Source organism: Panicum virgatum, chromosome 7N (assembly GCF_016808335.1).
Source record: "Panicum virgatum strain AP13 chromosome 7N, P.virgatum_v5, whole genome shotgun sequence".
In the NCBI taxonomy this organism is placed as follows: domain Eukaryota; kingdom Viridiplantae; phylum Streptophyta; class Magnoliopsida; order Poales; family Poaceae; genus Panicum; species Panicum virgatum.
This window is the reverse complement of record NC_053151.1, coordinates 9,162,238-9,234,326: the sequence shown is the minus strand read 5'-3', so window position 1 is coordinate 9,234,326 and position 72,089 is coordinate 9,162,238. Positions and strand designations below refer to the sequence as shown.

General features: G+C 45.1%; 2 protein-coding genes across 2 annotated transcripts; both read left to right on the top strand.

Moving 5' to 3' along the window:
* The first annotated feature begins 7,031 nt into the window (after positions 1 to 7,031).
* LOC120683329 (coleoptile phototropism protein 1-like) lies at positions 7,032 to 9,552 on the top strand. Its single transcript, XM_039965401.1, has 2 exons — positions 7,032 to 7,515; positions 7,596 to 9,552. Exons 1-2 carry the CDS (start codon positions 7,376 to 7,378, stop codon positions 9,409 to 9,411), a joined length of 1,956 nt encoding a protein of 651 aa, XP_039821335.1. The 5' UTR covers positions 7,032 to 7,375; the 3' UTR covers positions 9,412 to 9,552.
* A 4,706-nt stretch (positions 9,553 to 14,258) lies between these two features.
* On the top strand, positions 14,259 to 15,693 carry LOC120683815. The gene has a single exon (XM_039965906.1). It carries the CDS (start codon positions 14,358 to 14,360, stop codon positions 15,153 to 15,155), a length of 798 nt encoding a protein of 265 aa, XP_039821840.1. The 5' UTR covers positions 14,259 to 14,357; the 3' UTR covers positions 15,156 to 15,693.
* Positions 15,694 to 72,089: the final 56,396 nt, after the last annotated feature.

The window sequence follows — 72,089 nt, the reverse complement described above, 5'->3', positions numbered from 1 at the left end:
GCTTAGCGAGTCCCAGAACAGCCAGATCGACTGCCTCCTTCTCTGTGATGCGTGATGAGTAGCATCGGTTCTTGACTTCTCTGAAGCACTGTATGTATTCCGACACGGTCTCTCCTTGCTTCTGCCTGACTTGGGCGAGGTCGGCAATCCCAACTTCAGCAGCCTCTGAGTGATACTGGGTATGGAACTGATCTTCCAGCTGCCTCCAAGTTCGAATTGAATCTAGAGCCAATGACGCGTACCATCCAAAAGCCGGGCCTGTAAGAGATTGGCCGAAGAACCGGACCCTCAACGGATCCGATACTGAGATCATCCCAAGCTGCGTTAAGTATCGGCTCACATGCTCGATGGAGCTGGCTTCTTCTTATCCATTGAACTTGGTGAACTCAGGGAGCCGATACTTGGGTGGCAATGGGATCAAATCGTAGTCACTTGGATACGGCTTGGAATAGCCGATCGCTTTTCTCTTGGGCAGGATGCCAAACTGGTCTCTCAGTATTGCATTGACCTGCTCCACACTAAGAACTCCTGGGGCCGATGGCTCAGCAGTCGGCCCAGTAGCGTACTTTGCCAGCCACGCTTGTTTCTCCGCGTCTGCTCCAGAAGCTCCTGGGTTTACCAACTGCACCGAGCGTGTTGGATTGACGCTGTCAGGGATGTAGGCGCACGTGTAGCCGTGCGGGATCTCCTTGGGTGGCTCGGTGAGGAACTGGCCTTCTCCAGGATCACCGCCGATCTTGTGGATGACGTAGATCGGCGAATTCTGTTGTATTGCTGCCGTGAGCGAGTAGGACACTGGCGGCTTGGTTTGCAATGCAGCTCCCCCCCTATGACTCCCCAGAGTTGGTCCCGATGGGGATTATTGGTTCTTGATTACCTCCTGGACGACGCGATGCGCCACGCGCTCAAGCACGTTCACCAGGCTTTCTGAGTGCCGATGGAGCGTGTGAGCCACCATGTAGTTCATCTCCTGGCGTAGGGCCCTGGTACGCTCCTCTGATGGCACAGACAGATCGACGTTGTCGAGAGCGCCTTCTGGTGAGAACCCCTTCCACCTGATGCCATGGTTGCGGGTCCTCTCAAAAGAGCCGATGAGATCGGCTTCGAACTGAGCTTTGATCTCATCATATTTTAGCTTGTGTTCTGGAGTCAGCTCTTCATACGTGATGGGCTTGGGAGCGGGTTCTTGATCTTGAGCTCCTGCCATCTCTGCGGTGGGCGTTGTTGTTGATGAATGTCCCACCGGGCGTGCCAGAATGTGTTGTCGGTCGAAACCCACTGGCGAGCAGCGACAGGCAACACGAACAGCCGGGAGGTTGCCGGGGCGGTGGCAGGCACTGCTCCCTCGTCGACGACCCGCAATTCCAGCACACGTCGTGGCTTGTGAAGACGCAAGGCGTGCCACTTGACCTATACCCGATCAGGAAGGTGCGAACGTGCTTGCAATGATTTGCCTGCATACACAAACACGTGGAAACATAAGTCCGAGCCGTGGTCGGCTCCCCGGGACGACTCTTGCATCGGCTTTAAAGAGCCGATCGAGTCCCGGTGTCAGATGGGATCTGTTTGCATCCGGATATTGATGATTAAAGCGAATAATTGTAAAGCTGCTTCAATTAAATCTAATTGATCTAATCCACGACGGTAAAGGCTTCACTGCTAGATCGGAACATCCTACACGTGATTGGGCCTAATAAACGTAACAGATAACTAAACCATAACAAAAACAGAGGCCTAAGAACTAGCAAGAGCCGATTCCCGGATCAATTCCCTGTTAAGACTAAAGCAGAGCATCTAACACGCCACCGGATCGTCCAACCCGTTTGCAAGGCCTAACCTAGCAGATATTACGCCAACTCTCAAGAATAAGAACAAACCGTAACAGATCAGATCTACTAAACATAAGAGAAGCAGGATGTTGCCTTTACGCAGCTAACTCTATGCAACAAGAGCTAGTATAAGATGATAACATGATCGCGTAAAGACAACATGATATTCGTAGACAATAAGCAACAAAGCACGACAGATCTACTAAAAGCCATGCTACGAACATCAGGATAACTAGTACTACTCGCCATCAAAAATGCTTCAGTACGAGTAATACCAAGGTAAAAGCAAGAACAACGCTGCCCTGATCGCAAGAAGCGATCAGGGCAGCATGGCGCTTACTTGGATGAAACCCTAAGGTTAGGGGTGGCGATGCGCCGAGATTGTTGTTTGCGAGACGTGATGACGTTCTTCTCTTTCATGAATAACATAGGGTACATATTTATAGTCCGGAGACTTGGGAAACAATCTAAACTAATCTTGTCCCGATCGGACTCTAATCTTAAACTAAATCTAAGATACATGGCCCATGTGGCCAAAATGCTCACGCAGGAGCCGATTTACAAGCCTTCTTATTCTCCTGCTTCAAGTCCATCTTGCTTTGGGCCCATAAATTAATCCTGTTAGTTTATGGCGATAACAGGATGACCGAAGGCAGATACTGCCCTAGTGAGGATAATAAAAGTTGAGTAATTTGATAGAATCATTTTGGGAAATTGAGCCGTGTTTTTGAAAATCCTCTTCAAAATATCTCCAGATCTATCTTCAAAATATCATTTTGGGGAACTGAGCCATACTAACTCTCAACAACCCAAGACAAGGAGATAGCTAAAAAGCCCCATGTAGGACTAAGGTACTAGAGCAAAGGTATGAGAGCCAACTCATTCAAACTTATAGATGAATATCTTTGCTTTAGACTATGACATGACATGTAGGTAAGAGTCAAAGTGATTTTCTGATCAACAACCTGATTTGTCCTGCTTTGCTCGGGACGAGCAAAGGACAGCTTGGGGGATCTTGTTGACGCTCACTAACGACCATTTCTAGGCGTCAACTTGATCAGAAAATTATGAGAGTTTGCATTTCTTACACGCATCTTTATCCAAATAAATCGCTAAACCACACTTTACCTTTTAGAATATGCAAGATGTATTTTTGAGCTATTATACAAGTTGCAAGCACACTTTAGCCCAACAAAAAATCACAGAAAATATCAGAGCACAGAATCAGGCTCAATTCAACCAAGTGTAGCCCAAGAACCGAAACAAATCTACTTAAGACAGATCAGACAAAAGGAGGCCCAGGACAGCCCAACCCCCAGTAGTTGGGGGCGGTTGGGGCCACTGGGTGGCCAGCCGACCACCCTAGTCGGCCGACGGCCCAGTGGGCCCCTGTTGACGCTCGCTAATGATCATTTCTCAGTGTCAATATGGATACAATAAATGGATGGGCTTGCATTTCTTACACTCATGTCACTAATAAATCACCGAATTTCATATATCCCTCTAAATTTCTATGAGTGCAGGTTTTAGATGGAAATGAAGGGCAATCAGACCCTTTTAATCCAAAGAGCAAGATGTCATCCAATCAGACGCCGCCACACGAGCATCACATGAATTGGAGGGCCCACCAGATAGGAAAACTGACATTAAAAAAGTCATGTCAGCATCCAGGAGCTAGAAGCCCCACAGGGCAGTCACTGGACCAAAGGAGAAGGCTGGTGGGGCCAGCCCATGGTCGGCCGAGGCCCATGGGCCCCATCGCCTTACTCATTCGACGTGGCAGCTCCCTATTGGTCCCTAATGTCAGTTCAAGGTTGATATGCCTCCATTCCCGGCCGAGGAGAGGGCCTAGGGCGTTCAACAGGGATGCTGCATCCATAAGGAATGCCCCAGCCAGCAAGGCATATGTGACAGCAACATCTACCTTGTGACCATCCCTGCCACTGAAATGGAACAGCAAAGACGAGGCAGCAATGGCGGCAGATGAGGCGAAATGGATGAAGTAACCTGGCCAAGTGTGGATCATGGCAGCCTTGGTGTAGAGGATGTCGTACAACAGGGAGAGCTCCATCTCCGCGAATGCCCACATGCCCTTGGAGCCTTCCTTCCTAAGAGCCCTCAGCATCTCAAAGGTGTTGTGCTCAGGATCTTTCTCCAGCCAAGAATCCACCGTTGCACATTTGCATATATGGAACATGTAATGAGCACGACGCAAAAAAGTTTCATCTTCGTTGATTGTTTTCTTCAGTAATCCTTGATCCCAATCATGGAAGTGATGAAGCCTAGCGAGTGGTTACTTCTTGAGAGAGTTTCGGATGCTGCTCATGTTACCGCCCCTGATTGCCACAACCCTCTCTGCATACTTGCCGATGCCGACCGCCCACATCAACAAGGCGGCCAGGATGAGGAAGGTGTCATCTTGAGGGAGATGCTTGTAGAGGATGTGTGTTGCTGCTAGCACCTTCACCATGAAGACCTGCAGGTGGCACATCCAGAGTTGGTTGTCATGGAATGCGTACGCGGCGATGCTGTCCGTGCCGCCGCGATGTAGGAGAAGAAAGGGTGCCCAGAATGGCATGAGCCGGTGGTCGCGCGGCGCGCTGCTCAGGGAGAGGAGTCCAATTGCATAGATCCCTATCATGTCAGCCAGGTGGTATGCCAGCCACAGAGGGATCCTCAGAAACATGGAGGCCCTGCGCCGCCGGATTCCGGCCAGGGGTAGGAGGAGGACATCCAGGCTGAGGCTGAAGAGCAGCAAGATCTGGATGGCCCAACGGTTCCAGAGGTCAAGTGGGTTCACAGCCATTTTGCTCTCGCGTATAATATTGAAAATAGGTGATTGTTCCGATAAGGATAGATCGACCTGCTACATCGAATATTAATCAACATGTGTAGATTGAAAAGGTGAAAATTCATTTGTAAAGCAAGATATGATATTATCATTTGTTTAGACTAGCATAGACGAAAATCTATTAACTTTCAATTTAAAAATATATTAAAATATATATTAATTAAATTAATATTAAAATTAAATAAAAAAATATGTACCATGGATACTGCTATCTCGTAGCTTAGGTCGATACGAACCTATTGCAATACAACCAGAGCTAAAACAATTAAACGGTTGAGGGATTTGTTTAGATGAATGCTCCCTAATCATCAGTAGTGTTCTCAGAAGCTTTTGAGAGAAGTCCAAATGATGGGTAGGAATGCTATTATTGCTAGCCTAACAGAGTTTTTACTATTTTCCGGTCTGTAGATTGGTGCACGCGCCGTTCTTATTCAAATTTAGTTTCAGAGGTTTTCAATAACATAAGTACAATATGGTGTCTCCCGAATTTTAATATACTCTCTCTATATATATCATTGGTCCATGTATACCATAGCATATAAACAAGATAAAAAAGATGGAAAAAATCTAAATTACTCCCCTCAACTATAGCCAAAGTCTAAATAGCCCCCTAAACTATTATTTGGTTTATTTTACCCCTCAAACTATACCTTTTAGTTCAAATTACCCCCTAATACAATTCGTCTCTTTTATTATGCATAGACAGAGTTTTAAGTTAAAACTTGACAAGTTGAGAGTACACATCATCAAAAATGTTAGAAAAAAATACATTATAAGTTTTTATCATTATTTTGATAGGATAGGATTATTAATAATAAATTAACTATTGGAGTTCATAATTATTTGAAAAATAATGATGAAAAATCTAACAATTTTTTAAAAATATTTATTGTGATATCCAAATTGCCATAGGGATTGCAAAAGGGTTGTCCTACTTGCATGAGAGTTGTCGTGAATGCATCATACATTGTGATGTTAAGCCAGAAAATATACTTCTTGATACATCATTTACTCCTAAGATTGCTGACTTCGGGAAGGCAAAACTTTTAGGGAGAGACTTTAGTCGCGTTCTTACTACGATGAGAGGAACTATTGGGTATCTCGCACCAGAATGGATTAGCGGAGCCCCTATCACACAAAAGGTTGACGTTTATAGCTATGGAATGTTACTGCTAGAGATCGTATCAGGAAGGAGGAACAAATCTGAAGAATGTAAAACTAGTGGTGACCAAGCTGTTTATTTTCCTCTAAAAGCTGCACGGAAGGTTCAGGAGGACTTTGGTAGCTTAATAGATCACCAATTACTTGGCGAGATCGACACAGAGGAGGTTGAAAGAGCTTGCAAGGTTGCATGTTGGTGCATTCAAGACAATGAATTTGATCGGCCAACAATGGGTAATGTGGTTCAGGTTCTTGAGGGTCTAGTAGACCTTGGCAAGCCTCCAGTGCCAAGGCAACTTGAGACTATACTGGGAAGCTCTGCTTCAACATGAACTTACTATATGAAAGCAAAAGTTCCTTGTGTCTGACGACATATATATGAATAAAACCACACTGTCTCCTTGAGCTGAGCAGTCATATTTGTCGGGATAAATAATTTTGCATCTACACTTCCCCACTATCATTGGCTCATTTGTAATGCTCTATTGGTGAAGTTAAATATCTATATATACCATATATATACTCTGCTACTTGAGTTACTTGTGGCTGGCGATGTATATATAAATAAACCATATTGATTATTTCAGTATACCTGAATTTTAATGTGCATGGTTCCAATGGTAACCCTTTAACCAGAAAATCCAGTCACTGTAGTTTTCCTTTCCCCTTGTTCCCTCATCCAATTCTGGATCCATCAGTCCAGCATCCAGGATCGATTTCACCCAGCCTTGTGACCCTATCTCCTGTTGGATGCACTGTGTACTCAACTGATACGCACAAAGCGTCGACAGACTGATGGCTGATTGTCTTCACAAGGAAAAGCAGCAGATTTTGACCTGGTTGGAGGCGCGAGCAGAGTGGATGGGGATGGTATCTTTTTATATACGAATACGAGCTCTTTTAATAATTAGTTAAAAAGAGCTCCCATGTTCAGCCTCCTTGAAGAAAATAATTATTTTAGAATATAATGTTAATGGTGATGATACAAAAACTTAATGAATCTAACAAGTTGACGAGGTCTCGATGACAGATGGACACTTGATGATGCCAATTCAAACATTTTCTCTCTCAGTGAGTTAAGTTAATTGGTGTCGCTTTATTGGACAGAGATCACCCAGCCACTGAATTAAAGATGAGAGGACTAGTTCAGATGAAGGCACACTCATGGATCACCTGCCAATGAATCTGCTCGAAAACCCAGAGTGGCTATCATGATTTCACGTCCAATAATGGGTTTATGTAGACGCTTATGGCCCATCCCTGCAATCGAAAAACGACTGATTGTAACGACCTGGTCACAACAGTGGCAACAGGTGGTTCATCAAGAGTCAGAGCAAGTCAGATGAGACGAGCATACTCAACCATAACTATGTTGTGACGCGGTCGTATGCTTATCTATTTCCTGGATCTTACAATTCAAGCTAGGAAGTGATTACTCCAGTGCAGTCCATCTCAAAGAGAGATGCATCTGCTGCCTTGTAAGTTGTAAGCATATATACATGACATCTGTAGATCACAGCACAGAGTAGCAGGAATGGAGATGTGGGAAGCCATGGAGAGGGAGAACCATGTCGAGGAGCGCGGCCTCGTCCCCCTCAGCGGCGGCGACGTGCAGGTGCAGGATGAGCGCGGCGGCGCTAAAGCGGACGGCTCGGTGCGCAGGGACCAATCATGGTACGCAACACATATGCGAATCAAAGCTACACGAATTGTGCTCTCATTTCTTAATTCTTGTGCTGTTTTGGCACTTGCAGCCGGTACGCTAGCAGTGACGGCATCCCAAGTGATCTGCTCGTCAAGGTGGGAGGCGTCAACTTCCACCTCCACAAGCACCCCATGGTCTCCCGCAGCGCCCGCCTGGGCCGGCTCGTCGACGAGGCATCGGCGCTGCCGCACGGCCCCGACGCCGCCACCGTGGTGGAGGTGGAGCTCCCCGACCTGCCGGGCGGCCACGGCGCGTTCGAACTGGCCGCCAAGTTCTGCTACGGCGTGGTGGTCGACATCACGGCCGCCAACGTCGCCGTCCTGCGCTGCGCCGCCGAGTACCTGGAGATGACGGAGGAGCTGGAGGAGGGCAACCTCGCGTTCCGCGCGGAGGCGTTCCTGAGCTACGTGGTGGCGTCCTCGTGGCGGGACTCCGTCGCCGTGCTCCGGAGCTGCGAGGGCCTCTCGCCGTGGGCCGAGGACCTGCAGCTTGTGCGCCGCTGCAGCGAGTCCGTCGCGGCCAAGGCGTGCACCAACCCGAGGGCCGTGCGCTGGGGTTACGCTGGCAGGACGTCTCCCGCCAAGGCGACGGCGAGGGCCGGCGCCGGCACATCGAGCGACAAGGGCCAACACCAGCCCGTTTCGCCGCCGGCAGACTGGTGGGTGGACGACATCTGCGTGCTGAGGATCGATCACTTCGTGCGGGTCATCACCGCCGTCCAGGCGAAGGGCATGCGCGGCGACCTCATCGGCGCCGCCATCACGCGATACTCCTCCAAATGGCTCTCGGCAGGTCTCAGCAAGGAGAACGCCGGGCTGCGTGGCGGCGAGCCGTGGCAGCAGGCCGGCGTGCTCCAAATGGTCATCGCCGTAGCCGGCGAGGGCGATACGCAGACGGAGACGGCAGCTAGTGAGCAGAGGAGGGTCGTGGAGAGCTTGATCAGCATCATCCCCCCGCAGAAGGACTGCGTCTCGTGCAGCTTCCTCCTCCGGCTGCTCCGGCTGGCCGTCATGCTCAGGGCGGCGCCGGCGCTGGTGACGGAGGTGGAGAAGCTCGTGGGCATGCAGCTGGACCAGGCGGCGCTGGCCGACATCCTCGTCCCCTCATACCCCTACGGCCGCTCCGACGCCGCGTACGACGTCGACCTCGTGCAGCGGCTGGTGGAGCAGTTCGTGGTGCAGGAGCAGCCGTTGTCGTCGTCCTCCCCAAGCCGCGGGAAGGCGGAGAACACGAGGGCGCAGCGCGTGGCATGCCTCCTCGATAGTTACCTCTCCGAGGTGTCCCGCGACCGGAACCTTGCCCTGGGCAAGTTCCAGGCCCTCGCCGAATCGCTGCCGGAGCCGGCGCGGGCCTGCCACGACGGGCTGTACCGCGCCGTCGACTCGTACCTGAAGGCGCACCCGGCGGTGACGGAGCACGAGCGGAAGCGGCTGTGCCGGGCGGTGGACTGCGGGAAGCTGTCGCGGGAGGTGCGGCTGCACGCGGCGCAGAACGAGCGGCTGCCGCTCCGCGTCGTCGTGCAGGTGCTGCTGTCGGAACAGGCCAGGATGGCCGGCGCGCTCGGTAGGGCGGGGAGGAAGGAGGAGGACGTGAGCGCGCTGAGGATGGAGGTGGAGAGCGTGAGCGCCAAGTACATGGAGGTGCAGCGAGAGGTGGAGCTTCTGCAGAGGCAGGTGGAGCGCATGCTGCCGCCGCCGTCCGCGGCGGGGAAGCAGCAGCAGGGAGTGTCGGTGTGGACAAGCGGGTGGAAGAAGCTTGGAAGGGTAGGCAGGATTCAGGTGGAGCAGCCGGTGGTGAGCGCGGCACCAGACGATATTGGGAGCAGGGAGCCTCGACCTCGACGGAGGAGGAACTCTGCTTCGTGAGCTGCTTGTTCCTGACCGGATTCCTGCAGGCTTTGGTTAGATCTACTCGTGTTAGGGAGCATTGCATACATATATGCTCTTAAACAAAGAATATAATCTTTGTACACTATCAGTACATACAGAGCTTCATTTACACTTGAATTAGAATCCTAAAAAGTATTAAATACGTACCTGGTAAGCCTAAGCCCCTCTTTTGCTATTTTCCTCCCTCCTTATCTGCATGTTTGGTAAGCACAAAACCTACTAGTAATTGTAAAATGGAGAAAGTACAGGCTACCAAAGCAGCCTATAGACCTGCAGCTACAAAAACCATTTGGCAGTTAACAAACAGCATCAGCACCATCTCAAGTCCAATTTCAGGATAACATAACAAAACTTTAAAGTATATACCTACCGACCTTCAATTCCCCCTCTTCGCAATCATGCTCCCCATTTCTCTTTGGTGCATAACACAGATCATGTGCCTCCCCAGGCCAAAAATTATGATGGGAAAAAGGCCTAAGTGACGAAAACATGGTATGAGAATCTCACACACGAATAAAAAGCTGTCAAGAGCACACCCAATGGGCTATGCAGGACCTTAAATGGGCTGATTTGAGCAATGTGGGCTATTCTACATGAAAATAGGCCTTTTTTCTACAGACCCGTATTGTAGCAGACCTAAGAACAGCCATGGGTCGGTCCCTACTTCATAGAACAATGTGGGCTATTCTACATGAAAATATAGCGCTGCACTAACAAAGGGATAGGACGTAGGCCTTATGAGGCATTGAAGTCAGTCCATTGTGAGTTGGGGTGTTTGTTTGATCTTATGGCCAATTTTAAAGTCTTGATTTCGAGAAATCCAAAAAGTTAGTTGGCTCCTATAATCGAGAATCCATATTCAGCTAGATTCTCGATTCTGGGAGTCATCTGACTTTTGGATTTTCTAAAATCAGGCCTTCAAAATTGGCCAGAAGCTGAAACAAACGGGCCTATATTGTCTCACGAATTGTGTTTGATAGGGGTTGTGAGTTGTTGTCTAGGTATATTCCTAGCCGTATTAGATTTTTGGCTGGTCTCCTACTTAAAAAAATTATGTAGTTGTGTGGTCCTACCTATTTTCTCCTCTTAAAACCCTTGTTGTGGTTAGCAAGTTGTGAGAGGGTGTGGTTGAGATTTTGCCTCCTATTTTTGCGGGTTTTGGGGCAGATTTTTTTTCTTATAAACTGTACCATTTCTCTTCTTATGATAATGTTACAACAAAGTGACAGCTTTGCCAATCCGTTTGTAAAAAAAATGCTAATAGTTAAGTGGAAAATAACTAGCACATGCCTATCCAAAAACGTCAAAGGGATAGCTATCATGCAACTCCCTTCGGGTACGGTAGTGGGAATCTGAGAGGTCATCCTCAAATACTGCTGAAATAGGGATCCAATACGTGGTCTAGAGCCTCGTATATAAGTGTAGAAGCTACCTAAATAGTATGGAAAATGGGGGCTCAATTTAGGTTCTCAACTTTACTCTGAACGAGACATGGGGCTAAATGGGGCAGCCGATGAGCTGGACGCTATACAACAAAAGATAATGATGCTGATTTGTTCATGAATGGGCTCCTAGCTCACTGCCACATATGGCACATCAAAGTTTAATTGTGTTAATATCTTAACTGGACTAATATATAGAATACTCCGAATTATTAGCAATCCATTGAACAGGCTTCTACGACTATCTTAGTTAGGACCAGGTGTGTTGAAGATTGTTTAATTTTTTTGGGTGAGGATCGGAGTTATTTGAAAATTGTTTAATGAAATTATTAATCTGTGAAAACTAATTTACAATTGTTGTGTGTGAGTGTGTTAGCAATTTTTTTAGACAAACAAATTTGTTATTTTATACCACCAACGCAATATTGATTTTTCTGCTTACAGTTTTCATTTGTCCTTACGGTGTTACGTACAGCAGTTTTTCCTTTCGTATCTCTTGTTTCTTCAACGGAAACACAACCGTCCCAGCTGTGTATACCACAGAATCAAATTAAGTCAGTCAGTTTTGAAGAAGGGAGATGCTGCATGCATGGACTTCCCAGACTTCCTAGAGTCAGCTGTACCAAACCAATTCTTGGATTCTTGCATGACTGTTGCTGCAAGGGTCTGACCTGAAGCTGGCTCTCGTTGCACCCGCGCGCCTTTCGTTATTTAAGCCGACCCTGCTCCTAGCTCTGTCTGTGATGGCTACAATAGCACACGCTTACAGCTCATCATGTGTCGTCAGGCATATTCAAGATGATGGAAAGAAAAAATATCTCAAGGATGGAGTCGGGTCCACTCGTCAGTGGGACATGTTGATATATTACCCGTTAGAGGGTTGTCTACGACTACGAGTACAGAGTAGCTAGGTCACCACCAAATCAAACATAGGGGGTCCTAACAACATAATATAATCTATGTAGGGAAGTATTAAATCAAAGGGAATAAAACTAAAATTAAACCAAATGGTCCATATTGTCAACAAAGCCCATCAGCCATTTTCCAAGGGGTTGGAGCTCTAGGAGCTATGTAATCTGACCCTCTCTCCATGTTAGACAGTGAGACTTTGATGTCAAGATGCATGTGCCACAGGTCATCTGAAGTTCCACCTGACAAGAGCCCCTGCTGCCTACCAACTCACAACTACACATGCAGATGCACATACGAACATTCCCCAAGTCAGAGATATGAGATACTATATATATGTGTGTGTACTGGCCTTGCTAGCTTGCAGCTTTAGTTTGGTCCATCTTTTTCTATGAAGTTGGTGCCTGTGAAAGTGATGTATCAGAAGTTGGATGCAATTAATGATACAGACATGCTTGCCTCTTTATAGCTTCTTGTTGCTACAGGTTAGATCAGAAAGACGCTTCACATTTGAGCCACTTGCAGCATAATTCCCTGCCTTCCCTAGATGCCAAACAGGTAAACAACTACCTCTCCAGCTGCAGTATTTAAGCTAAAGTTTGGCAGGGATGAAGATGACTTTGCCTGGATGATATCATTAGAGATATGCATCTTCTGCATAGGGACAGAAGGCAGAACCTAGGACCAGGATGCATGATTGGATAGGGTATGATGGCATGGTATATAGTTCCCATCTTGGATTCCCTTCTTGTGGAAAACATAGGATTCATGCACGCATTGCATAAAGAGGAAAAAGGAGAACAGAAACAAAGGTTAGAAGGACAAAAAAAAACTAAGCTGTTCAAAAAGAAAGGCAACTTTCTTTTTGAGTAAGTTCTAACTTAGGCTCATGAGTAATTTTTAGCTTCCATGTTAACAGTTGCATATTAAGTATACTGAGTACGGCATAGGATGAAAATATAGTGGCCGCGCCTCTGTAGTCTTTAATATTCTCGTGTGCGGTTCTCCTGCATGTTTTCAAGAAAGAAAAAAGTGTCAATTGAACTCAGATTTGTTTGGATTGGACTGAATAAAGTGAAACGTTTTCCAAACCTAATTAAGAATCTTATAAACGATCTTGACCAACTATTCAAGTTAAAAACAACTATGCTTCAGTTTCTAATTTGTGTCTGCCCAAAGTGAAATTTACTGAAGCAAACATAATCAATGAAATTTTTTGAAATTCTAGTTGACATCACATATGATTTGGACGGCTCAAACTAAATGGTGAGTGGTCAATTCATATAAAGCATTTAGTTGTTAATTATCGTTAGAGGCTTCGGTAGATGAGTGACCACCATAGTATGCATAGATGAGACGCATGTGAAAGTGACAATAATAAAACCTAGAAAAATCCCGAGAAGACTACTAGGTCGTCCTCATGGATTCATGAGCTCGTCCCATATATTAAAAACATCCACTAACAGATAGGCATTCTGATCTCGTACACCACTAATAAAGTGTATATAGTCAATGAGTCCCCAGCTAGCTGACTTAGTAATACATATTATTTATGGCATTACGGAAACAAGTTGTTAGGACTTATATGAGATATTGGAAACTGTAGAAAGATAGAAAGGATCAGAACACAATGTTAACTTAATATCACTTCTAACTTTTATATAGAGCCTATCTAGTGCAAGATAGTGACTGAACAAACCACATTGATTTGCTCCGGTGCTCTTAGAGACAATCCCTCTATTGACAATCATAATAGATACTAACACAATCATTGAAGTGTAACTTTCATCACCAAGTTCAATAGTAGAATATATATTAATGTCTAGTAAGCAACAATACCTAACTATTTACAATTTAAAATGGTACCAATGAAATTGATATTTCCACGAAGAATAACATGGTTTCACAAAGTTCCCATGTTTAAAGCAAAAAGGCTCCCAACCAAAGCATGTTCCAAGTATTTAAGATCCAACTAATTATTACTATTTTAAGTTTAATTTGACCTTTTTACGTACCCTTGGTGGTGCCAATATTATATCCGAGAAAGATTGACACAATTACTTTGAATTAATTTAATAATATGCATAAACTACTTTGTAGTAATAATCTACATTTTCCTGTCACTGTTATGAATATATATGGAAATGTTAGCTCAGCCTGCCATCTTATTTTCTCAGGTGTAAGCCTTTTTCTACTTGAAGGAAATAGTCAATGAATATCGTGACATTCCCGGCATCAGCTCAAAAGAGGAAAAGCACGAAATCGGCAATATATAAACACCTCATACCACACATGTGGAGACTGGAGCGGCAGGTTCTAGTGATACAGCAAAAAAATAAGGAATGCCAACATACCCCCCCCCCCCCCCCCCCCCCCCCCCAACTTTTTTCAACTCACAAAATGCACCACCAAGAGTTAAAAAAGAGGACAATAAGAAACCCAGAAAAAAAGCTGTCCTATATATACCCTACCACCATAACCAAACCAAGATCACACACACACACTGACATTGTGCCATCATCCCACAATTTGGCAATACCCCTGAACCCAAACACACGACACAATTCGTGTATGGAAGACCACGGCGGCCACCCTTTGCTCCACGGCGGCCACCAGCTCCAGCCCCCAGCTGGCGCCGCCACGCTTGCCTACGCGTGGGACTACACGGCCGGCGCTCCGTTCGACGACCACGACTCCTCCGGCGGCGGTGGCGGCCAGCAGCTGGACTCCTATGCCCTGTCGACGGCGTCGGAACTCCGGCGGGCGCTGGTTCGCGCGCTGGCGGAGCTCGACGCCTCGCGCGCCGCGCACCAGGCGGAGCTCCGGCGCATGGAGACCGAGGCCGCGCGGCTCGCCGCGCTCGTGGCGTCCGCGGCCGCCGAGCGGGACCAGCTCCGGCGACACTGCCACTCCCTCCTGCTCCTACTCCACCACCAGGCCCAGGCGGCGGCGCCTACGCCGAGCCTCCACGCCGGCGTTCTCGGAGGAGGCGCCGCCGCCGCCGCCGTCACGGACGAGCACGCGCCGGACGCCGCGGCCGGCGTCGACGATACCGAGCTGGAAATGGCGCTCGCGCGGCGGCTGCCCGAGAAGGGGCGCCTGGTTGAGGCCGTGGTGTCGGCCGGGCCACTGCTCCAGACGCTACTCCTCGCCGGGCCCCTCCCGAGGTGGCGCCACCCGCCCCCGGCCGCGCCGGCCGACATCCCGCCGTTCAACCCCGGACACCAGAGCCCTCACAAGACAGACGGCTCCAACTCCTCGTCGGCCTCGGCAGGCTCATCGTCGCCGGAGAGCAATTGCAGCGGTGGGCCTCCGCCGCCGGCGGCGCACGCGCTTCCGTCGTTTCACATGAGCCCCTTCTGCATGTAGCTGCACGCGTGCACGGCCCCTGCTTCGGGGGGACGGGTACATCCATCACACATCATGCCATGATTGACATGAGGGGCTTAATCAGTTAATTGTCATTATTAGTGGTGGCTTAAGTGTGGAATAATTATCGTTGGGTCCTCTAAACTTTGAGTCCTTGTCTGCTTGGACCCTTCGGACCAGCGACACGTGGCATTATTCACGGAACAATTGTTCTGGTCTGCCACGGGTCGTGTGGTCTGAAAGGTCCAAGCAATGTTGAAGTCAGGAGAGGGTCTTGTTCATATTGTAATATATGGTCCACTTTTGGTTAAGTGTTGGTGATTAGTCGGTGCTTGTGAGTTTCCTCGCTTTGTCTAATGATGAAAAGTGCGCAAAGGGATTGGGGGTATGCATGCAAGACAGGCACATGCATGCCATAAGTAGATCAGTGCAGTAGGCCAGCACCTAGTGTGTTGTGGTGTCCCCCAATTTGTAAGATTGGTTGGTTCATGCATAAGCATGAATACCAATGTAAGGAAAATGACCTCATTATGCTATAGTATGTGATTTTTTTAATTGTGTGACAACATAACCTATCAATGAGACTAACAAATTTGTGAGCTCAAATTTGTAGAATTTCTAGGTCCAATGGATTGAGTCCAAATCACTGTTAAGGTGTCTAAATCATAATGAAAATCCAGAGAGAATATATTTGAGGTATCCAAATGATAGCCATGACGAATTGGAAAACTACAACTGAAAAGAGTCGACCGGTTAAACCGATGCAACGAAAAAACAATGGGTTGATGCACTGATGAAGTGCAACGTTGATCAAGAGTAGTGAATGTCAGTAGCACTGGTTGAACCGACACTACAAGGGCTTAAGTGTCGATGCATTGCTGAGGCGACATGACGGTGCAATCAGAAGCATTGGTGCAATGGTGCTGGCATTGTCCAGAGAGCGTGTCAAGCAGTAGGAGAACAAGTCTTTAGCACCGGTTAAACTGACGGGGTCCGTACAAGGCGTCAGTGCAATGAAGTTAGTTGAAGTAGGTGGATGGAGTTCAACGGCCAGTGCAACGGCTAGTAGCAGGCTAAGTATGACCGGTTAAATCGATGGCTATTACCGGTTTAACCAACATATTCTGCTTTTTGGCAGAACGGCTATGTGTTGCCCTCTAGCCTATGTATAGGCCTCTCCTCGGGTTATTTGAGGTTACTGGAGTCAAGAGGAACCCCATACACACTGAAGAAGACATCCAATCCACCTTTGAGCTTAATTAGTGATCACATCGTTAGGACTTAGCACACTCCATGAGAGTGTTACTGCTAGGTTAGCTCTTGAGAGAGTGAGAGCAAGGTGTTTCTACCTTGTGGTTGGTTCTAGAGTGAACCACACTTGTATTCAAGGTGTGCTGCCCCTTGGACTCTTGGAGACACGCCGGCAAGTCTTCAATCCTCCAACTTGGTGTGGAGCGGCATTGACGATCGTGTGCAGGGGACGTGGAGACCCCATCCTTCATGGAGAAGCTTCTTAGTGGAAAGTGGGATCAAGGTGACCGGAGAACTTGGAGTGAGCCTTGGTCGCCTAGCCTTTGTGGAGAATCAAGGGGTCCCCGGAACAGATTTGGTTGTCGAGAAGCGATACTCTTGTTGAGTGATTCAACAATATGGACTAGGGGTGGCTTAATGCCTACCGATATCATAGGATAAACCCTTGCGTCAAGAGGTTGCTTTCCCTCATCCCCTCCTTTATATTTCCACATTTCATATTTGCATCTTGTGTGCCTTTATATTCTTAGAGGACCACCAAGTTAGGATTTGCTATAAGTTGCAAAATCTATTTTGGGTTGAGAGTTTCACACTAGATGAACTGTAGTTGCACATCAAGATAGTATGTTTTAGTTTATATTTTTGTCCATTTTAGTTGGAGCTATTGGTTAAAGTTTTAAATTTGCCTAATTCACCCCTCCCTCTCTTAAACTACGAGCACTGATTCCTTTCGACTACACCGAGGGTGGATTATACTGAGCTGGTGTAAAGAGGTTTCAATTTATTTGTGCTGTTATGTCTAATTAGTTTGATTATGTTCTTCTAGAAGGTCGCTGTGGGAGTTGAGAGAGAAGTGGCAGCCAATACAGAGTGGGCTGGGTCAGTCAAGGTGGGAACCATGGCGGAAGGTAGATGACCTGATTGCTGACAGCTGATGAAATTGTAGACATAATAAGGATATTTTTTTTCTTATGGTTCATTGAACATCTTTTGAATCACTCAGATGGGTTTCTTACTTTCTAGTGATCATCAGCTGGCACAGTCTCGTGGAAGCGTGTAGAGAGCGTACGTGCTTTGCTTTCACTGAGCCAGTACACGTGCGTGTATCTGCTTTAAATTAGCCTCTGATGCCGGCAAAGCTGCTAGTTATCTGCTTTAATTTAGTACCGCTCCTTAATAGGCAAATCCTATAACAAATTAGTTTAATACAATGATATGCAGGTCTTCCGCGTATTTAGAGAAAAGTAAGCGCATGTACTGTTATCTAATGCTTGAGAGAGAAACATCTTGAAAGTGATCGGGTGCTCTAGCCTAAGAGGGGGAGGGGGTGAATTAGGCACTAATAAAAACTTAGACCTATGGCTCCAACTAGTTTGCACAAAACTTAAACTAAACCAAGCTATCTAGATGTGCAACTAGGTTGTTCTAGTGTGAAACCCCTATCCCAAAAGAATTATGCACCCTATAGCCTTTCCTAACAAGAAACTACTCTATGAAAGTAAAGGCACAAAGGTTGCAAGTAATAAATGCGGAAGCTTAAAGAGCGGGATAGGAGATAGCAAACTCTTGACGCGGGTGTTTATCCCGTGGTTCGGTTAGCCACAAAGGCACACCTACATCCACGTTGTTGTAGCACTCACTAAGAGTATTGCTACTAGGCCACCAAGTCTCTTCCGTGAACACAATCACGGTCACCTTGTACCTGGGTTCCACTAAGGAGCTTCTCCACAAAGGATGGGGGTCTCCACGTCCCCGCACAAAGATGTCGTCGCCGCTCCACACCAAATCAGAGGGTCGATGACGTTGCCGGCGAGCTTCACGCTCCAAGGTGCCGGCGCACCAAGCTCTTGTTTTGGTTCACTAGAGAACCACAGCACAAAGGCTCAAGGCCTTGCAATCACACTCACTAAGAGCTAACCTTTACACAACACTCTCAATGTGTGCTAAGGGCTAAGGATATAATCTTGATGCTTTTGTATGGCTTGGAGATGTTCTTGGGTGTGTGTGGGATGTCTAGCAACTCCATCAATCTTCAAATGGCCGGGGTGAGGCGTATATATAGGCCACCAAGTCTTGTAGCCGTTGCTCCAACGGTCAGCTGAAAATCTGCGTATCACCGGAAGAACCGATGCCTCTGGCTGAGGTAGCGTCGGTTCTTCCGGTCACTCATAACCCGAAGTAGCCGTTGAACTCCTGATAGCTGACGCAGTGCTCACCGGTTGAACCGATGTTTTATGCGTCGGTTCTTCCGGTGCTTCATGCGTCGGTTCTTCCGGTGCTTCAGACCGAAGAGCTTTTCTTTTCTTTCTCTTTGTCATCACTTGAACCTAAACGCCTGAAAATGGTCATATTAACAATCATATTAGTTCAAGTGTTGTGTTGTTATTCGATCACCAAAATCACTCGAAATGGCATAAAAGGTGTCATGTTCCTTACACATCTTAAACTAGCTTAAAATGTGTGCTCATGCTTTACATTACATCGCTTTAATTAGTGCAAGTCATCACCTGTAGCTGGTCGACCATACATTTAGCAGGGCACCTTTACTACAGTCACAACTGTGATTCATTTTGAATGGAGTGGCAGCATCTGATTGATGGCCTTTTGGGACCCAACATTTTTCACACCGTCTGAACATTTTAAAGCTGAAGCAGGCTTTGCCTCCTGTTTCGTCAGGCTCTGTCCACCAAAACGCCCGTTGGGCCATGCATTTGTCTGACAGAATGTGTGCGCCTCACTCTGCTAGCGGGGACTGTACACGATCCAGCTGCAACTTGATAACGAATCGACATGTCGTATTTCTCGTTGTACAACCACTCAAACCAAGCAGTTAGTATGCAGTGTTCAAACAACCATACATGTAGCTAGGAACTCATAGTACACCGGTATGCTGATAGTAGTGGATCTAGCACAGGTATCAGCCTTGTTTGGAAAGAGGGAATTTAACATTAGGAAGCTCAAGTTCAGTATGGTTCTGCAAATCTTGTAAGGTTGAAATAGAGCCTCAAGGATATTTCAGAGCACATAGCACAACCAAATTAAACTTGCATATATGGCACAAGTCCTTTAGCATGGAAAGTGTGAGAAAATGAGTTCCACTAGTTGCACCCATCACATGGGCGCAAGCCGCCTCTCTAGATGTTGTGGCGCTACCACGGGATCATTCACACGTCCTGGACTACAGGGGAAAAAGTACAAAGTGTATGTAGTCTCTGGATATGGAGTATTATCCTTTTGAAGTAGTCTTGGACTTTGCTACGGCTCCACCCAATGTGCAGAACATGTGTATGCATGGTGCATGCTCTTTTGTTGCTTCAAGATATCTTTGAATACCACATAATAGACCTCTATGTGCATTACAACTCCTCCAACATTTTCCTTACAGAAGAAAAGGGGACACCCTCATTGATAGGATTGCTTTATCTCAAAGATATGATAAATGTGTACCTTCATGCGCAAGAGATATGTTGCACCTATATATTGTGACACGGAAAAAACTACTAAATTGCCGAGTGATAGTGCGCTGGTAGCAACTCAAATTGTTTATATCGATAATTGTTCAACAGACGTTGTAGAAGTACTCGTACAACATGATAATAACATGATAATAGCTCGATAGTTGTTGACACTAATGGTGTGCTACAAAACCCCCCATGGTCCAAGTGTAATTGAAAACTATGGAAGAATATCAACAATGTTGTCTAGATTCTCCTTGCTATGGAATGCCAATCCTTACGCTCATATGGAGTGATTGATGGGTAGTTAACATTGAACCATCACACATAGTTGTTTCCCACAAGCAATATATGCAAATGGTGCGTGATGGATGCCCTACTCTCGACACGTACCTCCTACACTATTGGTGGTCATCGTATTATTTATGCATATGCAATTCATAATATCACACTTTCAATACTGGCAAAGTGGTTGATGCACAACCCACATCTCATATCTTACGGGACCACAAGGTCCACTATAAATTTGTAGTGCTCGGATTAAGCTTACCCTTACTTTTCCCATATAGAATCATATGTGAAGAGACAAACATGACACTATGCTCCAAATGGTGTCATAGGTGTCATGTGAGTAGCAACACTCCACATGCAAGCCATGGCTGATCCATCCTGCACAATGCACGATGAACTACCAGCCTCCATCTTCCCTTCATCCCTTGGCCTCTTTTGGACAGGTCCATGGCATCAAGGGAGCATATTGCTACACTTCCAAACAAATGTGTATCTACAAATGAACTCTATAACTCCATAACAACAGTTTTGCTGTTTATGAAACACTGTTTCCATCACATCTGAGGTGAAAAAAGGGGGAGCAGCATGGTGAGGGATTGACTGGCGATGCTCTAGGTCCATAGATAGCAATGAGAGCTACCCTTGCTTTTCTAAAAGAAAGAAGAGGAAGAGGTGGAAGAGGATGCCGTAGTATAAATCTTTCAATCATAGGAGCAGGGGCTACATAATTTTATACAATAGGCACTTCTTTCTGTCTCAGTCTGCAATCACTGCTTCCCCTGTCTCTGTCCTTGGCTGCCCAACTTTATCTTGAATTTCTGAGTATTTGTTTGCCATCAAAGAAAGCAAGATTTCGTAATCAAGTGCTGCAAGACTGCAGCACTGTGTGCATGGTACGTGGATGGGCTGGATATCATCTTGTTAATTATCCGTATCTTTATTTTTCATCGGGAAAAAATATTCTAACGAAGATAACAATTCTAATATAATACACACTAGCAAGGAGGCACTTGAACCTGAGTAAAAGAGCATGTAAGAGCATAATATATCACAAATAATAATGTTATCCATACCCCTTTTTGTTATGAATCCATATCCCACTTGAGGAAACATGACCCTTTTTTCTGTGAAAAAAGAACTGCTTTCCATTTGAACAATGAAAGAAACTGGTATGACCATGCAAAAACCATTGTAGCTGTTCAAATAATGTTGTGATTTGTAACCTCTTATGACAAATAGATTCGACCTGTGTCATTATGCTTATGTATTCCAACCCATTTTAGTAAATGTATACTCCACAAAATTTGTTCTATGCATAACATTTTAAACCATTTTTTTGTTTGCTCATTTATGTATTTACAGCTTTCACTACAAATAAACAACAAGCTTATTTTCTCTCAAGAGAATTTCACTTGTAACGACACCCCCTGAAATCTGTAGTAAGGGAATGCCTTAATAGTAAGGGAATATCCACTTTAACTGGATTTAGTGGCTGAAATTTTAATGGAAATATATATATATATATATATATATATATATATATATATATATATATATATATATATATATATATATATATATATATATATATATATATATATATATATATGACGTTCCAAATTAGTTCTGATGGATTTTTTTCTATATTTTAGTAACAAAAAATCGTAGCATGATAGTGTAAATTACAAAATTGCATACTACATATGTATGGTTTGAACATGACGTGGTTGGGCGATGCAAAGGGAAATATTGTTTGTTGGGCGTCTGAGACGTGGAGAGAAAAAAGAACACCTGATTGGCGTCCTGTCACGTACTGTCTTCGTGGAAGAAATAAAAAGGACACCAGTGTTGCGTGGCCAGTGTGCAGAGCAGCTGAGAAGCACACAGAGATCTGGGGTTCAAAGCCACACTTACAATCAAGGAGTTGCAAAACCTTTTCAAAGATACTATGAATACCTCTGGACCAACTAGCAGTACATAATAAGTACATTGAATCCACATTGTATTTATTTATGTTTCTCTAGAAGCTGCTGGTTGTATGTTTTCTTTGTAGAAACATTATATAATGTCATTTCATAATAAACTAGTAGACATAAAAAAATAGTTGAAGGATTAGGTATTGCATACATGAGTACAAAAAGATTAGATGCAGCTTGGTGCATTATATATTTTACATGTTAATGATCTAACAATAGCTCTGGAATGAAAGTCTATATCTAGTAATTTTTATTTGAGTTTTGCTCCGGTGATCCCTTCCATAAGATTTGCATGAATTCTAAAGCAACAGAAAATGAATTTTACTTTTTTCATATGGGTCTTATTTGGGCCCGACCCTACCCATATCCAAACCATGCCCGACCCAAGACCAAGTAACGCTACCCAGCCACCCACGTCGGCGCTAACTCAGGAGTTCCCCTCATGATTCAACTATTCCTCACCATCATTCTCAGTGATGGACGACGGCGGCGGCGGCAGCGATGGCGGCTCTCCCTGATTCACTCTCGTTAGGTGCGCTGATGGCTTCCTCTCTCCCTCGCAGTTCCATTCTAGTGCTATTTTCCTCTTCCCCTCTCCCTCGCGGTTTGATTCAAGGCAGACAAACAGGAGACCAGGGTGCCGAGGCTGCCCATCTCGCTATGATTGCCAGAGCATAGATGGAGGAGGGATCAGAAAGGGGCTGGACTGCAAGAGGGAGAGGAAGCTGCCGCTGCTTTGTCCTTCTTGAATCAAACCTCGAGGGAGAGGGGCAGTGGAAAATGGCACTGGAATGGAACATTCGACATACCTAACGAGACTGGATTAGGGAGAGCTATAGCTGCCGCCATTCGTCTGTCTGTCCGTTGCAACACATGAATCACAAGGGGAACTCCTGAGTTAGCGCCGACGTGAGTGGCTGGGTTGATAAGGACATGACACCTTCGGATATGACCATTGATTACTTGGTGAGCTCGTTTCGACATTTGCATAGTAACTTTTGGTACAACTCACTTGGCTTCATGGGGATGTGGGCTCCCGATCTTCCGTCAGGTGGGGATCCTTTTTTGTTGCTACCTTTCATGCTTGTTTCCCTCTCTTGTTTATCATAAATTGGTGCTAGGAACACGTATAGGCCAGCAACTAGGACAAGTGCTTTGGACATTTATTCAATATTGCTATCTATGACTGACTTGTGTGCCACATACAAATATTTTTTTCTTACTTTGTGTGCCTTCCAAGCTCTACATATACACTTCAGATCAATACAACAAAGGACCCTTGCAATCTTGGTTCCACTCCCTCTTGGTAAGTATCACAAACCATCCACCGATTGTACCATCTCTTGCTTTGTGTTGGTAAGAACCTTGTAAGAGCTTGGTAAGACGCTTCCTTTTGCTGTGTTGAGAGGCACCACTATCCACTTTCATAGCAATTGATAGGTATCATCCTTTGTTGTCCTTTCTCGTATTACTAACATTTTGCAGTACAACATGAGTAATGTAGCCCATCAAGTACTCAGTTCTCAAATGGAGAAAGCAGAGCAAAACCAGTTCAATAACTTGTTCCAAACATACTTTGCTGTGAAGGAGCGGCGTTGTCGTGTCATCATCGACAACGAGAGTTGCAACAACTTGGCAAGCTTAGAATTGGTCGAGAAACTTGGCTTGACGACAAGACCACACCCTCATCCATACTATATCCAATGGGTAAATTCTTATGATAGGATACAGGTAACTGAAATTGCACATATTGAATTCTCCATTGGTTTTTATAAGGGTAGTTTAGATTTTGATATAGTACCTCTGCAAGTATGTCAATTGTTGCTAGGCAAGCCTTGGATATCTGAAAATAATGTTGTGCACAATACAATTGCTAATAAATATTCTTTCAAATATCATGGTAGAAAAATTACTCTTATACCTATGAATGCTACTGAAATTTTAGAAGCTGATCTTGAAAGGGATGAGAGAAGAAAGAGCGAACCGTTTAGGAGAGAATGGGATGTTTCGAATGTTTCAACACTTCCATCTAAATCTGGTTTTGTACAAAATGAAGGTATTGCTTTGTCTTTTGTTGGAACTAATATTTTGCACCATATACAAAAAAAAGGGACAAGGTGATTGAGAAAGAACATGCAATTGTCTCAGGTCAGAGCTCTCTTGATGTGCTAAATTTATCCACCAATGATGCTAATAAAGTACTAGAACCATCTATTGATTTTTCTTCGTCAGACGATGAATGTTTTATTGATCTTTGTGATAAACAAAGTGCTATGATTATTCCCATGCCACAACTTATGAAGGAAACTGATTCATTTGTTTTGAATCAAAATGCTTGTGCTGAAAATAAGAAATTGCTTTCCATTGCCTCTGAAAAAGATAAACTCAAATTGTTGTCTTCTTTAAATACTTTGGGTTATATAGAATTTGACAATCTTTGTACTCTAAGTAGTTCAAAGGAGAAATTTATATGTGCTGAATTGCCATGGTTGCATCGATGTATATATCATTTTATTGGGTGATATAATTGTAAAGAAGAGTATATGGTGCATCGTGTCTATATGTGCTCAACTCTGAAATCTCCTTTGGTTGTGCAAGAATTTGATCAAGTAGATGGTTGCAATAATATTAATCATATCTTGTCGACATCCCCTAATTTTTTTTTAAAGAAACATGATAAATTTCAAGAAGGGGAGAAATATTGGATACTACCGACAACATGTCCTCCAACAAAGCTCAAACCGAGGACGGTTTGCTGTCAAGAATGGGAGGATGATGAGGACATGACACCTTTGGATACGGACATTGATTATAAGGTGAGTTTATTCTTACATTTGCATAATGATTTCTTATACAATTCACTTGGTTCCACATGTACATGTCTCTATTTGATTGAAGGTACAATTGTGTTTCAAAGTGCAAGCTCATCAAAGTCCAACATTCGGTTTGTCGGCAGCCCAACAATGCTTCTTCACCCTTGGGACCCCGGCCCAAGTAGGAGCATGCCTCAAGGACATAGAGAACACCTTAGAGATGGCCCAGGATGTCCTCCACCTTGGCCACCACCTTTAGGAGGTCAGTAAGGGGCGTCCAAGACAATTGGAGTCCCAAACAACATCAACTTCAAGTCTGTTTCGGACTCCAGGAATAGCCCGCATTAAAACGGATGCCTAGGTCGCATACGGAGTCGAATTTGGTGCACTTTATATGGTTGGAAAGATAATTCCAAGATGCTTCCAATGGCACCAGTCTCAGGCCAAAATTCGTTAGGAGTCGATGGGAATCATCCGAGAAAGTTGACATACAGAATCTGTCCTGGCGCTGCAATGCTATCTTTCGGTCTTTGGGCCTTGTATCGTGTGGGAACCCATTAGGGGTGCATCCAAAGGGTCTTGCACGACCCTAGAGTCTTCATAAACAGCAGCTGCCACACCATTAGGGTTTGGTTTTGCTTAGATTAATCTGTCAAGAACAATTTCGCCGTTCATCGGTTTGTGAGACCCCAACTCGTGAGTTTAATCATACATCTGCAATTTGGTTGCGTTCTTTCTCGTTCTTGCTTGTGTTCTTCGATTCGCAGGCAGGGATTAGCCTTCGTGGCGAGGTCAACCGGGGCAGCGCACTGTTGATAACCAGAGGAGACATGGTGCTAAGGTTGCAGGGTTGGGATCTGTGTGATCTGAAGCCGGATCGGTGTGTCACGCTCTGTCAAATCGTTGTTTATCCCCACCTAACAGAAGATCGAGAACCCACGTCCCCATCAAGGGTAGCGTCACTTGGTCTTGGGCCGAGAACGGTCCGGGTAGACCCATATGGAAAAAATTAAAATTCATTTTCTGCTGCTTTAAGATTCATGCAATGTCATGGAAGGGACCACCGGACACCGGAGCATAACTCCTTTTTATTTGAGTTTTGCTCCAGTGATCCCTTCCATAAAATTTGCATGAATTTTAAAGCAGCAGAAAATGAATTTTACTTTTTTCCATATGGGTCTTATTTGGGCCTGACCCTACCCATATCCAAACCGTGCTCGGCCCAAGACCAAGTGACGCTACCCAGCCACCCATGTCGGCGCTAACTCAGGAGTTCCCCTCGTGATTCAACTGTTCCTTACCATCGTTCTCAGCGACAAACGTCAGCGGCGGTGGCGGTGGCGGCTCTCCCAGATCCAGTCTTATCAGGTGTGCCGACGGCTTCCTCTCTCCATCACAGTTCGATTTTAGTGCCATTTTCCTCTGCCCCTCTAACTCGCGGTTCCATTCCAGGCGGCGGCTTCCTGTCTCTCTCGCGGTTCAACACCTTCCTGACCCCTCCTCCATCCGTGCTCTGGCAATCACCCCCGATCCATTGACAGCTGCAGCAGATGTCCACTTCCGTTAGGATGTACAGAGAGGGGCTACAGCAATTTAAGGCGTCGGCGTTCGACGGCAGCTGTGCCATTTAGTTATGCAGACTTCGTTATGCTTTCATCCCTATCCTCGTCCTGATTCCATTAGGCTTTGATCCATATAGACTCCGTTATGATTGTTCTGATTAATAAAATATGTATCATTGTATCAGCCATTACAGCAAGATTAGTTTGTCAAAAAATGTTTAATTTCTTGGAGATGATCCTAGTTCTGATGCATTTGTTATCTCATATATTGGAGTCAGCCATGAATTTACTCCTATGGTGTACTTCTGTTAGCTCTGTGAGTATGAAAAGCATGTTTGATAACAATATTGATGGAAACAGATTTATTTGAGATAAATGCTGTTAATGAAATAGAGCACGGTCTCCTATCGTTTTAACTATTGTGTTGACTATTGCCATTGCACTCCTCAGTTGGCTGGTTGTACAATGACAGTGCAAAGCTCAGTAATCTGTTGATTGACCTTTGAAATTTTCTCAAGTAGAAAGTATATGTTAGAATCTCAATCTGTTTTAAATTTATGAGCCAACATGAACTACAGTAGAAATGCTGCTATAACGTTCTAATTTTTTATACTTTCAAGGTTGGGTTACAGCCACTGCTCATAATGCATAGTAATGATGAAGTTGGACATCTTGAGACAGCTAGTGATACAAGTTTGGATAATGATAACACATCGCGGATTCAAAATCATGCTCAGAGGTAAGACATATGACATTTCAAGTACAGAATAGTGATGGTGTTCCTTCTTGCTTGTAACACCAAAATTTTTAAATTTTGTGTTTAAATTCAAAATTAATTTGTTCAAATGATGTTTGAGTTAAAAAAGAAAAGAAAAGAAAATTTTCCTTCCTTTCTCTCTTTCTCTCTTGGCCCAGCCCACCTTCCTCCCCCCTTCTCTCTTTTCTGCCCGGCCTAGCAAGCCCACCGCCGGCCCACTCCACCCTCCTTCCCTTTCTCTCACTGACAGGTGGACCCCACCTGTCATCCCCTACCTCCCGCCCTCCAGCGTCTCGCCTCCGAGCGCCACTCGGCCGTCCTGCTCCGCGCCCGCTCGCCTCCTTCCCCTCCCCTCGGCGCCTCCTTCAATGCTCAGTGGAGCACTTGCTCCGCCTCCCCTTCCGTTTCCCCTCCCTCCTCTGCAACGGACGCCGCCACCATGGCCATTAAGGCCGGCCACCACCGAGTTCTGCCCCCTCCACTGCCGGCCGCTCTGCTCCCTTTTCTAGGCCTATAAAACGAGCACTCGAGCCTCTCCGCACCTCCTTTCCTCGCCCTCGCTCTCCTCTACTCTGCCCCACCTCGCACAGCAGTGCCAACGCCACCCGAGCTCGGGCTCCCCGTCGATCTCCTTCAACGCTGCCTTCCCTTCAACTCCGACCGTTGCCGAAGCTCCGCGTGAAGGTTGGAAGCGTTGCAGACCTTTTTTCCCCTCTCGATCCCGCTATCCCGCCCCGGCAATTGTTCGCCAGAGCACGCCATCCGTCCCTCGCCGTCATGGAGCACCGACGCCGCACCAACCCGCCGCCCTGAGCTCCCCACCGATGGTGCCCGGACGGCCGGTCTTGGCCAAGTCCAGCGGCCCCGCCGCCATCTGCCGCCGCGCCCGCATGCCGCCGGTGCTCTGCGCCACTAGCAGAGCCGCCGAGCCGCCCCGCCTGCTAAGCCGCCCAGCTGAGCCGCCAGCCCGAGCCGATCCGTGAGCCGTCTCCGAAGATCAGAGCCATCGGCTCCCATCCGTCTGACCCAAGTCAAACCAGAGCTGACAGCTACAATTTTTCACAAAGGCCCCTCGGTTTCTTCCTAATCAACCCGCAGTCCGCTCTAGTTCAAAAGTAATTCCAAAAAGGCATTGTTTCTTCTGTTTTAACCCCCGAGCTTTCTAAAAATAGAACCCGCCATCCTCAACCCCTCTGTTTTCAGTCTCACCCTTCTGACTAAGGTTTAATTATGTTCGAGTCCTTGGTTTCTTCAATTTTAGCCCCTGAAAGTTCTGTTTCTTCACAAATAAGCCCCTGGAACCTTGTTTTAGCCATATCTTTCTCGTTCAACTCCGTTTTCAGCGATTCTTGAGCTCACACGATCCTTGCAATGCGTACAACATCTTTAGCATCATATCTTTCTCTATTTTTACTTTTTGTTGTGTTGTTTCTTATTTGTTGTTTGTTTCTATTTGTGTAAAGGTGTAGACAATGCGTCATTCGAGGGAAATCAAGAAAAAGTATATGAGGAAGAGAATCAGCAGTTTGGCAAGGAAGACAAGTGGACTTCTCCCCCTGTATATTCTATTTTGTCCCAATAATAGCTTGATAATTCACTTTACTTTATGCCTGTATTGCATAAACTTGAAGGGGACACCTATTAAGGATTTACCTAGTCTTTTACTCTGAAACTGTGAACACCGGGTTAAATAAATCTTGTTGGGTAGATATGCTTAGATGCTTTATCTTGGGATGGTAATATAATGAACTTTTGGGAAATGTTAAACATGCTTTATGTGTTATCTTGGTTAATGTTACAAGAACATGATGTTTAAACGGAACATGGAGAACCACCTAAGAAAACTGTACAACCACAATGTAATATGGCTTTGACCTTAGCCGATTAATTAGGCATGTGTTTAACTGGTGGCCTTACCGAAAGGGCAAGGAGGGGGTCGGTGTAGGGGTCATAGCCTAGTCCTCTTGGGGTAGCAGCCTTTGCTAAGGTGCTGACCATTAGGGAGGGTCATGGACCACACCGCTACTGAAACTCTAGCAGGCCATTAGGTATCGGCTTGTCTTTGTAAAGGCTTCGTAGTGGATCCCTTGCCACTCACCAAAGGAAGTGTTTAAGAGGCTAGCTACCTCGGGCAAATCGGGAGACACGAATTGTGGTGAAAGTGTACAACCTCTACAGAGTGTAAAACTGATATATCAGCCGTGCTCGCGGCCAAGAGCGGCTTGGACCCTCACATGATAATCAAACTTGAAGAATAATTTAATCTATGTTTCTATGGTTTTGATACGATGATATATCCTTTATGCTTAAGTGAGTTGGTATAAACTTATACCTAGTTAATAGGTGCTTGCTAATAAAATATGACCAACTAAAATGCTTACCGCTATAAACCCTAGCCTCTCTTGATGGCCATGCATTCTTTCCCCACTTGCTGAGTACCAACCATAATAGTACTCACCCTTGCCTAAATGCTGTTCAGAAGAGAATGTTGAAGTGGAGAACTATGACGGCTTCGAGGAGTTCTAGGCGTGCGTTCACCAGTCGACTGCCTGTGGAAGAAAATGGTCCTGCAGTACTCGTTTAGGTTATCGGTGGAACGCTTATAATTTATCGGAGTGTAATAAAGTTATTTGCTCTTTCTTGCTTATGTTTTGAACATTGTTTTTGAGATATTCACTTATAATGTCTATCATATGTGTGTAAACTTGATTCTGGCGCACATATGAGATGCATTCAGTTTTGTTCTTAAAACCAGGTGTGACATTGCTGTATGTATAGTGTAAAACAATAAATATTAGCTAAAATTTTATAGAGTTAAATACACCAGCGGCCCTCAAACTTGTATCCAGGTGCCACTTAGGTCCATGAACTCATAAAATCGAAATCTGGCACCCTGAACTTATTAAATTGTGCCACTTAGATCCATAACCCTTCAAGGGGCATGAATATATGCAAAAGAGTCCTTGAATTTTACCATCTTCTATATCTACATCCTCATATGTAAACCCATCGCACTCCAAATGTTGCTTCTTCTGCAGCTCTGCATGGCCTCCGGCACCGGCGACGGCGACAGGGAGGTGAGCGGCAAGGGTAGCAATGGCAAGCTGGCCACGACGGTGTCGTTCTCCTCATCGACCGTCTCCACGTCATCATCCACCACGGCGGCAGCCTGTCGGAGGTGTCCTCATCGGCGTCCCTTCCTTCCATCATGTTGCTCTCGGCCGTAGCGACCGCCAGCGCCATCACCGCATCCTTCGCCCATGTCGCCACGCTTTGCCCCCTGTCCGCCAGCACCTTGCCACATCCTTCGCCCACGCCGCCACCTCCACCTCCATGGCGGCGCTGCTGCGGTGACGAGCCACCAAGATGGGCGGCTGCAATTGCGGCGGTGGCGGGTCTCCTCACGCTCACCCGCCAGGTTCCGTCTCGGCGTCGCGCTCCCCACGCCGGCACTAGCTTGGCCGGGCCCTCCGGCCCCGTGGGCGAGCACGCCGAGCACTCCACCGTCGCGGGTGAGCTCCACCGGCCGGTCTGTCCCCAGCCGAGCGGTGAGCTAGGGGCGGCGTCCATGAGCTATAGGGGGAAGCAGCGTCCACGGCGGCCGCGAGCTCCAGTGGAAGGCAAGGAGGTAGGGGGCAGTGGCAAGATCCACGCACTACGGAGGAAGCAGGGAGGGAGGGGGTGAAGATAGAATGGGAGCTCTAGTGGAAGGCGAGGAGGCAGGGGGTGGCGGCAAGCTCCACGCACTGCGGAGGCATGTGGAGAGAGAAAGTGATAGAATGGGAGGGAGGGGTGAGGATAGAAGATAGCAACTTTGGATGGGGTTTTTTTGCATATATTCATACCACGTGGTGCCATGTCAAGGGGTATGGACCAAAGTGGCACAATTTAACAAGTTCAGGGTGTCAGATTTCGATTTTGCGAGTTTGTGGACCTAAGTGGCACATCAGGACAAATTCGAGGGCCGTAGGTGTATTTAACTCAATTTTATATATCCATACTGATGAAACTCCACCTTGTGTATACAGAAAGATGGCAATGCTGGTAGAGATGGCACCCGCGGGTGTGGGTGCGGGTTTGGCGAAAACCCGCCCGCAGGCAAACCCGCGGGATTGGAAAAAACCCGCCCGCGAGCAAACCCGCGGGTGCATTTTTGCACCCGCAGCCGCGGATTTCGGGCGGGTTTCGGGTGCCCGCGGGTCTAACAACAGATGTAATAAAAATGTACAAATTCATCAATTTAAACAGTCAAATAACACATTTCTATAAGAAATAAGAGCAAACTAGCATCAAATCCATTAGTTCAAAGTAATAAGGACAAACTAACAATAAATTCATAAGTTATGTGCTCATTTTGTAGTTAGGATAGTTGGGATTGACCTTATCTAAATAGGATGGGTTGTGGTTTTTTTTTCCGGACGGATGCGGGTCCACCCGCGGGTGGAATCTCAAATCCGCACCCGCACCCGCAATATGCGGGTGCGGGTCCACCCACGGATGAAATATCAAACCCGCACCCGCATCCATCGGGTTTAAAATCCGCGGGTGGAATTGCCATCCCTAAATGCTGGTTATGACAAGGAAATGTTTAGGAGATTGTCACTTTTTTTAGAGGAACTGGGATTATCATTAACCATAAAGATCACAGTTTACAACCCAACTTGCAAAGACAACCCACAAAGAAATGAAAATTACATCTAGATCCTTGCAATCCCTGGTCTTCCTGGTCGCCGACGGTCGGAGCCATCCAAGAAGCTAACCACCAAACCGACGAAGGAATGAAGTTTTAAAGGCATCATGAGCAGCACATCGGAGACCCAACTGTTGGAAATAAATATTTCTATATGGAAAATATGATCTTCACTGTTAAGGAAAGCGTTTAAACCACCTAAATGCGATTAAGAAAACTTAATGAAAAACCCTAATGGGCTATGATCAGCAGGCCCATTAGGCCTGTTTCCAGAGGCTGGCCCCCAGCCCCACAGTGCCTATAAATATGAGGTCGTGGTTAGCATTCTTAATCACATCATTAGCTAAACCCTAGCCACAAGAGTCTAATCGCTAAGGGCACTGGACGGGTTCGGAAGGCCAATCCCTCAAGGGCAGTGTCGTTGGCATCCGGAAGGCCGCCGCTACCCTGCTCGCGCATCTTCATCAACAAGAACGCCTACTTCCTCTACGCCTCGAGCGTCATCAACACAAGAGGCACTAATGGCTGCTGCTTCAACCACTAACGCTGGTATAATGATCTACCATTTTCCGCATTAGATTGATCTGTCATGAACTAGGTTATGTAAAGTTTTTGGGTTTTATTAGCCTCTGATGTTTAAGTTTGGCTAATTCTAACAATCGGTATCATGAGCCATCTTAACCTAGTCATGCATGGTCTTTTTCAAGCCATGTTTATGCCTCTGATTTGTTGGTTTAGATGCATATGAGTTGTGCAGTGCAGATTAGATCCGTTTGCACAATAAGTAAAGGCTCAAGTTTTAGATGCTATTTGTTACTGCAATTATGATTCTGCATAAATGTTTATGCATGCAGTGTTGTTTATGCGCGTGATTAGATCTAAACCATGGTTAATTATGTTCCTGATCACAAGATTAGATCTAATCTATTTCAGTTTAAGTCAAGTCTTAATTAAATCTTGATCTGTTTATGGCTAAGTGTCTCGGATTAGATCTAAATGATTATGTTTATACTAATTCATGTTTAGACCGAGGCAAATTAAGTAAAGTCTTCATGATTAAGTTAAGTAATTAAGGTTAAGGTTTACTTTTGCTTACTGTTTTCCCGAAATTAGCCCACGGTTAAGTTTTATTCCGCAAATTAGCAATTGATTCATGAAATTAGTTGCATCAGTTAGCAATTAGAAGAAGGGGAATGGCAAATTTTAGATCGCATAAGAAAATCTCCAAATCTCATGATGAACCCTAACCCTAGGTGAGCATTAGTGGCTTACCTGTTACTCACCATGAGCTGCACGGCACGCCAAAAGAGGCACTGAGTGGAGCCCCTTGACGGCATGTCGCGCGACTGGTTCGCACGGCAAGCCGGTTAGAGGGCCCACGGGGCGCCATGGCGGCCAACCTCGGGGGATAGTGCGTCAAGGAGGCGGGCCTTGGGACCCGCGCACTGCACCCATGCCACGGCAAGCACAGGCGGCGGCCGGGCAGCCAACCGCTCGCGCCGCGCATGAGGAAGCGCAACACGAGGCGGCGCTGCCTACAGGGCTGCAGCGCAACACGAGGCGGCGCTGCCTACAGGGCTGCAGCGCTTGTGGGCATGCGGCCAAGCACTGGCCACGGCGCGTCAGGCACCTCTGGCCCATGCGGCCGGCGGCTGGCACACCCTGCAGCTACGGCCATGAGGAGCGGCGCGCAGCACGCATAGGCGGTGCTGCCTGCCGGGCCCGCGCATGAGTAGGCGCACAGCCCCGCGTGCGTGAGGCGGTGGTGGAATGGCAAGAGCGGCCAGCCCCAACGCAGGCTCAGGCTGGTGGTGCTGCCTGGGAACCCGCGGCCACCGGCGGCCCCGGCCTGCACCAGCGCCATGACAAAGTGGTGCGGAGCAGAGGCTCCGGCAGTGACGGCGGCTGCTCAGGGAGTGAGGAGGAAAAGGAAAGTGAGGCTAGATTAGGTTTTCAGACCAACTATTCCCTTTTTATACGGCACCATATTAGTTCCTGGCTGCCGAATCCTAATAAACGGTCCAGATTGCTTCACATTAGGGTTGTGTGAGTGAATGGGCCAATTGGGCTGGGTCTCTGCTGGGCCAAGCTGAGCGCGTGTTTTGGGTCGTGCACGCATGGGGAGTTTTGGCATGGTTAATGAGTTTTTTAGCCTAGTTTCAGAGTTTAAAGCCTTTTCCTTTACTGTTTTAATGTTTTAAGCTTAATTTAATTGTTGTTTATGTTTAAAGGCTTTATTATTTCTGTTGCACTTAATTACCAGCATTATGTCTACTAATTTTTTCCATTAGTTATGTAAATGCTTTTAATTATGTTTTAATTGCATTTATTCACTGAAAATTATGTTTATCCACCATGAGCAATTATGATGCACTCTATTTAAATGGAACCATCGGGAAGTTTATTTAGAGCACTTGTAATTAATTCAGACCATTGTTGTTTTAATTATGAGTTTTAATGATAAATTTCGTTTGTTTTCCCCATCGCTGATGCAAATTGAAATTTATGTATGATTTTAATCAGACCATCGTAGGGTTAATTTCATACTTCTTATGAGCATCTTAATTGTGAATTTAATGAAATTATTCTTATGATTTTTAGTGAACACTGTGACGGGCTACCTGAAGTCCATTGAGCTCCTGAATGGCACCAACTACCCCATCTGGTATAATGATGTTTAGGTGGCCATTGCTGTGTGCGAGTATGATCTCGCCTTACGTGAGGATAAGCCAGCAGCGCACACTGATCCCAATGGTGATCGGACTGCCATTGAGAAGTGGGAGAGATGTAACAGGTTGGCTACCATGACCATTAAGCAAACGATCACACCTGCCATCTGTGGTGCTATTCCTGATAAGGACTAGGCTGGTAATGATCTGACAGCCAAGGAATATCTCGCTAAGGTGGAAGAGAATTTCGAGAGCTCTTCTAAGACTTATGCTAGCACTCTCATTATGAAGATGATGACTTCATAGTATGATGGGCAAAGTGGAATCAGGGAGCACATTATGAGCATGTGTGACATGGCCAATAAGCTGAAGACCTTGGATATGGCTATCTCTGATGGTTTTCTGGTGCACTTCATTATTACTTCACTTCCTGCACAGTATAGTCCCTTCAAAATAAGTTACAACACTCAGAAGGCGACTTGGAGCATGGCTGAGCTCATTAGCTACTGTGTTGAGGAGGAAGAAAGGCAGAAAGCTAAAAGGATGAAGGATGCTGTCAACATGGTCAGCGAGCGCTTTGGGCGTGTTAGCGTCAGCAACACTCCCAAGCATCAGGCTGAGTCTGGCAGCAGCAGGAAGCATAAGAAGAAGTTTAAGGGCCATAAGGGCAAGGCTGTGCAGCATAAGAAGACTTCTGAGAAGAGACTATGCAAGTTCTGCAAGTCACCTAACCATGAGCAGAAAGATTGCCATGGTTTTAAGGACTGGCTGAAGAGCAAATGTACAATTATTGATTATGTATCTTTCATTGATGAATCATTCTTAGTAAATATTTCTTCTCATACTTGGTGGAATGACTCAGGTGCCACTATGCACATTTCCAATTCATTATAGGTATTCAGTTCGATCCGAACTATAAGAGAGGGGGAGCGAAGCCTAAGAGTGGCTGATGGCAATGAAGTCAAGGTTGAAGGCATTGGGGGCTTCGACTTGGAGCTACCGGGCGGCTTCAACCTTCATTTACATGATGTTCTTTATGTTCCCAAGTTAAAGAGAAACCTTATTTCTGTTTCATGTTTAGATAAGTCGGGACATATTTGTGAGTTTGGCAACTCTAAGTGCAACATTAAGTTTCATAATATAAGTGTTGGCCTTGGTCATTTGCAAGGCGATCTTTATTTGCTCTCTCTTAATGATTATTCTGTGATGAATGTGAATGATGTAACGCATAAGCGCAAGCGTGATGATGAGACTTCTTCAAAATTGTGGCACTGTCGTTTGGGCCACATTCCGTGGGGGAGAATTGAGCATCTCATTAGAGAAGAGATACTCCATTCATTAGACCTTTCTGAGTTAGATCAACAATGTGTTGATTGTATTAAGGGGAAATTCACTAAGACGATTAAGAAAGGAGCTACTCGAAGTTCGGGCCTATTAGAAATAATTCATACTGATATTTGTGGCCCGTTCCCAGTAAAGTCTGTTGACGGTTTTGACTCGTTCATTACTTTCACAGATGACTTCTCTCATTATGTCTATATTTACCCCATCCGTGATCGATCCAAGTCATTAGATAAATTTAAAATATTCAAGGCTGAAGTGGAAAATCAGCATAATGTCACGATTAAATTAGTGAGATTGGATCGAGGTAGTGAATATTATGGGAGACATGCTCCATTCGGCCAAGTACCTGGACCATTCGCTAAGTATCTTGAGGAGAATGGTATAAAGGCCCAGTACAGTATGCCGGGTAAACCACAGCAAAACGGAGTGGCTGAGCGTCGCAATCATACACTTATGGACATGGTACGCAGTATGCTTAGTTATTCTACCTTGCCTATAGAACTGTGGATGGAAGCGCTAAAGACAGCCGCACACATACTTAATCGGGTTCCTTCCAAATCCGTTCCTAAGACACCTTATGAATTGTGGTTTGGGAAGAAACCAATGCTTAATTATTTATGTGTGTGGGGCTGCCCAGCCGAAGCTAAGTTATTTAATCCACAGCAAAAGAAATTAGATGATAAGACGGTGAGTTGCTATTTCATAGGATACCCTGATAAGTCCAAGGGATACCGATTCTACTGTCCTGATCGCTTCACTAAGTTTGTTGAGACCAGACAGGCTGTATTCCTTGAGGATTCAGAAATCAGTGGGAGCTTTCCGAGGAGGGAAATTAATCTTGAAGAAATACGGGCTGAGCTTCCCATCCCGATTATTCAGGAAACAGTAACACCTCAGTTAGTGCCGATGTTTGTTCCTTTCGTTCAGAGTACACAATCTGTTCAGATTACGCCTCCTGTTCAGAGTACTAGCACTGCTCCGCCAATTGTAATAGCTCCTGAGCCTGTGAGTGAACCACAAGCTGAGCAAGTGGCGCCTAATGCTAAAGTTGAAAACCCTATCGAGGTGCCTCAGGCTGCACCTCAACCAGAACCTCAGCCTGTTCAGCCCTTAAGAAGATCACAGCGGGCTAGGAAACAGACAACCTTCCCTGATTATGAGACATATTTGAGTGAAGATATGTATGACGTTGGGAAAGTTGATGATCCTAACTCATTCAGGGAGGCAGTATCATGTGAGAATTCTGCCAAATATCTTGAGGCCATGGAAGAAGAGCTTAAGTCCATGGGTTCTAATGATGTTTGGGATCTGGTAGATATTCCTGATGGAGTCAAACTAGTAGGCTGTAAATGGGTCTACAAGACTAAATGTGACTCTAAAGGGAATGTCGAACGATTCAAAGCAAGACTCGTAGCTAAGGGTTTTACACAAAAGGAAGGGGTTGATTATAATGAAACTTTCTCCCCTGTGTCTAAGAAAGATTCTTTCAGAATCGTCATGGTGCTAGTGGCTCATTATGATTTAGAGCTACATCAGATGGATGTTAAAACTGCGTTCCTTAATGGTGACTTGGATGAGACTATCTTCATGGCACGGCCGAAAGGCTTTGTTGTGAAGGGCAAGGAACATATGGGATGCAAACTAAATAAGTCCATCTACGGACTTAAGCAAGCGTCAAGACAATGGAACCTTAAATTCGATCAAGTGATTAAGAAATTCGGATTTAAGGAGAATGATGTGGATAATTGTATCTACACTAAGATTAAGGGTGGTAAATTCATAATTCTAGTGCTTTATGTGGATGATATCCTATTAGCGAGCAGCGACAAGCGTATGCTGCATGAGACAAAGGGATTTCTTTCATCCAACTTTGATATGAAAGATCTTGGTGAGGCCTCTTATGTTCTGGGCATTGAGATACGCCAAGATAGGACCAAAAGAGTACCAGGATTATCTCAGAAAGCATATATTGAGAGAATGCTTAAGAGATTTAATATGGATAAGAGTAAGGCCACACCTGTTCCATTAGTGAAGGGCGATAAGTTTTGTGAAGCCCAATGTCCTAAGAACCAATTGGAATTAGATGAAATGAAGGACATACCTTATGCTTCAGCTGTCGGAAGCCTGATGTATGCACAAGTCTGTACGCGTCCTGACTTGGCATTTGCTACCGGAATGTTTGGAAGATATCAGAAAAATCTTGGAAAGGTCCACTGGGTGGGTGTCAAGAAGGCACTACGTTACTGCCAAGGCACCAAAGACTTCATGCTCACATATAGAAGATCAGATAACCTTGAAGTTGTGGGTTATACTGATGCTGACTTTGCCGGCTGTGTGGAAAGTAGGAAATCTACGTCAGGATATATCTACACGTTAGCTGGTGGAGAAATATCAAGGAAAAGCTCTAAGCAAAGTTTAGTTGCAGTGTCGACGATGCAAGCTGAATTTGTGGCATGCTATGAAGCAACAGTACAGGCTGTGTGTGGCTTAAGAATTTTATTCCGGGCCTTAAGGTTATTGACAACATTATGGAACCTATAATGTTATACAGCGATAACCAATCTGCAGTATTCTTTTCAAGTAACAACAAGTCAAGTGGCGCTTCCAAACACATTGACCTTAAGTATCGAGTTGTGAAAGAAAGATGCCAGGATCAAACCATTAAAATTGAGCACATAAGAACTAATGCTATGTTAGCGGATTCGCTCACTAACGGCTTACCACCGAACGTGTTTAAGCAGCATGTTACTAACATGGGTTAGGTGGATAGTCTTTAGGTCCTGGTTTAGGGCCATTATGAACTCCCAACTAATGAATAAGCGTTCTACTGAGGTGTTTCAATGAGACTGTGGGTAATGGGGTCCCAGTAGTGCACCAAGCTGCTGACGACGCATTGGTCCGGTACTTGCTGTTATACAGAGGGTGAACTTTAAGTGTGATGCAAACATTTAGCTTAACCATTCGATCAAGTGGGAGAATGTTGGAAATAAATATTTCTAAAAGGAAAATGTCATCTTCACTGTTAAGGAAAGCGTTTAAACCACCTAAATGCGATTAAGGAAACTTAATGAAAAACCCTAATGGGCTGTGATCAGCAGGACCATTAGGCCTGTTTCCAGAGGCTGGCCCCCAGCCCCACAGTGCCTATAAATATGAGGTCCTGGTTAGCATTCTTAATCACATCATTAGGTAAACCCTAGCCACAAGAATCTGATCGCTAAGGGCACTGGAGGGGTTCGGAAGGCCAATCCCTCAAGGGCAGTGTTGTTGGCGTCCGGAAGGCTGCCGCTACCCTGCTCGCGCGTCTTCATCAACAAGAACACCTACTTCCTCTACGGCTCGGGCGTCATCAACACAAGAGGCATTAATGGATGATGCTTCAACCGCTAATGCTAGTATAATGATCTACCATTTTTCGGATTAGATTGATCTATCATGAACTAGGTTATGTAAAGTTTCTGGGTTTTATTAGCCTCTGATGTTTAAGTTTGGCTAATTCTAAAACCAATGCACCTTAAAGACGATGAACGAATAGACCATGAGAAGTAGCTATCAACCATCCATGAAGCTGACCGCCACACCACCGGAACCTGGGGCCTAACGCCATAAAGGATGACCCCGGCTCACCAGACAACAAGAACCCCGAAGGGGAAGTAAACCACCAGAAGGTGCGACGAACAATCAACCCAATTCCACATATTGGTAAGATAACATACCCCTTCTTAACCGCAAAAGCTGGATCCTCGTCAGACGTCCCCAACGGAGACGAAGTTGAAGCCGACGTCGTCGCCACGGAAGAGAGGCATGGACATAGCAGATCCCCAATTGAGCTGACAAACATGGGGAGATTTATTCTAATCTTGCCGCTCTCTTCGCCGGAGGAAGCAATACAGGCAGCAACATCACCGGAGAAGAAGCAGAGATAGCAAAAGAGCCCATCCGTGTATGTCAACATGGGCACAGTCCTACTCTGCTTAGATCTAGACTAGAAAGTGAGAGTATGTACACCAGCCACCGGATCCGTAGCTCCCCATCATCTCCCGCGGCAGCGAAGCTGCCGAAAATGACGCGGAGCCGACGAGAACGGCGCCTGGATGCGGTTCGTCTCTGAGTCGCCCTTTTCAACTGAAGCAAAAGGGAGAGAAGGCAGGAGATTGTCACATGACACATAGCGGTACACCTGGGGGTGGTAAAGGGCCCAAGATTTTGAACTAAAAAATCTAAGGGCCGGCGCCTAAAAGGGCTGGGCTCTAATCTTATACAATTTTGAGCTAAAAAAACTTAAGGGCCTTGTTGGACTGTGAAGAGGCTACTAGGGCCATAGCCCATACCACCCTACACTAGATTGGATGAGTACCGGGACATAGTAAAAACTAAAAAGGATATTTGCATCTGCAGGGGAGGCTGACATTTTCTATAATAAGTACGCAAGGGACAAGGGTTTTAGTGTTAGAAAGCAGTAGATTCCAAGTACTCAAGAGCAATGAATTTAAAGATTTATCCAAGAGGCTTACATCCTTAGAGATGACAATGAAATTCGTGCGGAAACAAATCCAAGAGCATATGGCCGGATCTCCCTATACTTGTATATCTCCGTCAAGATCAGCCTGAGGTTCGAAGGCTATTCTACTCTTTCAATGGAAGGCGATTGCTGAACAATACAAGCTTGGCGCCATTGAAAGAAAATATTTTGCCATCCTCTGATATGTGCCAATATTGATTGATAACATGTAGAGATGAACACTATTCCATTGTTAATTTTTTTCCACTTGATTCTGGAGCTCGAATTCTACTGCCTGTACATAGTGTTCTTGCTGTGTATATATTCTACTGCTTTTTAGTTCTAAAGGATGTACTGATGCATTCTACTCCCCTGTTTCTATTTTGTAATCTCCTATTTCAACCGTAACATTATGTAAGGGCTCAGCACTCAAGTGTTCTGATTGGCCGGAACACACTGTTGGAGGCCAAAATTGGCAATAACCGAGGCCGACCGGTCTGACCGGTTGGGCCGACCGGTCTGGGCCTGTAATCCAAGTAGGGTTAGGGTTTCATCTTAAGAGTCCTATTGTAACCCGATTTTGAAGAGGTCTGTCCTCCCCGGCCTATAAATATAAAGGCTGCGGCCGATTGAGGGTTTTCTAACCACAATCGAATCAATACAATTTCTTTTACCCTTTTACTCAAACCCTAATCTTTTCCAACCCCTTCGTTGTTCTTTGCTCGTCTCTATGGTGTTCAAGGGCGTCTTGAGTGGCCTGCCAATCTCAAGGCAACCCTAGTTCTTCAAGCTCCGACGGGGTCCCTCCCGAGCTCGAGGTTCTAGGTTTTTGCGTGTTTCTGCCTTCAACCGATCTGACCGGTTGGAGCGACCGGTCTGACCGGTCGCCATCTGAAGCCCGCTGGTGATTGATCGTTGCGATTCGCGCGCACTAGCGTACCGGTGTGTTGACCAGATTAGCATCAACATACTTTTTGGCGACTCTGGTGGGAAGAAGAAGCAATCTACATCGGTTACAATGACCGGTGAAATATGAGATGCTTCCAAGGTAGATCCGTTGAATGCTATCAATGTCACTTATGAAGATCTATCCGAGAAGTAGCGCCAGAAGTTCGAAGCCGATTTGAAGCGGCAGAACGAGGAGATCAGGGCGAAGATGCTTGCATGCTATGGGAAGACCCGGCAAGGTGTGACCGAGAAGGAAAAGTTCGTAATGCCGGGGACCCAATCTGCTACACCGCCTACTCCTCAAGTCGTCAATGTAAGTTCTCCCCCTCAAGATCGATATAGCATGTTATTATCTGATCTTGGGAAGAAGATCAATGACGCGCAACTATCCACGCAAAACACCCTGATTGATCTGTCTGAGCGTATGGATAGGATGGAGAAGGGTAAGACTGTAAATACTGCATACTCTACTAAAGATCTTACCCTAGTTCGGCAGCTCCTACGTCTACAGTTAGTGTGGAATTTGGGATGCCACCGAATTATTTCGCTGGGCAGTCATCACCGCCAGGCGCCGTTCGGCCAACCACGGCCGAACCGGTCATACCAATCGCAATGACCGGTCAGACCACTGCCTCGGTGGCAGGTGCGGTCAGACCGGTCCCTCAAACCAGTCAGACTGGTGCCATGGTGATGGGCTCAGCGTCTGCTCCGGCGCTTGCGCCGATTCCGAGTTCGGCTGCTCCTGGCCGAACAGATGAGTTGGAGGGTTTCATGTCGCAGTATACTACCAGATCTTATGGCGAACCTCCTTTCCCACCCGCTATGCCACTAGATGTTTGGGAAGATTTGACAAAAAATAATCCCCATCATGCTACACGGACGATGAGTACTACTGAACCAGCAACTAATCATCTAGCAACAAATACCCAAACATCTAGTAGCGGGAACTATGAAGCCGATCTTGCCAGGATTAGAGCGGATTTAAATACTTTGCTTGCTACCAAACTTAGTCAGTTGGGTATAAATCCTAGTAGAAATTGGTTGTATCAAAGACCATACCCCGATACTTATGATTTGGTTCCTTATCCTACGGGATGGCGTGTTCCCGATTTTATTAAATTTAGCTGGGACGATAATCGGTCAACTTAGGAGCATATAAGTCAATATGTTGCTCAGTTGGGTGAAGCTAGTTCTAGTAACTCTTTGCGAGTACGTTTATTTTCTTTATCGTTAACTAGAACTGCTTTTTCTTGGTTTTCTGCTTTACCCCCAAATTTGGTCCGCTCTTGGAACGAATTAGAACAAAAATTTCATGATCACTTTTATAGTGGGGATAATGAAGCAAAATTGACAGATTTAACATCGGTGAAACAAACTAGAGATGAATTGGTATCCAATTATTTCAAGAGGTTTAAAGAAGTTAAAAACCGATGTTTTAATCTGACAATTTCTGATAAGGATTTGGTAAATGTTGCTCTTAATGGTTTGCGCTCATACTTGAAAGAGAAGCTCGAAGGATTTGATTACTTTAATCTTAATGCATTGCAACTTCGGGCAATGAACCAAGAGTATAAAATTAAGAATTCCAAAGATGCATATAAGCCTCATCGGTCTAATACTCATGTTGTTGAATATGATTCCGATTCTTCGGCCGATGAGGATAATGAGGTCAACACCGCTGAATTTGTTTGGCCATCGGCGGCCAAACCTTCTTCATGTGCATCGCTTAAGCCGGTTCAAAAGAATCGGAAAGAAGAGATGAAATTTACATTTGTTGTTTCTAAATGCGATCATATATTTGATGAATTGTTGCATTTAGGACATATCAAAATTACTCATGTTATACCGCCGCTTGAGGAGTTAAAGCGGCGAGCATATTGTAAGTTTCATAACTCTCATTCTCATGCGACTAACGATTGTAATATATTCCGTCGCCAGGTTCAATCGGCCATGAATGAAGGACGATTGATTTTTCCTGAGATGAAAGTTGATAATACGCCATTCCCTGTCCACACCAATACACATACCATTGATCTGAGCAATGCAAAGGTGCTGATTCGGCCGGAGCGATCTGAGCAATGCAAATGTGCTGATTCGGCCGGAGCAAGTTGAAAGAGCACAAGGCAAGAATGTGGTGATTGGTGAAACATGGCCGAAGAATGTTAATGACAAGATTCTGGCCAGGGAGGTGGTTCTGGAAAAGGCTCCTGATGGCAAGGAGCTGATAAAAATTATTGTCAAAGCTCAAGTGCCCGGGGGGCAAGAAAGTTCTTCTGCTGCTGCAAGTCAGCCTGCTGTCCAGGACCGACCGGTCAGACCGGTTTCACCGACCGGTCAGACCGGTCAGCCCCAGGGCCGACCGAGGACTTTCAAGCCCAAGCGTCCGAAAGAGGGTACTTGGAAGCAAAATGTGCCAAAGATCCAAGGGAAGATGGTTGCTCAGAAACCAACCTTTGGCTAGCTTCTGAACAAGTACATGAAGGCTGTTCAACAAGATCGGCCACTAAAAAAGAGAGCTTGGTCACCCCCGCGTCGAGGTGGTTCTCCAATGAGGGAAGGACCCAACAAACGCAGAGGTGATGTCGTCACTATGTTCCCACCCCAAAGGGCATATTCTACTATGCCATGGGTGCATCCGGCATCAAATGCTATAAATCCGGTGTGGGAACATGAAGGAGTCTGGATGCAGTGCTTCCCCATGCCATATCCTCCACATTATCTAGGGGAAGGCTCCAGAACACAGGTGCATGACTGATTGGGCCTGCGCCAATCTAGTCAGCACGACAGGCTGCACCGGTCAGACCGGTCTCAGCAGGGACCGGTCTCAGCAGGGACCGGCCCAGTCCCAACCTCCAAAGCAGGAATATCGTATCAAGAAGAAGGAGGAGGATGTGCAGCCTATGCAAGTGGATTCTGGGAAGACCACCACTGATGATGTTGTTAAAATCGGTGATGTAAATGTGGTGGTCAAGGATGTTGGAAAGAAGCCGATGGTGTTTGGAAAATCGGCTCAAACTGATCCCCAGAATTGTGTGTTGCCCAATGATCACGAGGCCAACAGCAGCAGCTTGGCGAGCAAATACCATCAACCTAGGTGGTGCCCGCCAGGTTTAAGCCATTCACAAAAGAGGAGGCTGCAGCATTTAAGGCACCAGGAGCAGAAGGAACAAGAGGCCGAAAGACTCAGGGATGAGCACTTCAATAAGTATTGGCCAATGGTTCCTCAAGGAAAAGAGTGGCGAGCTAAGCCCACTGCACAGTCAACAGGACTGGTTGAACCGCTACAGGAGGCCGGTCTAATCGGTGCAGACGACCGGTCTGACCGACAGGTGCAACCAGTCATACCGGTTGAGCCTGTGGTTGGGCAAACGGCCGAAGATAATGCTTCAGCTTCATGCGATGAAGGTCCAGTAGTTCCTGCAGCTTTGGGCGAGGAGGAACTAGTGGATTATGAGACTTCTCCAGTGCACAGCAACATGGAGATAAATATTGTGCGTTTCTCTGAAGAGTACTACGCCGTTTTAGAGGAGGAGGAGGAAGCAGCTCTTCTGGATTTCGGACCACGTGAGGCCATATTCCAGAAGCCAAAGGAATCAGACAATCATTTGAAGGCCCTTTATATGAGGGGGCACATTAATGGAAGGCCGATTTCTCGTATGCTTGTTGATAGAGGGGCAATTGTGAATTTAATGCCCTATTCATTATACAAGAAGCTTGGAGGGACAGACGAAGAGCTCATCAAGACCAACATGACAGTCAGCGGCATGGGTGGAGGCAACCCTATCGGTGCTAAAGGGGTGGCTTCAATGGAGTTGACTGCGGGAAGCAAGACACTAGCAACAGCCTTCTTCGTCTCCGAGGTGCAAGGTAATTTCAGCTTGATACTTGGACGCGATTGGATTCATGCCAATCAATGTGTGCCTTCTACCTTGCATCAAATTCTTATTCAGTGGATCGGCGATGAGATCGAGGTGGTCCATGGCGACACTTCATCCTACATTGCAACCGCCAATTCCAACACTCTTGGTGTGCATGATGACATCAAATGCTTATCGGGATTGGATTTGTCTGATTTCGAATAGATTAGTTGCACCAAGGATGGGTTCGTGCCTGCTACCCTAAAGCCGATAGAGAATCGGCTACATTATTGCAAATAAAATGAGGGCAGCAAGCAACTCAAGCGAGACCGGTCAGACCGGATGTCCAGACCGGTCAGACCGGTCATCAGATCGGCGTGCAGAGCCGACCGATCAGACCGGTCAGTCTAACCGGTCAGACCGGTCTAACACAGACTGGTTGATGGAGAGGATTGAGCACTATTGGTTGCGGATGAACGATATGTGCGAGGCTATTGAAGACACTGAAGACATGGATAAATTAGGCCAGGGGTTTACGTCAGCTGATCCTTTAGAAAAGGTAGATATTAGAGATAGTAGTTGTTGGTGCTCCTTAAGTACCCGTTTTATCCCTTGTTTATTCTTGATAATGGCATGAATTCAATATCAAAATCACTAACCGTCATAACCCCGGCCTAATTATTGGTCATTTTCATATTTGCACATATATTTTGGAGGAAATTCGTTTTTGCAGGTTTTTGGCCTATTTTGGAGCATGAAATGATGAGGCCCGTGATCGAGCGCTAACACGGAGAAAGATGAAGGCCAAAGCTCAAAGGAAGGACCAAAGCCCATGTTGATTCGAAGCTCATTCATGCATATCCATCTTCCAAGAGAGCCCAAGGACCAAAGCACGAAGCCGTAAAACTCTGGGGACTTAAACAGAAGATGCTGGAGCTTGGACGACAAGCACCCCTATCTAAATCGCGGAGATAATGACGTCTAAAGCTCACATGTAAAGGTGAAGAAAGTCAAAATGTCGAGAAAAGCCACATGGAGGAAGATGGGCTTGAGATTTGGAGGTTTACCCATGAGATCAACTCAGCCCGAGAGATATTCGCGCAAACAGCATGATTTTTCGGTGCGGATTCAGAGACTTAAATGGCCTCTAATGGAAAAAGGTTGAATACCAAAGTTGTGGGCCTAGATGAGAGCTTCGATTTGGACATATGGAAGGCCCAATTCGGGTCAAGGAGCTAGGAGATATGGCCCCCGAAATACCTGCTGCGCAGACAAGTCCGAAATCAGACAGATTTTCTTCCGAGGCTGTTTTGGGGATCTTATCTTCGTTTCCAAGGAAAGCAATAAATACCAAAGTTGGGGATAATGTCGTGGCACACAATCTGGACACCGAATTTGAATTATTTAGAGTCCGGATATAGGAGATATGGCGTCTGCAAGGAAGGGCTGCGAAACAGGAAAATCTGGACGAGGCTGATTTTATGGAAACCAAATTTGCTTCTCTCCCAAGGAATATCTCGTGCAAGACAAGGTGGAACACGCCCCAAGGCTCCCCAAGGGCATAAATACAACCCCTAGGCGCCCAAGGGAGGGGATCCAATCCACCCAAAACTCGACGAAAACCTAGGGCTAAGACCGGAGGGAGACGACGGCCGCCGCAAGTCTTCGAGGGTACCTAGGAGATGGCTTAGGCCACCCCTAGCCGTCATGACCTCCCAGCGAGGTTGTGCCATGGTGGGGTTCGAGAGTCATCCCCAACATTCGTCGGGGTATGTACACACACGATGGTGATATCTATCTACTCTTTATTCTAGTTGTCTCGACTTTGGTCTACTTCAATGCATGCTTTCTTTCTCATATATAATGCATCCATATGTTCATAGTAAGATTAGATCTATTCGTGGTAATTAGTCTACATCTTGCGGATACGTTGAGGTAGCATGTTTTAGGTAGTGGTTGATTACCCTGGTGTGGTGACAGCATGGCGGAGGGAAAAGTTCTAGCGATGACATGATGTGGAATAGGATCGATGGCGAGTATCATGGGAGTCTGGGGTAAAGCTTTGGGAAACCTTAGGCGTCGACACGCACCTTGCACCGGCGACCTTGGGAAAGTAGGCCGCTTGCGAGCTGCCTTTCTGAGAGATGATTTCGTGTACCTTTACTTGAGATGCAATCTATGCTTTGATCACCTTTTTCACTAGAACCGTACCTAGAGACGATAGGCCCTAGCTCCTTGGTTGTGTTATCTCATCTACGGTTGTGGGTGTGATGAACACGTATGCTTCATTCATATCTATCAAGTGTTCAATTTATATGCAATCTTCGCTTCATGTTTAGGATAGGTTTGATAGATTAGATGGTAAACCCTAGTCGGTTCGCTTACGATCCACGGATGATAAACCTTGGGGGAGTACTCTAAGAGAAAAGCTACCACGATCCGTGCGCTTGCGGTACGTAAATTGGCGCTTTAAGAAGCGTCAACAGTAGTGTTCCTAGGCCGACTTTTGTAAATGCAAATTTATCGATTGAGTATAAAGCCGATTTAATAAAGTTATTGAAAGAGTATGTGGATTGCTTTGCATGGAGTTGTTCTGAGATGCCTGGTTTGAGTTGTGATTTGGTTGAGCATCGGTTGCCGATTAAAGCCGGTTTTAGACCTTATAAGCAATCTGCTAGGCGATTTAATCCTGCTATGAATGACCGAATTAAGGAGGAAATTAATCGTTTGTTGGAAGCTGGATTTATTCGGTCTTGTCGATATGTGGAGTGGATCTCTAATATTGAGCCAGTTGAGAAGAAAGATTCGGGTAAGATTAGAGTATGCATTGATTTCAGAAATCTTAATAAAGCTACTCCTAAAGATGAGTATCATATGCCTATTGCCGATATATTGATTAATGAAGCTTCTGGACATCGTGTCATTAGTTTTCTTGATGGTAATGCCGGTTACAATCAAATATTTATGGCCAAAGAAGATATGTCTAAAACAGCCTTTAGATGTCCGGGGTTTAATGGTTTGTTTGTGTGGGTTGTCATGACTTTTGGTTTGAAAAATGCCGGTGCTATTTATCAAAGGGCTATGAATTTGATCTTCCATTATTTACTTGGTGTTATATTGGAGGTCTATATTGATGATATTGTGATTAAATCGGACAGTTTGGGAAATCATTTGGCTGATTTAAGGTTTGCTCTTGAAAGAATGCGTCGATATGGTTTGAAGATGAATCCACTCAAATGTGCTTTTGGAGTATCAGCTGTGAAGTTCTTGGGTTTTATTATTCATGAGAAAGGCATAGAAATTGATCCAAAGCGACTTGAAGCCATGAAGCGTGTTGAGGCTCCAACTTGTAAGAAAGATTTGCAGAAGTTCTTGGGCAAAGTGAATTACTTGAGAAGGCTTATATTTAACTTGTCTAGGAAGATTGATTCTTTACTCCTATTCTTCGGTTAAAAGATGAAGCTGAATTTACTTGGGGGCAGAACAGCAAGAGTCATTTGAAAAGATTAAGAATTACTTCTCTTCACCGCCAGTACTTAAGGCGCCTAGGAGAGGGGTTCTTTTCAGGCTTTATGTGGCTGCAGATGATAAAATTATTGGTGCTGTTTTGACTCAAGAAACCGAATGGAAGGAGTGTATTATCACTTATTTGAGCCGACGGCTCATTGATGCGGAAACAAGGTATACATTTATTGAAAATTGTGTTTATCTTTATACTATGCTTGTACTAAATTGAGGCATTATTTGTTATCTAGTACATGCATAGTAACTTGTCAAGCCGATGTTATTAAGCATATGTTACAGAAGCCAATTTTGAGTGGGAGAATCGGCAAGTGGGCTTATGCACTTGTAGAATATGATTTGGCCTATGAATCTTTGAAGTCCGTAAAAGGCCAAATTGTAGCGGATTTTATTGTTGAACATCGGATTAATGATGAGCATGATTTGAAAGTCGGCTATACTACTTGTACACCATGGAAATTATATTTTGATGGATCGGTTTGCGATGATGGGAGAGGAGTTGGCATTGGTAATGTTCTTATTTCTCCTAGTGGCGTTGTTTTTGAGTTATCAAACCGATTGGAAGAATTTTGCACGAACAATCAAGTCGAGTATGAGGCACTTCTATTTGGCTTGGAGTTTTTGCAATCCATGGGCGTGAAGCATGTTGAAGTCTTTGGTGATTCACTTCTGGTGGTGCAGCAAGTATCCAAGGTATGCCAATGTTACAATGGAGTTTTGAATGCATATCTTGATAAATGCCTTAATATTATCTCTTGCTTTGATGAATTTGTGATTCGACATATTCCAAGAAAAGATAATGAAAAGGCTAATGCTATGGCTCAACAAGCATCAGGCTATAATGTGACGAAGAAATATTTCAACATTAGAAAGCTGATGCGAATTAAAGCCGAGTCACTGGTTCTGGACGAACCGGTCCGAACGGTCGCTGAGACCAGTCTGACCGCTCCGACCAGTCTGACCGGTCCAGAGACCGGTCTGACCACTGAGGGCGGCATGAACAATAGTTTGGCCGAAAATTCTACTCAAAGGATTGAGGCCGAAGCGTAAGATTGGAGGGTGCCTATCATATCATATTTAAAGGACCCTGGTCATGGTGCAGAGAGAAATATTCGGTGTTTGGCATTTAAATATATTTTGGTTGACGATGAGCTTTATCGTCGAACTGCCGATGATGTTCTTCTCAAGTGTTTGGGTACCAATCAGGCCCGTGTTGCTATGGGAGAAGTGCATGAAGGCATCTGTGGTACACATCAATCGGCTCTTAAAATGAAGTGGTTGCTTAGGAGAGCCGGTTTTTATTGGCCAAGTATGATTTCAGATTGTTTTAGGTATTATAAAGGATGTGAAGAATGTTAGCGGTTTGGTGATATTCAGTTGGTGCCTGCTGCGTTATTACATCCTATCATTAAGCCTTGGCCATTCAGAGGATGAGGTTTAGATTTCATTGGTCAAATTAATCCTCCTTCTTCAAAGGGGCGTCGCTTCGTGTTGATGGCGACATATTATTTTACTAAATGGACCGAAGCGGTACCTTTGAAGAATATGACACATGGAGAGGTAATTGAGTTCATTACGGAGCATTTTATTCATAGATTCGGCATTCCTCAAACTTTGACAATGGATCAAGGTTCATCATTTATTTCAAAGGAAGTACGAGAATTTACCGAATCTTACAAAGTCAAGATACTCTATTCATCTCCATATTATGCTCAGGCCTGTGACACCTCAGGTGTCAGTGCACTTAAACATAATTACTGTACCTTACTTAAACTTAAAAGAAAAATGGGGGAAATTAATTCAAAATGAAGGGGTCAAATAAAAGTCAAAGTATACAAAAGAAATTAAAGGAGAAAGAAAAAGGAGTGAAAATCTACTCAAATTTCAAATTCAAAAATATGCACAAAATTTTAGTTGGCTCATGAGAGGTACTTCAATTGACATGTGATCAATTGAACTTCAGCCAAAAATCAATCAAAAACAGAATAAAACCAAAGCTCTTTTGTGCAAGTTTGCAAATTTACAAATAGTTCAAAATCTGAGTTTCAAATAAAAATTTGCATAACACGAAAGTTGTAGATCTTGAAAAGTTATGCAAAATTTGTATTCAACACTTTTTCATTTGAGCACTCTAAGTAGGAGATATTTTTAGTTTACCGACAGGTCCCTGGATTTAAAGAAATCACAGAAAGGCCCTCACCTCCATCTCTCTCTCCTCCCGGTGCTCTGTTTCGCCACCGCCCGCCGTACGCCGCCGGTGGACCTCATCCACGGTGCGCCCGCGGCCAAATGGACCCGGGGAACCCCTCTAGCGCCACCTGGCCCGCCCCTTGGCACCTCCCAGTGCTCACACGCGTCCTGGGCGTCCTCCCGAGCCGCCACGACACCCCCCCACGCGCGCAGCGCCGCCCGGTCGCCCCGCCAGCCTGCCGTCGAGCCACCCCAGACCAAATCGACCTCCCCCAGACGCTACTCCACTCGGCCAGGTGCTCCTTGGCCTGTAAGAACCCCCAGCGCCCCGCCGTTGCGCGGCTTCCCTTCCTTCTTTCTTCTCCCGCCGTCCGCCATGGCCGGCGAGATCTAGCTCGCGTGGACCGGCCACCACCGCCCTGCATTGTCCCATCCAACCACCGCAACAGCTTCGCCACATCCTAGTTAAGCTACACGCGCGCGGAATCAAACCCAGACGCACCCCCGTCGCCGTTCCCCTTCTGCGCCGCCGCCGGCGAGCTCGGGCTCACCGCGGACCGGCCAGCCCAGAAGGAGACCGAGCATGACAGCTACCCCAGGAGCATCCTCAAGCTCTCGCGGTGCTCGTGCGCACCCCGTTCCCCTACCCCGAGCCTTCCATCACCTACAACGCCGACGACCCGAACATCCGCTCCGCCAGTGACGCCGACGAGCTCGATTCCGTGCACCAAACAATCGAACGCCGACCAGGGTAGGTGTTCCTCGATCTCAACTCCCCCACGCGCCTCCCCATTGTAGCCCTGGTAAGCCCTGCCTAGCAGAACACCACCGGGCGAGCTGCAGCGGCGGAGAAGGCCGGCGAAGGGTCCGGTTGTAATTTCTTTTTTTCGTTCAAGGGTGTGTTTGCAAGAATTTCTTGTTTAGAATATGTTATGTCTGTAATAAAAAGTTCACATGCAGTGCTGGTCAAATGAAATTTGAGAAATTTATGCTAACTCATGTTAAGTTAAATGAATAAATAATTTATCTGCTGGATATAAAGCTTGATAATTTTTTCTAGAGTATGTTTATCTCATTACTAGGCTCTGGTAAAAATTTGAGAACCATATCCCTAGTAAAACTCTCTGTAGAATTAATCTTACTTAAAAGCTTGCTAAATTTGTTCTTTTTGTCACCTCTGCTGTATAAGTGAATAAAATCTGGAAAAAATTACAGTACTGAGTAGATGCTTTTTAGATGCTCTCATAAAATTTGTAGCACCAGAACCCATATAAAACGTTCTGTGCAAAAAAAGTGAAGCAACTAGAGTAATCTACTTATATGTATAGTTATAGTAATTGCTTTATGGTTAAAGGCTGAAGTTTATACCATCAATGCTTAAGTTTGGATCTGTGTTACTTTAGTTGTTCATCACTAGCTCAGGAGTAGAGTTGATGTTATGAAATAATGAAAGCATGCTATGTGTTAAATTTGAAAATAAAAACCAAAACCCCCACCCATTCATGAAGAAACATAGTTGTGTCTACTACTCTATAAATGACTGCCCAGGAAATGAAATGTTGAAATCATCACTAAAATAACTTTTGTTGAACTACAACTTTATCGTGAAGGAAAGAAATCGTTATCCATGAATAACTCATAATCTTGCATTGCATATAGAAATGGTCAATCTCGCGGACGGTGACTATGAGTTGGTGCCCGCGGACTCTCGTGTGGATCAGGAGGTCAATTTGAACTGTGCTAACTTATCTCAAGACCTGGGCCAAGCCCCAGAGGCTTTTCTGCCTGACAGTGCCCAAGAAGGCAAGCCTCGGTGCACTATGCCCTATTTCTCAAGTTATTATTCATTTATCAACTTAATGTGTTGTGATAGTTTCTTTTGCATTTAGGTTTTATAGGCGTTGATCGAAAACCTTAGATGCATGATTCTTAGGTACCTATGTTTGGCACCGGATCTTTTCATCGACTAGTTGCCATGCTAATTAGGTACGGTAGAAGTCGATGGGTTTCCTGCCTCTCGCGAGCAAATAGGAATTTTGACAGACTTTAATTCCTGCTGAAATATAAGGACAACGGGCGGAGTTGTGTAGTTGTGATACCCTGCTGGTGTAGTAAAAAATGGCTAAGGTCGCGGTGTGTGGCTCATTTCGTTAAGCGTTTCAACGTACTAGCCACATGCCGAGAAATATGGTAATTGGTAACCTTAAGTACCTGATTGGACCGGCGAGTGGAACGACCCTTCACCCTCCTGGTAGAAGTAAGGTTTATATTTTTGTCATGACGTACGGGTGCAGAGACGTCGGGCTCTGTAGTCGGGGAGGGTGACCCGGATCCACGGACGGGAAAGAAAGGGGAACTGTAGCGTGGGCGGGAGCGAAGTCGATCCCCATGCGTGTGGTCTAGGTTCCCCTGGCCAGGTTGAAATTCAATTCAGAATCGTCCGCCTCTCACGGCATGAGATTGCTTAATGTTTTCGGTCACACAGAGTAACAAGTGGAACATGGTGATGGTAATACTGCTGGTTGATAAAATGGTTGCTCTACCATGTTTGTGTAGAGTTAGTTGCAAATTAGAATGGTTAATCCAACTAGAATATGGCTAAGTAAAACCTGAAAATAAGGATCAACATTTAGTGGCGTTTTTGGCAAAACAAACCCCACTAACCAAAAAGCCTTGCATGTCTAGTTATCAGACTATGTTATATCCGGAGACGGATCAGTCTTGCTGAGTATTAGTATACTCAGCCTTGCTTGTGGCACTGTTTTTCAGGTACTAACTTCGAGGATCTGTTTGCAAGTCTTACTTGGGCGTTTACCTTGCCTTCGGGTTGGTCTGTAGAGTGGGATGGCCCTTCAGCTGGTGCTGACCACCCTCCCGCTGAGTGACGTTTTCGTACGGGCTTTATCGATGTGTCACGTTATCTCGCTAGTTATCTTTTACTGCTTCCGCTGAACAATGAGACTTGAATAATTTTAGTAGATGGAACTCTGTAGTACTTTGCTACTATGAACATGGTTTGTAATAAATTTTCCTTTCCGCTGCAAGCACTCTGTGATGTATGAAATGTTCTGTGATGTAATCTCTGGGCTCACCTTCGTGTGAGTGTTGTCTGCTGATCCTGGAATAGCGTGGCTTTTATCGAGGCTTCACTCGAGGAACTACCGGTGAGTGCCAATTTGGATCAGAGTTGCTTAGCAACAAAGATCAGTGCATCCGGGCCCAGTTAGTTTGGGTGGTTCCGCCATAGCTGGCATCAGAGCTCGCAGACAGTCTACCAGAGATGACAGCCTCGGTTTTCAAAACAACAAATTAAAACTTGACTTCGAAACTACTGAAGTTTTTGAAAGAGTTTAGGATCTCCAAGGACAAGTCTAGGACGTAAAGCCCTAGGGAATCTATGGGTATAATCAGGTGGCTTATATTGTATGGCTAACTTCCATCACTTTACTTTTCAGTAATTAATTTCGTAATTTAAACTCTGCAACTACATCATCGCCACGGAGGTATGCTTACTCAGTCAGCTGAGGGAGTCTGACCTTCCCATCAGTGATGCGAGCCGAACGCTGGAGCTCAAGCAGTGGCCTACTTGAGCTGCTGCCCACATACCAACTTCGGTTGATTATATGGGGAGTAATGGTTCGAAATTGGAATTCAATTACCCGTCAAAGACGGTACTCGGTCAATACATTGTTCTCAATAACGTATGCTTAACGTTGTCCATATGGCGGTAATTGTATGGATGCCGGTTCTATAGTGATCGGTAATGTATGGGAACGCTTTCGTGAGTGCTGGCACGGAAGGTTCAATCTATATATTGTCAATTTTCTGCAAGTACGCTAAGGGCTTGTTTAGTTCATTTTGCAAAATAAATTTGCAAAGGAATCTTGGTCTTTTGAAGTACTAAATGAAGTCTATTTGCAAAACTTTTTGCATAGATGGGTTGTAAATCGCGAGACGAATCTAATGATGCTAATTAATCCATGATTAATTAATAATTAGCGGATGGTTACTGTAGCATCACTGTTGCAAATCATGAATTAAGTAGACTCATTAGAATCGTCTCGCGATTTACAGCCCATCCATGCAAAAAGTTTTGTAAATAGACTTCATTTATTACTTCAAATTAGCAAGATTCCTTTTCACTTTAATGCATTTACGGCTTTTTTGCGTTTACATGTAAAGAACTAAACAGGGCCTAACTCGAAATCGAATTCTAGGCTATCTAGTTATATCGAGTAGCTACATAATGAGAGACGTAATATGTATGCCACCAAAGTCAATTGCGTAAGACAAAGGTTACTTGGCAATTCTTTTCCTTGGTGAGGACGGATAGGTTTTGCATTCATCCTCAAAATGGTTAACAAAGAAATCTTTGGAAGAAATCGCAATCAAAACGGCTAAAACCCTATCATAAGGAGCATCTAGATAATCGGCAAAATCAGGGAAATTGGTTTCCACGAATTTTAACCCTCTGTTAAATTACTAAAATCGACTTGGGGTAGTAATACGAAATGATGTTCCCTAAGTTATCAAACTCTTGTAAAAATTTGAGAATTTTTGAAGCCTTCTAGTTTGGTATTTGTGATTTTATATCAACCCTGTGTAAAACTGTCAATTCTGAATGGACAACTGAAAATTTTCGACCTTCATAAATTGTTCAAACGAAAAATCGTTCAACATGAAAGTTGTAGACAACTAAGTGATGATCTTACCATAAAAAATTGAATAAATTTTGGCAATTGGTTTGAGAATTATGGTCAAAATACACCCTCTCTGGACACCCAATTTTCCTGGTTGACGTCACTTTGACAACCTGAGCATATCACCCTCATGGAGTCCAAATTGATCTTAGTGTTGACTATATGAATAGTTCCTAGTTATTATAGGGATCTTGTGAAAATTTTTGAGAATTTTCGGAGTAAATTATCTATCATTTTAGCAATTTCTTTCACTGTCCCGAGTCAGCTATTCCTTGTTACCATCGGCTGATCCATCGGTCTTTTGTTGGGACAGATGGAGGAGCTGCTGGTGGTTGACGCGCAGGGGCACGTGCCCTCCGTTTGCTTGCACTGGGACGGATTTCCTCACCGTCTTTGGGAGCTTTTGAGTGCAGCCGGTTACCTACAGCCACCGATTTACGATGGCCACGAGTTTGTGGAGGACGGAGTTCATCGCTGCAGTGTGACGATGGTGATCCCGCAGCACCCGCTCAACGGGTGGGAACCGATCGTGACTCAGATGGTCGGTCACTACCTGCTGGACACTTGGGAGCTTACCGCCATGAGGGCGATGACCACTTTTTGCTCTTCGCACCCTCTGGAGGTGGTTCTGACCGCGTTCGGGTTGTTTCCTGCACCTGACCCGGCAGACCCGCTTTGGCTCGACCGGATGGAACACGTGGACGTGGTCGCTACCCTTGACCCGGTCGGGGCACTTCGGACGATAGCGATGTGCTTGGATGGTCTCTACAGACTTCACACTTACCAGAGTTACGCCGTCGCTCAGTTGGTGGACCATGCTCAGGCCTTGCACCTGGCGGTCCAGCTGAGAGATGGGCAGCTTCAGTAGGCTAGTACCGAGCTCGAGAATAGGGCTACTCTTATTGCCCAGCTCCACGGCCAGGTTCACGAGCTGTAGGACATGGTGATGGATCGTGACGCTACGATCAACTTCCTGGAGGACCAGTTTCACGACCTGCAGCTTGAGTTGGACGAGGCCCAGGGACAGCTCCACGAGATACAGCACGCGCAGGATGCCCTTCACGCACCACCCGACGAGATGCAGGTGGACGGTGAGGACGAGCACCAGGAGATCAAGGGCATTTTGGAGATGGACTCCGAGGACCAGGCGCCGCAGCCCGCACCGGTTGAGGTTCACACTCCCACGGCGAGTGAGGCATCGGTCAACATGTAGACCGAGGCGCTGTTTTCTTAGCTTTTCTAGACTCCTCTTAGTGTAGCCTACTTTTGGATCACGGCTACTAGGCTAACTTAGAGTTGAGTAACCCCCTTAGTACTGATGTTAGGAGTAACCAAGTAGAAATGAGAGGATGATGAATGTAATGAACCTCCAATGCTACTAATGTGAAATATCGGTGATCTGTGAAAAGCTGAATGCCGCAGCTAGTTCGAATTTTTATCCTCTTTTCCTTTCTGAATTAGCACCTGAGTTGAATACCAAAGTTGTTCCAAATTTCATCGTGGAAATACTCGAAAAATTTCAGCTCAAACGGATCAGTATCGCAGGAGATAATCGCAAATTACAGAAGCTCTGTTTTCTGTAAAACAGAAAAACCAGAGGAGGAGTAAATGAATTTTTCGACTGACCTACTCTTGGAATCTGACTTTATGATGACTACAAAGTCGTAGCTCATGAAGTTATCTATCTCTTGTAAAAGTTTCAAGTTTATATCATGTACAGAACTCCAGTTATGCGCAATTTCGTATCACCGGTTTTTCTGCACAACATGATTTAAGCGATTTATATTACTTCCATGTCATTTTGAGTTGTAAGTTCCATTTGAAATGATGATAATGTGGAGCCTAATGCAAAAGTACTCACATTTCATATGGTTGGATCAACTCGAGGCACCCCTAGTGGTTTTGGAGCCGGGGGGAATGGCGATCCACCTCCACCTCCTCCACCAGTGGGTATCGCTGAGGTTCTTGCCGCCCAGACGGAAATTTTGCGGCAGTTGGTTCAAGCTCAGCATCAACCGCGGGGTGGGCATCATGCTCACCAAGCACAAGAAGCGAGCTACCAAGATTTCCTCAGTACTCAGCCTCCGCTGTTCAATAAAGCGGATGAGCCTCTGGACGCGGACGCTTGGATTCGCACAATCAAGTCCAAGTTTTCTCTTTTGACTACTCCTTGTTCAGAAGCGAACAAGACTCGATACGCCGCGCAGCAGCTTCGCAGATCAGCTCGTATGTGGTGGGATCATTACCACGGGATGCTACCGGCTGATCATGTGGTGAATTGGAATGAGTTCAAATTGGCTTTTCGGGATCATCATATTCCGGCTGGACTTCTTGACCGTAAGCTCAACGAGTTTTTGGCTTTAACTCAGGGCACTCGTACTGTGGTGCAGTATGCCCAAGTATTCAATCAATTGTGTCAATATGCTGGACATCACGCGGATACCGACGCTAAGAAGCGTGAATGCTTCCGTCGAGGCCTTAGCACCAAGTTACAAGAAAGGCTAAATCTTGTCCGTGCGGACTCTCAGGAGGATCTTATTTCTACACACCGCTCTGAAAAGAAGCGCAAGGCACCTGCTGGACCCTCGAGTGCCTCTGCACCGAGGTATCGCATTGTGCAGAATAACCCACCCACACCCTCACAGAAGGCCCCTCAACCAGGGCGTTGGATTATTCGGCCTCCCCAACAGCAGCAGCAGACTTGATTCGGGCTTCCTCAGCAAGCTCAATTTGCACCTCAGCAGCAGCAGACCGGCCCTAGGCCAAATACTCAGCAATCCGCTCGCCCTGACAACAATAACCGATGTTTCAGATGCGGGAGTCCGGATCACTTTGCCAAGATGTGCCCCCAGGCGGGCCAAGCTCAAGGGCAGGCTTTTCGCAGAAATGATCAGAACAAGGGCAAGAGGCAAACCATTCAAGTCAGGCAGGGCCAACTTAACTTCACCAGCCTTGCTGACCTTCCTGAGGGAGCACCAATTATGTCAGGTACATTTTCTATAAACCATCACCCCGCAGTTATCTTATTCGATTCTGGTGCATCTCATAGCTTCATTAGTTCTAAATTCGGAGCAAGGTTTGGGCTAGATTTTTGTCACACGAAAAGGTCATTCATGATATCTACTCCTGGTGGTAAAGTAGCATCCAACCAATTGGTTAGAACAGCGCCACTTAGTTTGGGTAGTAAAACAGTTCCTACCACTTTAATCTTATTGCCACTAGAAGGTATGGATATTATTCTGGGAATGGATTGGATGAAAAGACATGGGGTACTGTTAGATATCTCCTCCCGAGCCGTTGAAATAAATTCTCCAACTCATGGTCATTCGGTTCTATATTTACCTCATCACCAATGCAACAACTCTTGTGCCTATGCCATGAAAGATATTCGTCTCGAAGATATTCCGGTAGTCCGTGAATATGTAGATGTGTTTCCGCACGATTTACCCGGAATGCCACCAGACCGGGATATCGAATTTATCATTGAACTTCAGCCTGGTACAGCACCTATTTCAAAAAGGCCGTACCGAATGCCGCCTAAAGAATTGGCCGAACTAAAAATCCAGCTGCAAGAACTTCTAGACAAGGGTTATATTCGCCCAAGTGCTTCACCTTGGGGCTGTCCAGCATTGTTCATCAAGAAAAAGGATGACAGTCTGAGGTTGTTTGTTGACTACCGGCCTCTCAATGCGGTGACCATCAAAAATAAATATCCACTTCCCCGCATTGATGTACTATTTGATCAGTTGGCTGGAGCAAAGATCTTCTCCAAGATTGATCTTTATTCGGGGTATCATCAAATTAAAATCCGGCCTTGTGATATTCCCAAGACCGCTTTCTCAACCAGATATGGCCTCTATGAATATTTGGTTATATCTTTCGGTCTCACCAATGCTCCAGCTTATTTCATGTATCTCATGAACTCGGTATTCATGCCGGAACTTGATTAGTTTGTCGTGGTTTTCATCGACGACATTCTGATCTATTCCAAGAATGAGGCAGAACATGAACAACATCTGGGCATTGTTCTTCAACGTCTCAGAGATCATAAGCTGTACGCAAAATTCTCCAAGTGTGAATTCTGGCTAGACACAGTCAAATTTCTGGGTCACACTATATCCAGTGAAGGCATATCAGTTGATCCCAGCAAAGTACAAGAAGTGATGGACTGGAAACCTCCTACTTCAGTTCATCAGATTCGCAGTTTTCTCGGCTTGGCGGGGTATCACCGCAGATTTATTCCGGACTTCTCCAGAATTGCTAAACCCATGACAGAACTACTAAGGAAGGATGTCAAGTTTAAATGGGATGCGAAGTGCGATGAAGCATTCCATACATTGAGAGCACATCTTACCACAGCACCAGTCTTGGCTCAACCTGACAACAATAAACCCTACGATGTTTATTGTGATGCTTCAGGCACTGGTCTTGGTTGTGTTCTAATGCAAGACAATCGGGTTATAGCATATGCTTCCCGAGCTCTTCGGCCACACGAGCTAAATTATCCCACTCATGATCTTGAACTAGCCGCCGTTATTCATGCTCTCAAGATTTGGAGACATTATCTTATGGGCACTCATTACAATATCTATACCGACCATAAGAGTCTCAAATACATTTTCACTCAAAGTGAGCTAAATATGAGGCAACGAAGATGGCTGGAATTAATCAAAGATTATGACTTGGAAGTTCATTATCATCCAGGCAAAGCCAATGTCGTAGCCGATGCGCTCAGTCGTAAGGTTCACTGCAATTACCTTTCAGAGGAGTCATATAATGACACATTGTGTGCTGAAATGCAAAAGCTGAAATTGGAAATCATTCCTCAAGGCTCTTTGAATCATATTTCGGTGGAACCGACACTTTATGACAAGGTCATCATGGCACAATTACATGACAAAAGTGTTGGTATCATCAAGCAGAAAGTAGTAGAAGGTGAAAATAAATACAAGTGTTTTCGAGTGGACCATAAAGGAATTTTGTGGTTTGAAGATCGCTTAGACGTTCCCAAAAATCATGAGCTGCGAAAACAAATCCTGGACGAAGCACATCTCTCTAAATTCTCCATTCATCCGGGTAGCACCAAGATGTACCAAGATCTCAGACAAAATTTTTGGTGGACTCGCATGAAGAGAGAGATTGCCAAATATGTCGCAGAGTGTGACACATGTCAGAGAGTGAAAGCTAGTCACTTGAAAGTAGCTGGCACTCTCCAACGTCTGCCAATTCCATCTTTGAAATGGGAAGATATCAGTATGGATTTCATCGTGGGCTTACCAAATACCTCTCAACATCATTATTCCATTTGGGACATCGTCGATAGGCTCACAAAGACCGCTCATTTTATTCCAGTGCATACGAAATATCGAGCCAAGAAATATGCTGAAATCTATATCGATCGGATTGTCTGTCTACACAGTATACCCAAAACTATTATCTCGGATCGTGGTCCTCAGTTTGTGGCAAGGTTTTGGGAGCAGCTCCAAGAGGCTCTCGGAACTAAATTAATTCGAAGCTCAGCTTACCATCCACAAACTGACGGACAGACCGAAAGGGTGAATCAAATTCTTGAGGATATGCTTCGAGCATGTGTCATCCATTATGACAAGAACTGGGACAAATGTTTATCCTTGGCTGAGTTTTCTTATAACAACAGCTATCAGGCCAGCCTGAAGATGGCACCATTCGAGGCCTTGTATGGTCGATGGTGTCGAACTCCTTTGAGTTGGTCCCAGACTGGAGAACTTCAAATATTTGGACCCGAATTAGTGGTCGAGGCTGAGGAAAAAGTAAAAATAGTACAAGCAAATCTCCGAGCAGCTCAGTCTCAGCAAAAGAGTTATTTTGATAAAAGAAGGGATCATCTGAAGTTCATGGTTGGTGACCACGTTTATTTACGGGTATCACCAACTCGAGGCGTTCAACGTTTCGGAGTCAAAGGTAAGCTAGCACCTCGCTATGTCGGGCCATATGAAATCATTGAAGAATGTGGACCTGTGGCTTATCATTTGCGACTTCCTTCACGACTCGCTGCCATCCATAATGTTTTCCACATATCCCAACTCAAGAAGTGTGTTCGAGTTCCTACTGAAATCATCGATCAACAAGAAATATTAGTGGAGCCCGATCTCTCTTATACCGAATATCCACTCAGAATTTTGGATCAAAAAGAGAGAGGTACTCGTCGAAAGGTGGTCAAAATGTATAAAATTCAGTGGTCTCATCACACTGAAGAAGAAGCCACCTGGGAGACGGAAGATTATCTTAATCGACATTATCCGGGTTTTCTTAGCTCCACCTCAGGTATATCACTTCCCTACCTAATTTTCAATCATCCAATCTCGGGGCGAGATTTTTTTTAAGGGGGGTAGGCTGTGACACCTCAGGTGTCAGTGCACTTAAATATAATCACTGTACCTTACTTAAACTAAAAAGAAAAATGGGGGAAATTAATTCAAAACGAAGGGGTCAAATAAAAGTCAAAGTATACAAAAGAAATTAAAGGAGAAAGAAAAAGGAGTGAAAAGCTACTCAAATTTAAAATTCAAAAATATGCACAAAATTTTAGTTGGCTCATGAGAGGTACTTCAATTGACATGTGCTCAATTCAACTTCAGCCAAAAATCAATCAAAAACAGAATAAAACCAAAGCCCTTTTGTGCAAGTTTGCAAATTTACAAATAGTTCAAAATGTCAGTTTCAAATTAAAATTTGCATAACACGAAAGTTGTAGATCTTGAAAAGTTATGCAAAATTGGTATTCAACACTTTTTCATTTGAGCCTTCTAAGTAGGAGATATTTTTAGTTTACCGACAGGTCTCTGGATTTTCAGAAATCACAGAAAGGCCCTCACCTCCATCTCTCTCTCCTCCCGGTGCTCTGTTTCGCCGCCGCCCACCGTACGCCGCCGGTGGACCTCGTCCACGGCGCGCCCGCGGCCAAATGGACCCGGGGAACCCCTCTAGCGCCACCTGGCCCGCCCCTTGGCACCTCCCCGCGCTCACACGCGTCCTGGGCGTCCTCCCGAGCCGCCACGACACCCCCCCCCCCACGCGCGCAGCGCCGCCCGCTCACCCCGCCAGCCCGCCGTCGAGCCACCCCGGACCAAATCGACCTCCCCCAGATGATACTCCACTCGCCCAGGTGCTCCTTGGCCTATAAGAACCCCCAGCGCCCCGCCGTTGCGCGGCTTCCCTTCCTTCTTCCTCCTCCCGCCGTCCGCCATGGCCGGCGAGATCTAGCTCGCGCGGACCGGCCACCACCGCCCTACATTGTCCCATCCAACCACCGCAGCAGCTTCGCCACATCCTAGTTAAGCTACACGCGCGCGGAATCGAACCCAGACGCACCCCCGTCGCCGTTCCCCTTCTGCGCCGCCGCCGGCGAGCTCGGGCTCACCGCGGACTGGCCAGCCCAGAAGGAGACCGAGCACGACAGCTACCCCAGGAGCATCCTCAAGCTCTCGCGGTGCTCGTGCGCACCCCGTTCCCCTACCCCGAGCCTTCCTTCACCTACAATGCCGGCGACCCGAACATCCGCTCCGCCAGTGACGCCGACGAACTCGATTCCGTGCACCAAACCCTCGAACGCCGACCAGGGTATGTGTTCCTCGATCTCTACTCCCCCACGCGCCTCCCCGTTGCAGCCCCGGTAAGCCCTGCCTAGCAGAACACCACCGGGCGAGCTGCAGCGGCGGAGAAGGCCGGCGAAGGGCCCGGTTGTAATTTCTTTTTTTCGTTCAAGGGTGTGTTTGCAAGAATTCTAGTGTACGGCAGTGAACTTTTAAAATGCAAAACAAATCACAAAAAAATCGTAAAAATATAAACTCAACTGATCTAGAATCTTTGTAACAAGATCTACAAATTTTGTAGCATTCACATCTGCATAAACTCAACCAAATTTAATCTGGGAAAAAGAATAAGAAAGTCACCCTATGCATGTTCAGGAAGTTCCACTCAACAAATGACCTTGATTTTTGGCTAGGTTATCACTGATGGAATATTAAGTTCACAGTAAAAATATGGCACCCAACCAAAATAGCTATAAAACTGGAACAATCAAGATTCTCTGATCTGTTGTTGGCCTTCCCGATTTAATACAGGAAAATATGTGCTTGAACTTGCTCTGTAATTTTTACTGCAAGCATGTGTAACAGAAACCTTGTTAATCCATAAATTTTAGATTTATTAGAGTTTCTTTGCTATATACCATGTTTTATGCTTGTTTAATCAACTTAATTCATCATATATAGTTGTTATGCTCAGGAAAATCTAGATTTATTTTTGAAGTCTCATTTTAGTTCTGTGTTCCTGCCTATAAATTTTGGGCTGCAGTTACTGAGTTTTGCTTTAGTTAATAATCATACTTAGCATCTCATGGTTAGTTTTACCATTTTTGTTCTGAGTAAACTACACCATATCTTGTTTAGAATATGTTATGTCTGTAATAAAAAGTTCACATGCAGTGCTGGTCAAATGAATTTTGAGAAATTTATGCTAACTCATGTTAAGGTAAATGCATAAATAATTTATCTGGTGGATATAAAGCTTGATAATTTTTCTGGAGTATGTTTATCTCATGACTAGGCTCTGGTAAAAATTTGAGAACCATATCCCTAGTAAAACTCTCTGTAGAATTAATCTTAGTTAAAAGCTTGCTAAATTTGTTTTTTTTGTCACCTCTGCTGTATAAGTGAATAAAATATGGAAAAAATTACAATACTGAGTAGATGCTTTTTAGATGCTCTCATAAAATTTGTAGCACCAGAACCCATATAAAACGTTCTGTGCAAAAAAAGTGAAGCAACTAGAGTAATCTACTTATATGTATAGTTATAGTAATTGCTTTATGGTTAAAGGCTGAAGTTTATACCATCAATGCTTAAGTTTGGATCTGTGTTACTTTAGTTGTTCATCACTAGCTCAGGAGTAGAGTTGATGTTATGAAATAATGAAAGCATGCTATGTGTTAAATTTGAAAATAAAAACCAAAACCCCCACCCATTCATGAAGAAACATAGTTGTGTCTACTACTCTATAAATGACTGCCCAGGAAATGAAATGTTGAAATCATCACTAAAATAACTTTTGTTGAACTACAACTTTATCGTGAAGGAAAGGAATCGTTATCCATGAATAACTCATAATCTTGCATTGCATATAGAAACGGTCAATCTCGCGGACGGTGACTATGAGTTGGTGCCCGCGGACTCTCGTGTGGATCAGGAGGTCAATTTGAACTGTGCTAACTTATCTCAAAACCTGGGCCAAGCCCCAGAGGCTTTTCTGCCTGACAGTGCCCAAGAAGGCAAGCCCCGGTGCACTATGCCCTATTTTTCAAGTTATTATTCATTTATCTACTTAATGTGTTGTAATAGTTTCTTCTGCATTTAGGTTTTATATGCGTTGATCGAAAACCTTAGATGCATGATTCTTAGGTACCTATGTTTGGCACCGGATCTTTTCATCGACTAGTTGCCATGCTAATTAGGTACGGTAGAAGTCGAGGGGTTTCCTGACTCTCGCGAGCAAATAGGAATTTTGACTGACTTTAATTCCTGCTGAAATATAAGGACAACGGGCGGTGTTGTGTAGTTGTGATACCCCGCTGGTGTAGTCAAAAATGGCTAAGGTCGCGGTGTGTGGCTCATTTCGTTAAGCGTTTGAAAGTACTAGCCACATGCCGAGAAATATGGTAATCGGTAAGCTTAAGTATCTGATTGGACCGGCGAGTGGAACGACCCTTCACCCTCCTAGTAGAAGTAGGGTTTATATTTTTGTCGCGACGTGCGGGTGCAGAGACATCGGGCTCTTGTAAGGATCACCGGGGTGTCCGACCCTAGACGGGGAGGGGGTGAATAGGGTCGCTAATCGCTTTTCTATCCTAGGGCTCAATCTAATTGCATAAGATAAACTTAACACGTCCTACACATGCTAGTTATGACTAAGGTTTATCTATGCTACCCTCTACTTACCCCAAAAGACTTGCAACCTATAGCCAATCCTAATCAAACTAACTAGGAAAGTAAAGGTAAGCAAGAAAGAGTAAATGCGGAAACGTAATGAGGTAAGTAAAGCGGTGAGGGAGAGGATATGCAAACTCCCGTGAAGACACCAAGACACATGATTTAACGTGGTTCGGTTAGGACACCAAAGTCCCTTCCTACGTCCACGGCCACTTGCTCACAAAGAACAAGTGTGATGCCGAGTCTCTTCGCTTGATCACCGTCTTGCCACGCCTCCAAGGCTCCCGACAAGCAAAGGCTAAGTGACGCCAAGTCACAAAGACGAGGTCACCGCCACCGTCTATCAAGAAGCGTCACCACGGCACCGTCTTCACTATCTTGGAGCTTTAACACCAAGTAGGGGCCTCCTTCCCTGCACAAAGTGTCGTTGCCACTCCACACCAAGTCGGAGGGTCACACGACGAGTACACAAGGTGCTTGCCGCAGCAAGGCTTTCTCTCAAGCTAGTTCTCTCAAGAACTAGGCCTAAATAAGCACTAAGCACTCTCACAAGTGTGCTTAAGCCTATATGATGTACAATGAAGCTCTATGGTGGTTGGAGATGATCTTTAGCTCTTGTATACTTTCTTGAACTCCAGCACTCTCAAATGACCCGGCCTTGGGGTATATATATATAGGCAGCACAAGCAAATATAGCCGTTGGAGAAAAGCTGCCAGAAATGTGCTTAACGCCGGTTAATCCGACGTACCCCAAAAGCCATCATCGGTTCAACCGGTGTATGTAAACTGCCACTTGAAAAACTAGCCGTTAGCAATTAACCGATGTATCGCCGGTTTAACCGATGCAATCAACCAGTGTATGTAAAATTAGCGTCGGTTTAACTGGTGATTGTAACTTCTTCACGTTCCTCCAAAAACCACCTCTCTGGACAACTGAACCGATGCAATTGACCGATGCATCGTCGGTTCAACCGGTGTATGTATTTTCATCGGTCTTCGTTTGGCAATGCACCGACGTATGTATTTTCTTCAACGTTGGTTAATCCGGTGAGTGTATCTTCAGTTTCCAGCTTCTGGACAATTACACCGGCGTGTGTCTTTTCCTTAACATCAGTTCAACCGGTGTATTGAATTTCTTCACAGTCTCTTCGATTCTTGTCCTTTGGACCGAAGAGGTTTCAGGGCGCTGCCCTGAGACCCGCGAGGGGCGGCTCCCCTTCAACCCCCGTCCGCTAACCGGGTAGCGGAACCCCCGTAGGGGTAGCCCTTCGGGCCTAGCTGCGCCTATCTTCTCTTTGTCATCACTTGAACCTAAAAGCCTGGGAATGTTTATCTTGACAATCATATTAGTCCAAGTGTTGTGTGTGTCATCAATCGCCAAAACATTATATTGAAATATGGCATGAGAGGCCATTTTCGCTACAGCTCTGTAGTCGGGAAGGGTGACCCGGATCCACGGACTGGAAAGAAAGGGGAACTGTAGCGTGGGCGGGAGCGAAGTCGATCCCCATGCGTGTGGTCTAGGTTCCCCTGGCCAGGTTGAAATTCGATTCGGAATCGTCCGCCTCTCACGGCATGAGATTGCTTAATGTTTTCGGTCACACAGAGTAACAAGTGGAACATGATGATGGTAATACTGCTGGTTGATAAAATGGTTGCTCTACCATGTTTGTGTAGAGTTAGTTGCAAATTAGAATGGTTAATCCAACTAGAATATGGCTAAGTAAAACCTGAAAATAAGGATCAACATTTAGTGGCGTTTTTGGCAAAACAAACCCCACTAACCAAAAAGCCTTGCATGTCTAGTTATCGGACTATGTTATATCCGGAGACGGGTCAGTCTTGCTGAGTATTAGTATACTCAGCCTTGCTTGTGGCACTGTTTTTCAGGTACTAACTTCGAGGATCTATTTGCAAGTCTTACTTGGCCGTGTACCTTGCCTCCGGGTTGGTCTGTAGAGTGGGATGGCCCTTCAGCTGGTGCTGACCACCCTCCCGCTGAGTGACGTTTTCGTACGGGCTTTATCGATGCGTCACGTTATCTCGCTAGTTATCTTTTACTGCTTCCGCTGAACAATGAGACTTGAATAATTTTAGTAGATGGAACTCTGTAGTACTTTGCTACTCTGAACATGGTTTGTAATAAATTTTCCTTTCCGCTGCAATCACTCTGAGATGTATGAAATGTTCTGTGATGTAATCTCTGGGCTCACCTTCGTGTGAGTGTTGTCTGCTGATCCTGGAATAGCGTGGCTTTTATCGAGGCTTCACTCGAGGAACTACCGGTGAGTGCCAATTTAGGTCAGAGTTGCTTAGCAACAAAGATCAGTGCACCCGGGCCCAGTTAGTTTGGGTGGTTCCGCCACAAGGCCAATGATCAGGCCGAGTCTAGTTACAAAATTTTGATAAGGCTCATCAAGAAAAAGAGGTGGCATGAAGTTTTATCCGAAGTATTATGGGTTCATCGCATATCTAGACATGGTGCTACTAAAGTTACTCCTTTTGAGCTTTTTTATGGTCAAGATGCCGTTTTACCCATTGAGGTAAATCTGGACGCTTATAGATTGGCTAAACAAAATGACATTTCTGCTATTGATTATTATGACTTGATGATGGATAATATTGATGAAGTAAGCGACAAGCGGTTACAAGCTTTGAAGGAAATTGAGAAGGACAAGTTTCGGGTGGCTAGAGCTTATAACAAGAAGGTAAGGCCTAAATTTTTTCAAGTTGGTGAGATGGTTTGGCAGACAATTCTGCCTCTTGGGACAAAGAGCAATAAGTTTGGCAAGTGGTCGCCGGCTTGGGAAGGTCCATACAAGATTGTCAAAGTTATTTTCGGAAATTCTTATATGGTGTAGACGCTGCAAGGAGAACGTCTACCCAGGGCTCTGAATGGAAGATACTTGAAGAAATATTACCCAAGTGTTTGGCAAGACGCTTGAAGATGAAGATGGCCGGTATTTGAATATCGCCCTTAGTATTATTTTTTAGGCCAGTGCTATAGTTGTAATTCTGTATCATTAGAGCATGTTTAGGTACTTGCTTTTTGGCTTGCATAGCTCACCAAAAAGGCAGGGGGCATGTGTTGGAGGCCAAAATTGGCAATAACCAAGGCCGACCGGTCTGACCGGTTGAGCCGACCGGTCAGACCGGTCTGGTCCTGTAATCCGAGTAGACTTAGGGTTCCATGTTAAGAGTCCTATTGTAACCCGATTTTGAAGGGTTTTGTCCTCTCTGGCCTATAAATATAAAGGCTGCGGCCGATTGAGGGTTTTCTAACCACAATCGAATCAATACAATCTCTTTTACCCTTTTACTCAAACCCTAATCTTTTCCAACCCCTTTGCTGTTCTTTGCTCGTCTCTACGGCGTTCAAGGGCGTCTTAAGTGGCCTGCCAATCTCAAGGCAACCCTAGTTCTTTAAGCTCCGACGGGTCCCTCCCGAGCTCGAGGTTCTAGGTTTTCGCGTGTTTCTGCCTTCAACCGGTCTGACCGGTTGGAGCGACCGGTCTGACCGGTTGCCGTCTGAAGCCCGCTGGTGATTGATCGTTGCAATCCGCGCGCGCTAGCGTACCGGTGTGTTGACCAGATTAGCGTCAACACACACCATACACAGGAAACAAATTCGAGTGTTTCTCAAAGGTCAAGTTAACCGATTTCAAGTATAGTTTAATCCATCTTAATCCATATTGAGCCACAGTCTGAATTCACATCAATTTGCTATCTCAAATCAACATTCAGTAACAGTACAAGTTATACTATCTTAAGCAGATCAAAAGAAGAAAAGGAGCTGGTTGAAATAGAGCCACAGCCTACAAAAGAACATCAATGATCATCACAATGTACACTTCAGAATTGAACATCTTCCTCCTTCAAGCGCCACTTTCTGGACCTTTCTGATTGGTACAACCGTACAGGTGCAGGCTTCAGTTGACGCTGCAGCTTCAAAAGCATCAGCATTCAGCACCCAGTTTGCAATTTGTAGCCTCTGAAAGTAGACGACACGTTTTAAGACACGTTTTAAATCTTAATGCTGGCATATTTCGTTGACTGGAAAAAAAAGAACACTAATCTGACATGAGCAACTAGCAAGGGAAGTGCCAATCAGTGCTCATCTCAAAATCCTTTTGGATTGGTACTTTGGTAAATCTTCTCTCACGCACCGAACAAGTTCCTATCTATTACAAAATAAAATACACCTCCAAATTTTGGCACGGCGGCACGGCAAGTGCCGTGCCTGTTAGTGCCCATGCCATGTAGTGTCATGCCGGCCCGTTTGGCCAACTATAACCAAGGGTCCATGTTGATGGAGGACTAGTAGCTTTTACTCATTTGGCACTCGTTTAGTGCCACTTCAACCACGTTGCTTTTTATAGTTAAATACTTGTCTCTAGAGCATGATTTTTCTAATTTGATTTTTTTATATGTGGTATATATATATTTTTTTGCCTAGATCAACTTGTACTGTTTTTTATGTTTCCTCTTCTGCTGACGTTAACGTGTTTTTATTCGGCTGATTCTATTCCTTGTTTATGTAACAATTTTAATATTGAAGTTGTTTTTCTTTTGCAGTGTGATATTTCTTTGGGTCAGACCAAATTAATGAAAAAAGTTGTAATATTTTGTAAGTCCATGGTAAAAAAAAATTCTTGCGATCTGTACATGATGAATTTGTTGCCCTTATTTTTTTCAAGTGATATGTAGCTAAATTTTGAGCCAATTTCCACCAAACAAGTTAGTGGACAAAGTCGAGTGATTTTTATCTTCTCATCACTCAAATTTTTGTAGCTACCAATGCCACATGGTGCAATTCTATTAGCTTCAAAAATTGATTGATGGTATTTTATTTTTTTACTTGATTGAGATTATTTTTTAGTAGAAAAGTTCTTTCCATTAACTTAAAGGCTCAATTAAATCGCTGGCCACCAGGTCCTCCAAGCCAACTGGGGTACAATACCAGAGAACAGGGTCATTTGGAGCACACTTAGGCTGAGAATTCGTAAATAGAAGATGATGTATCAAAATAGAGGTTCCTATATGACTTGCGGAACGTAGGAAGTTTATAATCGCACGGCTCATAAGGGGCCCATATAGCACCTCCTGCACCCATTTATTTGTTTCTTCAGTGCACGTAACTTGTTTGGTGTCAAACAACCCAAACAATCCAATCACTCTGTTCGCCTACAACCAGCCAGCAGTATTTTTCTCTCACACCAAATCAGCCTCAGCTACCAGCCACAGCCAGCCAGCAATACTTTTCTCTCACAATAAATTAGCATCAGCCACCAGTCACAGCCAGCCGAACAGAGTGATAAAAACTCAAGGCTCAGGAGAAAGGAGACAACACTGCTCTTTTGTAATACACATTCAACAATATATGGAACCTAATTCAACAATCCATGAAAAAGAGTAAACATTTACAAAAACTACTTCAACATTTGATACTTTAACAGTTGAAAATAATTTTTTGGAAATCTTGAAGTAGTATATTGAAAATGTTGAAATAACAAATTTGATTTATTAAATAACCTAAAAAATCATTTGTTGAAAAAATTTAGAAAAAATAAAATGTTTATATGGATCTTATTTTTGTTCCACTAATTCGAAGCAATAATACCATGCAAAAGGATTTAAGAAAAATATAATTATTTAAGAGAAATCGCATTTGGAAATTTGAAACTCGTATTAGATATCTTTCCACCTTTTCCACTCGGCTATTGACACGTGTCCTAATAAATGGCAGCAACCAGCGAAGCACCCGCCCATGCGATCCTGCAAGCTAGCTGTGTTCCTGCAAGCGTGAACTTTTGATCCTACCTCTCAAGATTGTACCTTCGTTCTGGAAGATGTATAGGATTTTGAATCAAAATAGTAACTTTTGCTATTTCTGGAGACCTTCATATTGCTTAATGTCATTGCATTTTTGTAGTATCTCATAATGGGCCTAAAACTGGAATACAACTCGCACTACCCTGACGACCTCATGGAAGAGACAAAGCAAGGTACAATGAACATGGGCCCAAATGGTGAATAAAATACATTGGACCCAAATAGGGTGAGAAAACCTGCTAATGTTCACAGTCACTCGCGCGAGTACATGTTATTATCTCGCAGAAGGGCACGGCCTGCTCTCTTCTTTTTCTTACAGCCCATTACTAATACGGCTCATCTCTGCTTCTTCATTCATTCATTCTTTCTCAGCGAGTCATCTCTCTACGCTGTCCGGGCACCATCACCCAGTGTTGCTTGTTCCGTCGATCTGCATGTTGCATCTGCTCTCCTTCCCTCACAACTCATGTTAAATGCAAATTTGATTTGTTTGGAATAAACATATTTTTATTATGATCCAGGCTATTTTTATAATTTGTTCTACCACAACAAAGTTCATTTATTTGAAAATTTTTATGTTCGGCCATGCAATTTTTGTTCCAATTACTATA

What these genes read in the sequence shown, in the direction of transcription:
- LOC120683815 (XM_039965906.1), top strand. Translation starts at nt 14,358, where the DNA reads ATGGAAGACCACGGCGGCCACCCTTTGCTCCACGGCGGCCACCAGCTC.
- LOC120683329 (XM_039965401.1), top strand. Translation starts at nt 7,376, where the DNA reads ATGGAGATGTGGGAAGCCATGGAGAGGGAGAACCATGTCGAGGAGCGC. An exon ending in GTGCGCAGGGACCAATCATG is followed by an intron (nt 7,516 to 7,595) that starts GTACGCAACACA and finishes TGGCACTTGCAG; the next exon opens with CCGGTACGCTAGCAGTGACG.